The 70,407-nt window shown below is 42.3% G+C and overlaps 5 protein-coding genes and 3 non-coding genes across 10 annotated transcripts; 4 read left to right on the top strand and 4 right to left on the bottom strand.

Annotated features, from left to right (window-relative positions):
* Positions 1-6,226: 6,226 nt before the first annotated feature.
* On the bottom strand, positions 6,227-9,683 carry LOC117145184. The gene is made up of 5 exons (XM_033310740.1): positions 9,635-9,683; positions 9,504-9,593; positions 7,949-8,058; positions 7,164-7,578; positions 6,227-7,101 (listed from the first exon to the last, which is right to left on the bottom strand). The coding sequence occupies exons 2-5, from the start codon at positions 9,565-9,567 to the stop codon at positions 6,950-6,952; spliced, it is 741 nt and encodes a 246-aa protein (XP_033166631.1). The 5' UTR covers positions 9,568-9,593; positions 9,635-9,683; the 3' UTR covers positions 6,227-6,949.
* Positions 9,684-13,688: 4,005 nt separating this feature from the next.
* On the top strand, positions 13,689-18,026 carry LOC117145068 (protein takeout). Its single transcript, XM_033310583.1, has 7 exons — positions 13,689-13,765; positions 14,099-14,177; positions 15,049-15,167; positions 15,283-15,404; positions 17,387-17,520; positions 17,579-17,731; positions 17,802-18,026. Exons 2-7 carry the CDS (start codon positions 14,111-14,113, stop codon positions 17,954-17,956), a joined length of 750 nt encoding a protein of 249 aa, XP_033166474.1. The 5' UTR covers positions 13,689-13,765; positions 14,099-14,110; the 3' UTR covers positions 17,957-18,026.
* Positions 18,027-19,795: 1,769 nt separating this feature from the next.
* Positions 19,796-21,630, top strand: LOC117143281 (protein takeout). Its single transcript, XM_033307859.1, has 3 exons — positions 19,796-19,925; positions 20,692-20,786; positions 20,846-21,630. The coding sequence occupies exons 2-3, from the start codon at positions 20,717-20,719 to the stop codon at positions 21,514-21,516; spliced, it is 741 nt and encodes a 246-aa protein (XP_033163750.1). The 5' UTR covers positions 19,796-19,925; positions 20,692-20,716; the 3' UTR covers positions 21,517-21,630.
* A 986-nt stretch (positions 21,631-22,616) lies between these two features.
* Positions 22,617-25,897, top strand: LOC117144123 (ubiquitin-conjugating enzyme E2-17 kDa). The gene is made up of 3 exons (XM_033309146.1): positions 22,617-22,836; positions 24,612-24,897; positions 24,962-25,897. The coding sequence occupies exons 1-3, from the start codon at positions 22,793-22,795 to the stop codon at positions 25,085-25,087; spliced, it is 456 nt and encodes a 151-aa protein (XP_033165037.1). The 5' UTR covers positions 22,617-22,792; the 3' UTR covers positions 25,088-25,897.
* A 1,353-nt stretch (positions 25,898-27,250) lies between these two features.
* LOC117146147 lies at positions 27,251-27,415 on the top strand. The gene has a single exon (XR_004459766.1). It is a non-coding gene; the product is annotated as a U1 spliceosomal RNA (small nuclear RNA).
* Positions 27,416-35,961: 8,546 nt separating this feature from the next.
* Positions 35,962-36,126, bottom strand: LOC117146146. Its single transcript, XR_004459765.1, has one exon. It is a non-coding gene; the product is annotated as a U1 spliceosomal RNA (small nuclear RNA).
* A 6,269-nt stretch (positions 36,127-42,395) lies between these two features.
* LOC117146128 lies at positions 42,396-42,545 on the bottom strand. Its single transcript, XR_004459746.1, has one exon. It is a non-coding gene; the product is annotated as a U1 spliceosomal RNA (small nuclear RNA).
* An 886-nt stretch (positions 42,546-43,431) lies between these two features.
* LOC117145769 (FERM, ARHGEF and pleckstrin domain-containing protein 2) lies at positions 43,432-69,520 on the bottom strand. Of its 3 annotated transcripts, XM_033311544.1 has the most exons (12): positions 68,763-69,520; positions 64,004-64,236; positions 63,685-63,906; positions 63,377-63,620; positions 63,158-63,318; positions 63,022-63,096; positions 61,179-61,285; positions 60,822-60,937; positions 60,498-60,753; positions 44,912-46,177; positions 44,014-44,500; positions 43,432-43,659 (listed from the first exon to the last, which is right to left on the bottom strand). In XM_033311544.1, exons 1-12 carry the CDS (start codon positions 69,024-69,026, stop codon positions 43,581-43,583), a joined length of 3,510 nt encoding a protein of 1,169 aa, XP_033167435.1. In that variant the 5' UTR covers positions 69,027-69,520; the 3' UTR covers positions 43,432-43,580. The 3 variants fall into 3 exon arrangements, with proteins under 3 accessions (XP_033167435.1, XP_033167436.1, XP_033167437.1); XM_033311546.1 differs by lacking the exons at positions 43,432-43,659; positions 44,014-44,500; positions 44,912-46,177 and adding exons at positions 47,345-54,101; positions 54,230-60,033; XM_033311545.1 differs by lacking the exons at positions 43,432-43,659; positions 44,014-44,500; positions 61,179-61,285 and having other exon boundaries at positions 46,032-46,177.
* Between the last annotated feature and the right edge of the window lie 887 nt (positions 69,521-70,407).

Here is a 70,407-nt window from a genome sequence, read left to right as displayed (position 1 = left end):
ATAAAATTATTAAAAGGCGATGTATGAGCAGAGCAAACCATTCAGATCACATTTAAAAAGAAAAACGATGAATATGAAATTCCAATTCAATACAAGTTTGACAAATCATATATGTAAATGCATAAATAAAGATGCAGTACTAAAAGCCGAAACGTTGAAAAACCAAACACAGATAGTAGTAGGAGAATATTAGGAGAAATACAATAATATAGTTACCTTGGTAAATAGCTATAAAAATAGATTCAAAGTTTAAGGGTAATAAAATCCCTAAACACAAGATTAACTTATATCAGAAAAAGAAGACATGTTCTGATTAACGTGCCAGAAAGCAGACGAATCTATTCAATCAAGCGACGCCGAATCCGATAGTGACATTGAAACACTAGAAGGTAGCGATCAAATTGAATATAATCCAGAAACACTAAAAATTTCCGTAATGGCACAAACAATGACAGAATTTATCAAGCTGGCCACATCTCTGATACCAGAGTTTGAAGGTAGGCCCGAAAACGTACAAAGTTTTTTAGATGCTCTAGGTCTATTAGACACCTTAAAAGGCCACCTTATAAAAACTAAACTTAAAGGCCATGCAAGTAATCTTATAGGTAATGAGCAGACAATTGCTGGAATCGTTACCCAACTGTCAAGTGCAGTAAAAGGAGAATTGGTAGAGGTTATATCTAGCTTCTCAATCTAGCTGTAAAAGCCATGACACAAAATTGGTCCATTGATAAGGTAAATCTTATCATGCAAGCAGGCACATTCACAAATATGAATGATGCCATTTCAAAATTTGTAAACAGTTGCACGGACCTAACAGGTGAAAGTAACACAGTACTCTATTGTCGACGAGGTGCAAATAACAATAATAGAGGAGGCGAGGTTATAATCGTGGCAGAAGTAGCAACCACAACAATTACAACCGAGGCAGCAATTTTTTTTTTTTATCATAGATACTGGTGCATTGTATGACCACCAATTGTATTGGTTGTCAAAGTAAACAAAATCCAATATGAAAACCTAAAAGACTATGACATTCATAACACCATTCCAGAAAACAGAAGCGAACAAGTACTTTCAAAACTAAAGAAAAATTTTCCAGAGCAATTTAAATTTAAATTTAAATTAAATTCAATTAACTGAATTATGCACAAAGTATAGTGATGTGTTCGGACTGGAAACCGAACCAATATCAACAAACAATTTTTATAAACAAACATTAAGACTTAAAGATGATGAACCCATTTATATAAAAAACTGCAGAAGCCCGCATAGCCACATTGAAGAAATTCAAAAACAAGTAGGGCAATTAATTAACGACAAAATAGTAGAACCGTCTGTATATGAGTACAACAGCACACTCTTGTTAGTTCCGAAAAAATCATTACCGAATTCTGAACAAAAGAAATGGCGTTTAGTAATTGACTATCGTCAAATCAATAAAAAACTACTTTCTGATAAATTCTCACTCCAAAGAAGTGATGACATTTTGGATCAACTTGGTCGAGGTAAATACTTTTCATGTCTTGACTTGATGTCAGGCTTGCATCAAATCGAACTTGAAGAAAACTCAAGAAATATAACATCTTTTTCAACGAGCAATGGCTCATATCGCTTCACGCGATTACCATTTGGTCTTCAAATAGCACCATATTCATTTCAGAGAATGATGACTATATCATTCTCTGGCTTAGAACCTTCTCAGGTATTCCTTTATGTGGCCGACTTATTGGTGATATGATGTTCCGAAAAACACATGATTAAAAACCTAACTGATGTTTTTAATGTATGTAGGAAACCAAACATGATGTTGCATCCAGAAAAATGTTAATTTTTCATGCATGAAGTGACATTCCTAGGTCACAAATGCACCGACAAAGGAGTATTGCCAGATGACAAGAAATTTGATGTCATTAGAAATTATCCTGTCTCTCATGATGCGGACAGCGCAAGTCGATTTGTAGCATTCTGCAACTATTATCGTCGATTTATAAGAAACTTCGCCGATTATTCACTACACATAATTAGATTATGTAAAAAGAATGTACCTTTTGAATGGTCAAGCAAATCTTTGAATCCTTTTCAATAGATACTTTCAAAAATATGGGCAACAAGAAATTGAAATCATTAAGAGTAGCGATACTCCACCCGGTGACCAATATACAAACTGAAAAAGAGATACAATCAATACTGTCTACATTTCATGACGATCCAATTCAAGCAGGTCATACAGGCATTACAAGAAAATAAAAAGACATTATTATTGGAAAAATATGACTCGTCATATAAGGGAGTACATACGTAGATGTCATAAATGCCTAATGTCAAAAACAACGACACTTACAAAGTAGAACCACTATATAATGTAGAAGATTACTCCAAGAATATAAAATTTAGATTAGAAATAGCATATAACAGATGTTAGAAAAAGCTAAGTCCTAGGTTAAAAATATACAATCAATGAAACGTTTTATTTAAGAAAAGGTCTGATCAATTATCAAAAAAATATTCTTCTAATAAAGTTAAACATAAAAGAAAACATAACGTAATTTAATATAAAAAAAAAAATAAAAATAAAAAATGTTTGTCATTTCACAAAAAAAAATGTTTCAGCTGAGTTATACAGTACCAGGGACTTGGAAATATTAGTTCTTAATAAATGTGGTTGTCTGACATATTTGTTTACAATTAAAAAGAAATTTTTTAAACGCATTGTTAGTAAAAACCCTAACAGATATTAGTGTTTTCCAAGCAGCGGTTTCCCGCCTCGGCTTTGGTTTAGAAATTAAAATTAAGGCGAATGCGTTGTTTCGCACCGTTGCGAAGCTTGTTTCAAATGTCTTCAAGACGCTCTTTGTAGCGTTGTCGGGATGCCTCGTCCTTAGCCAGTTTGGTCATCTCCTTGACCAGTTATCAATTTATTTAGTTTATAGGCGAACTAAGATCAGTCGACTCTAATTATTAGCACAACACTTTAAAGTATTTTGTTGTTATTAAGAAGAAGGAGAGAATAGCTTTGCTCTGTTCGAGGTTCTTTATTTGAATAATCAAAGTGTGCTGAAGTTGGGTTCAGCTAACCCGCACGTATATGGCTTATATATATGTATTCTTACATTTATACATATATGTACATATGTATGCAGAAGGCATTGACCACTTGAGCTGAAAAGTGCATGCTCAGCATTCCCGCGCTCCGCGATCGGCTTATGTATTTATATATATATGTATGTATTATATGCATGTATAAGCGTTAGATCGTATTACTCGGGCGCTGGAATGCTTGTGTAGTTGTTGGCGGTTTCTTGGGTATTTGTATATATTTATTTATTATGACAAAGTGTCACAATGTATGGACGCTAAGTTATACCCAATCATTTATTGTATTGGTAGGGTAGATTGCTACAATATGCTACAATTCTTGTTAAAAATACTTTTTTAATTGCTACAATACTTTCAATCTATGTACATATTTGGCACACATAAGTTTATACCAAGACTTTGCGATTAGTCTGCAGGTTGCAGAGGCATACTAATACTCTATCGCCCAAAACAGACAGATATGAAATAGTATATCCCTATTTGAGGATTGTTATGCGAAAACCCTAGATTATTTCGATATAATACATGTGTCAACATTTCAAGATGCAATTATCTACATTCTACAAGGATCAATCAAATCTTTTATTTTAAGATCTTTGGGATGTCTTTCACACTGTCGACACCCGTAAAGAGCAAAGAGCATTCTAACGCCCCTTCCTGTGTTTAACAAGTTAGCTTGAAGTTCGTACTTCACAACTCTCTGCTGATCGGTACTAACTGAAAGAAATGGATGAAAGAATGGAAGAAATGGATATTGTTATGACCTTTGACACAGACACGCACTAGCTGCCCTGTCATCAGCCAGAGTTTCTGTTTTTTGTCGTTTAATCTCCCTTTTTATACTTGTAACTCTCTTACAGATACTCTCCAAGTATTCTCTACAAATATTCGCATTCAATTAAGTACTTAACTAGCAGCACTAAAGCGTAATCAGTCGACCAGATCGATCGATTAGTAATCCTGATGAAGAATAAATGTATACATGCTATATAATTGTAAAGGAATACACCCTCTTACTCTACATGTAGCTAAAGAAATGTCAGTCTTTCAATCGGCGACACTGTGACCTTATGATCTTAAATGGTAAAAACGAGCCGAGTTTCGTTCAAAATGTATGTTACATTCATTTCCATGATAATGTCAATTACTACGCTGGCATAATATATTATGCGCTTCACGCCATCTATGGGTACACACCAGTAAATACGAGTTTTTGACCAAAAGAGAATCCAAGCAGTCTTGCAACGCTCAACAACCATTGTTCCAGGTACTATTAACCAGACTCAATACAACGCCATCTATGGCAGACTGCGTTGAATCGCTCCAGACTTATGCAGCCATGATAAATGTATATCACGCCACCTATTACACGCCATCTTTTTCTCGCCATCTATATATAGTCAACCACTACATAACGTACGATAGTTTTAGAATGCTAGAAACAAAAAAAAAACATTATTTCTCTACAAAGTCTTAATCCCAGTATTTGAACTGCTTTCAATTCCAAATATCAAAGTGTTAAAAAAATACTAGAAACAAAAACCCTTTTCCTATCATAGTTTTAATCCCAGTATATGAACTGCTTTCAGTTCAAATATCAAAATGAAAAAAGGCTGAACACGAAAACCCTCTAGCTTAGTTTTAATTCCACTATTTGAACTGCTTTCAATTCAATATTTGAAATTTTCGAAAAAAAGAATTGCATACCCAAATTGTCCATAACAAATATTGTCATTTTAGAATTCGAATGGCAGTGGAAGTTCGAACCAATTGTTCAGTTTTGCTTAGCAAGAAAATTTATCTAAATATTCAGCAATTCCTAAATTTTATAATTAACACTGTACTAGAAAAACGTTACACCGATATGGGACAATAAATTAATTGATTACAAGGCTCGAGAACGAAAACATTTTTTTATGCAAGGAGATATAAGAGTTCAAAGTAAGAAAATAGCAATGTTTTTCTATTTTCGATCACCAGTGACTTTTAAATTTTTCAAAACTATTTGCAAGTATGTCCTTTTTTTTTTTAAATGGGTTCTCGGTAATTTGTATGATTTTTTAAACACGCTTTAACAAAAATATATATATAAACGAATATCCGAAAAGTATGCTCTCGAAATGAATGTCAATTATACATATTCAGAAAGCGATGTGTGTAATTATCACGTACATGTAATAAAATGTTTATTGCCTAAAAGGCGAAACGGCCACAGTTACTTGTTATTTGTATTTACTAGGAAGTCGCACGATTGATATTTCTATCAGACCATTTTCTTGATTTGAGTATTTTGTATTTAAAGTTGAAAAATTAAGGTACAAAACGTTAAAGTAACATTTTGCAGCATACCATTATTGAGTTAAAAATATGATTCTATTTAACTTTGAAGGCTTTTTTGTCTGAACTGCATTAAATTCATAGTTGTAACAATCGACCTTTTTATGTCCGTATATCATCATTCCAACTAGAAGCCCACTTATCCGTTTCCATCGACTCTGTACCACATCTACTTACTATCCAGTCCACAAATCCATTTGCGTATAATGCGTTTAACGCCATCTACAGCTCGTAATTGAAGTATTGTTCATGTTCATCATAATTTGTTTCAGTATATTTTTTATATACTTGCAACGCCACCTCAGTTTTTGACCAAAATATATTTCCGTATATATTTTCCAGCAATTTATTATATTTTAAGACAGGATTTCGCATAGCATTTCGAACCCGAGTCATCCATATTAATTGCAAGCTCATTACATTAAATACCTTTCCATTCAATCTCATTGCATCCAAATATATTCCTGTTGATAGTTATGTGTGTACATTTGCTTTGACAAATCTATTTATACAATTACTGTAAAATTTACGAATAAAAATCATATATATAACTGAAGCACGGAAAACACTTTATTTAAATTACAAAAAATGTATGGTAAATGTATCAACAAAAATATCATCAAATTGTTCCGATGCGCCTTTTGATTTATTTAAATAAATAATTCATAATAAAATTTAGTTTTATATGCAAAACTAATAAATTTGTATCTGCCTGAAGGGTGAATGATCCTTTAAACATTAAGTTTGAATTTGTATATATTTTTTATTTTTATTTGAATAGGAGCATATGCTTGGTATTAGCTAACAAATGGCATATTCGCAATATCAAAAAATAGAAAACTAAGACCTTTTTTCCGGTTTTTCTTTATATATATACTATTAACTCAAGCTAAAATATGGCTATTAACTAACTATACAGATTATACTGATACAATTAGTACATGGACAATCTAATCCGCATCTGAACAACATATTAACAAAATTGAACTTCTGTTCATTAAATAGCACATTATAACCAATTTTCTTAAGCAAATATTCAATTTTCCGGCAGAGTTAATAGTAGATTTTTGCATATGCAAAGATTTCTTATGTTACGGCGTTGTAAAGTTGATGAAAATGGAAGAGTATTCAGCAGGAGAAGTAAATTTGGTATCTGCATTTGATCTGCTCTAAAAGCATTCTCCATTGCAAATTTCCATATCTATTAAAGAATTTTTTATTGGTTCACAGGGACCACTCTATGACATACAAATAATAAGAATTCATACAAAGAAATATTCCATTAACATTGCTTTGGTCCTATTTACTTTTGTGTGTTGGGCATCCTTGCGACCTTGCATAATTACGAGTCTTATTATCATCGGAATCCAGGGTCTTATTCTCCCAGACAAATGCGCAGATTTTACACCATATACATGTACAATTTAATACTTGGCTCATAGCATTGGAGTGTAATTTACAGTTAAATACATATATCCTAAGACTAACGAACTACGATCTAAGGGGCTAAGGCCTAGTCCACGTAGAATTGCTCTACAGGAACGTTCTTCAGGAGCTGGTTGGCGAGTTTGCCGAACTCGCTAGCCAATTTTTTCTGTAATTGGGCCTGCATAGCCTCCAAAACGACTTGAGAGTTTTCCCGCAGAAACAGATTGGTGGCCTCCACTGTGGAATAAGAAGCGATGTTGTAATCTCAGATTTTGGCAGGGAATTAAGTGGACACCTACGCAGAATTCGGTTGTTGTTGAAGGCACCTGAGATGCTCATTTTCACATCCTTCACATCCAGAACCAAGCTGAGAGCATCGATGTGGAGGTAGTTGGCGCCCTTGGAAGCGTGAATGGACGTCTTTCCTGTGAGGTCGGCGCTCACACCCTCGAAGTTAGCATGGAAGTCTCCACCTCCGGAGGCTGGCAGGATCAGGAGGACCCCGGAGCTCGTGTATTTAGCCTCAATCTTTAGCTTGGGCATCACGATCTTCGCCTTGAAGGGCTCGCTTCCTTCGCTCAGTTTCAGGGATGTCACCTTGAAGTTGCTCGCCCCGAAGGCCTCCATGTTCTTCAGCGTGATCTTATACCCCTGGGGACCCTCTGTTAGCTGCAGGGCAAGGGTGTCCATCTTAAAGGGCTCCACAGAAGGCAGCTGTCAAGAGACGAGACAGTGGGATTAAGCGTATTGCAAACGTAAAATTTGGGGTTTGACTAGAGTGTGCAATTATCATAAATTCATCATCACATCATGTGATTCGTTGGGATTCACCCTTACAACAAAGTTTGTTCAGAATAAAATAAATGAACTTCGAGGCGCAATGTGCTGAATGACCTTCAAATGGGAAAATGTTGTGATCATTGCACCACTGTGCGGAAAGTGAACGTCGGATTTTCCCGCGAAAACACTCATTATGCAAGTGCGACGACAGTCACAGTGACTTTCATTCGAGCTGCTCTTACGCAACCCAAAACAAGTTTTCAAAGAAATCACCTCTGGCACTCATAGGAGAAAAGTCACTCACCTGAATATCAGGAATGCCATTGGCCAAATATGGCTTTAGGTGTTCAATGGCTCCGATAAAACAGTCCACCAATTTCGGGTCGTTCCTATGACATTGTTTGATATAGGGTGCTGAAAAAATAAGGAGAAAATGTTTAGTTTTTTATGATCATAGGGCATAAGTCGCCACCCCTTAGTGTTCTCATTTTATGAGTTTAAAAAACAAACAAATAGATTTGGTTTGCTAGTTCTCACGGCTATAGAGCAGTCTGGAAATTATCAAACAAGATGGTAGGAGGTGATAAAAACAAATAAAAATATCAAAAATTCATTGATTTGTTAATGTTTTTCAGCGCAGCCGGAAGAAAACACCCAGAAGTGCCAACAAAACGGAAGATCAACACCTCCAGCCGATTCAATTCCTGTAGAGTTCATCGACTCCGCAGACTGGCTCAGTGCAATCGCGATGCCACCACAGTGGCCTCCAAATCCGATCGAGATCAAAATCAAGATATCGAGTCGGCTCGGCTTAGTTTCGATGGCAAGGCTGCCACGGAGTGCACGTCTAGAACCTGTTGGGCCGCAATTCTGTGGCACATGACACACATTCGTGGCCAGAGCGACTATTATTTATGTATAGCTGGTTTATCATTAACGCTGACTTGGCGCCTGGGCAGTTCCATTAGCGCCATTCGACGGCAAGGCGAGCTGCAGCGGCAGCGATTAAGATTTCAAGTTGAAGGCTGACCAACGGCCACGGCGAGCCGTTAATTAAGTATGGATTTGGTTCACAGTCCGCATTTTGAGTGCTTACATTTGAGTGCTCAGCGTTGCGAGTGCGATGCGGAAGCGAAGTTCGGCTGAGGCTCATCGGCCGAAATGCCGGCCGTTTGTCCCCCTTTTGTTTTGCCAACTTGACTTTTGTTTTCTTTCTTGCATTTGCCTAACAAAACCATGTCGCCTCACGCAATTAGCACCCCGTAGAGTGTGGGGGGGGGGGGGGGGGAGGTAAGGCAGTAATCTTGACATTTGACATATTCCAGAAGATGTGATTGCATTTCGCAAACACTCCACACAGCGAGTGCGAAAAGCCAACGAAAGTGCTAATTCCACCTTATACGAATAGAATGCGCCTACAACTAAGACCTCTTGGCAATTTATACTTTATATATACTTAATATAAGCACACAAATCCAATCAGGTAATTTGTACAAAATCTGGGGTTTCCTTAATGATCAATGGGTCGTAAAGTTGAGGAAAATTATCCAATTATATAAAAAGCTGAGAACGAAGTGCGGGGAATAGCTACGTTTTTCAGGTCACCTAACAATGTGCATTTTTAAATATTCTCCCAAAACAACTTGTAATCATCTACCTCAGTAATTTGTTGTATTTACTGCACTTCGTTAGTTCAGACTGTTAGTCATTCATCTTCAAGCTAATAACAATAGATCAAAGTCTCCTTGCATTAACAGGCCAATCATGGCAACGCTAGTATCCAGCGGATACTAACTGGCAGTACTAATCTTTTCACCAATCATTTTCACCACCACCACCGCTCAAGAGAGACAACTTACGGGTCTCGGCCTGCACCATCCACAGCGCTTGGATCGCGATTACTAGGCACACCGCTTTATTCATTTCACTCAAGAACCACTTCCGGCTATCTCAATCTCAATCTGCAGCAGCACGCAACGAAGTCGGAAACTGAAGCTATCAACTTTCTGCGGGTGGAGTGCTCGAACGTCCGTCGACGCGAAGCTGAGAACTTAAACTGCGAGCTGCTTGCCGGTCGATAGTCGATTTTAAAGCCCCAAAGCTGCAGATCGCAGATCGCAGAAACGAGATGCAAACCAAGCCGATCTCCATCCCGCCGTCGACGTCGGCAGAGAACCTAGAGTCTGCCGATCTGGGCAGATACATATATATATAAATACATATATATAGAGTTGGAATCTGCATGGGTGACTGACTGACTGACTGACTGACCGAATGTAAAGCTGTCTTCTTGGCTTCTGTGCAAGATTTCGGTTTGTTTGCCCACTTGTCGAGTGGCATAAAAGCAATTAGGCAACTCTATTTTCGCAATCACCTGCCTGCAGAGGTGCAGATAAACTGCACACTTGGTCAACCTTCGGACGAGCGAACCCTGATCGCGGCTTGCGAAAGAAATGGATAGCTTCTAATTGCTTCTAATTCAGAATGAAATAGTCGCGGAACAAACCTATTTATCTTTTAAGAGACAGCACTTTGAGTGCCATAAAACGCAGCAAGCGAGTCGCTTCCTTTTATTCCAAAAAACCTTGGGATACATCGAATTCGAGTCTTCTTAAAACCGTAACGAGGCGAGCCGCGTTTACCTGTTTTCGTGAAAATGTCTCCGTCACTAATTAAAAATGTGTGTGGCGCTTTAATTGTCCATTAGAGTGAGATAATAGTTGTGTGCTTATACGGCGAGAACAGAAGTCAGATAGCCCTGACTTTTGGAGTACCCTGTTCAGCGAAATACCCCTCAATTTGAAATCTATATCAGGGATATCTAATATCTAATACTTCATACTACTCGGACTTCTTTCAGCCGGAGCTCTTAATTATAGAATTCTTAGCCATTCTTTCATGTTCGCCGACTAATACTATTCAGTGTGTTAATTGAACTCACAGCCCAGGTGATTGGTTGTTTACCTCCCATCCAACTGCCAACTACCACTGACTCACCTGGGTTTGTAGCATGTTTGCTTATAAGCAGTGCATTTAAATGCAATGTTCAGATGGAGAACTAAAAATACTATTACCTGTTGTTCATCGAATCACTTTCCTCGCGCTTAGTGTGAATTATTCATGAGCTACTCAACTGAACGGGTTCCAGCATAGATCCACTGGGTTCTTGATATACCAGTCTGGATGGGTTTCCATAACTGCTAATCGAAAGTTCAACAGGAAGAGCCACCAACTGGGATTCATTAACAAGCCAGGCAGTTGGCAACCAGCTTACTCATCCATATTTTCTCTCTGTGTGCCAGGTACTTAGGTTTGCGGAGAACTATGGCATCACACTTTGCCCTGCGATCGGAACATACTGAACTCTTAAACTGTTTACAATGGCCCTGAACACAAACAAATAGAGTAATGGGGAAGTATCGGGGAACTCGATGGGAAGTCTTATTTGTCATACAAAGGCCTCTGGGCCGATTCTATAGCCCGTTGTCACGTCTATGTGGCTCTGAATGCGGGTAGAGGTGGTTATTATACACACATCTCAGTGTGTAAATGTGTCTTCACAAAAGACGGCTGCGAATAATGACAGCGCTTAGTGAAATGCGAAGAGGAGGAAGCAGAATACATTCAAAGTCTCATTGTTTTATTTCCGAATTGTTGTTCTCAGCGATTCCCAACCTCACTAATTATCTCACTTGGCCATCCGAATGCCTTAATTATCCAAGTGACTAAGCATATGTGGAGAGGTGTTGGGGTGAGCTCGGAAGATGTCACCCAAACCTATGGCAAATTCCACTCATTCCGCTCATTCTCATCGATAGAAAACCCACTTCGCGGGAACTTAGATCAACGCAATCCACCAGCAAACCAGTTATCCCAGACACTTCCAGACTCCACTCGGAACCACTTTCAATTCGCACTTGATTAAGATTCAGCTTCCTTGTGACCCAGAAATGTGTCATTCAACCGACCAAACGGAGCAAAGGGACTGGACGACTCTTGCGACTGCATTCACAGTCGAGTGGTTTTCCTAAACGTGGATGTTGACCCAGTCACCAATCCACCTTGACCTTGGGTGCGAATCTCCACACGCAGCCCAGTGGAGCTGGCAAACTGGTGGGGTCTGCTGTTCTGCATCTACCCTGCTTTCTGGATCGCAAATTTTTTGGGCATATTTATAAACCAATTCGCTGCTATATTGTTAGTATTCTTAGTATCAGAATTGCGCAATAGTTGGCCTGACAATTTTAATAACAACTAAACTCGCAGGCCACATTCTATCACAAAAAATTTAAATTATTAGCTATTTCATCTGTAAAATATGGAAGGAATACCAAAAATATTATATTATTATATAAAATAATATAATATTATTATACCTCACCACGGTGAGGTGGTTATAGTAAAAAGTAATCTAGAATATTATTTTTGTTCGTATTTTAAACTGGCATATAGTTAATAATCTTGAAATCACAATAAATTCATATATAAAGAAAACTCTAGAAATTTAAGCACGTGAAAATGTCTCTTCCAAGACCTTAATGAAATTCTCTTCTTTGCTAAATTCTAGTGGACTATATCTTAAGACACAAACTAACTAGTGTAAAATGTGTAATTGCACGACAAATTCAAATTCTTTCAAGAAACTCATTTCCCACTGCATACTTTTAGGCACACACTCACAGTGAAGGGCGCACCAAGTTGGCATACTGCCACCACTGTACACAGTCATGGCCATTCTTGGCGTTCCATTTTCTTTGATGAGAAATAAATATAAGTTACAGTGTGACAACATAAGAATTTAAAAAAAACTCTGATACACATATAATGTTTATTATAAGTGGATAATTTTAAATAATAAAATAAAGAATAATAAAAATAAATTATTATTATTTACTTTCCCGATGTTAAGCAATACATTTTTTACACCTGCTTTTCACCAATATGCTCAATTGGGCGTAGAAGGTAATACTTCGTGCCATATACTCTTAAAGTAAGTAATTATCTACATGTTAGTTAAACGATAGTTAAACGCATGAGAAATGATTTCCTCGTAAGCGTTCAGTACATAATTAAACTATAATCTTATATGACTATATATGACTAAAAACGTATAAATCAATCCAAGTAAGTTATAAGTTGTATTTGGAGCACTCCCTCACGAATCACGAGGCCCTTCCACCTCCAGCTTACAATTTAAATGCAAAACAGACAATGGTCAATAACCGGAATCGTTCCCAACAGTCCATAAAGATCCCCGAAAGGTTTTGAAAGACAATTGCATTTCGTTTGGGGGCAAGTCTCCATACCATCTCCATACCATCAATACCTCGACGCGCTGAGCAAATACACGTTTCTGAATTATTAGGGTTAACACACTCTGCGACTGGCTCAGTGCGTGCTTTGTTATGGATGGATGAATGGATGGATGGATGGATGATGAGTGCCCATAGCCGATTTGCCACCCGCCTCTTGGAAAGCTCGTGGTTCTAATCGCACGGCTTGACCTTTTGGCCACAAGTGGAAGTGCGGCCCACAAAGGGCTGAAAGGCAGCAGAACAAAGAGATACATCGCTATACTGGGCTAATCCCGGCTTGTAGAACCGCTAATGATGGCAAGTCGGTCGGATGATTCATGACAGCCTCATTACCAGGCTGCAATCGCGGCTGTGGGAGGTTGGGCTCCGAGTCAGGGACCCTTTACACTTAACCTTCGGGCAAAATTACTACCCGCAAATGTACACAGAGAAAAATCGAGGTGAGTTGATGTAGTTTAAGGTAGTTTAAGGGTATACTATCAGCGGGTACTAAGAGCAGGGATATGCCATTTCATATACATCCATCTAAATCCAGACTCTAAATGCTTGTATATACGTTATATGGAACTCAAAGCTAATGTTCCCAGCATATTGCAGCGAACGGCGATGAAAACGCCGACGGACTGTCTGCCCCGCCGATTTCTGGGGTGTGGCAAGAAGGCCTGTTGCCTTCTCTCGGTTTCCCTTCGCCAGCTCTTTCGCTGCATTTTCGCCGGCGCTTTCGAGCTTCTGGCTGGTTAAAATGGCTTGGACCAACGCAGGCCGAGCTCATTCCTCAGCCGAGTCGCGTGAAAGTTGGATGCAAAGTAAGCGCAGAGGCGAAGAAAGCAGAAGACAGCAGACAGTCGGATTCTTTACTCAAGAACAAACAGTGAACTGGTTGGGACTGGCTGCGTGACCCACTTCCAGCCCGCGACCGATGAAGAATTTCGGCCCAAAGTGAAACCCAATCGCAGCTCGTACTTGGGCGCTTTAAATTCTATCCCCTTTTTCACTTTCGCTCGTAAAGAGCGCGGGCTGCGTCATCTGAGCGAAATTAGCATATCTATATCCAAAAGCTGCTAATAAATTACGAAACTAGAAAAGTGAAACACAGCGCCTATCTAAGCCAACTTCCGTTTACTTGTACTTTCATGCAGACGGACCGAAAAATGAGCGGAAAGATTGCCATCATCGTGCTCGTCGCCTTGTTGGGCGCCACTTTGGCCCAGGAGCAGCGTAAGTAGTGATCAAATACTCGAAGTGTGATAAGTGATACCTATTTGGCCGCGCTTTCTATGTTACGCCACTTGCGGCGCCGACTTTGACTTTCCAGCCGGTCCTTGGACACGTCCACCGACCAACTTGGCCCAAGTGGCCCATGCATTTGGCAACGGCTAATTGCCCACCCCCAAAAGACGTGCTCCGGCAACAAAGAAAGTCGACGTGCTACGGATCTGGTCGAGTAGGTTCCAGAATGGCAATTGATGGCCACGATAGCCCCGGTTTATAGTTCTGGCTTTGCAGTCACTTACCCGGTTCCATAAAGATCCCACTTGATGGGCTTGACCTTGATTCAGTACTTTGCCGGCTAGCCTCTAAAAACTCTACGTTCAAGTGCTCCGATTGTGCCACAATTTCTAAGAAATGCCCTGTACCAATCACAAGAGGTTTCTAACTCACATTCAGGGCACAATCACATCAAAGTTTGGGAACCTTCCCTGAAACCCGTCATTATTATTAGTTTTCACACATCCCTCCCCACCACAACTGCGATAATTAACCCGGCCATAAACCTGTCGCCGGTTTTGTCCCACCCCATCGCATCCCAGCAATTCATAGTTCAGCCCGAACATGTTCGCAACGATCGTTGTGAGATCGGCAAGGTAATTGTGAACTTGAACCCACGTCAACTGACGCATTCACCTGGGACCTGGGAATCGCAATTACGGGAGGAAAGCGAATCTTCATTTTCATTGTGAGCCCTGTTGATTAATTTCCTCTCGGTGGGGAGACAATGACATTCATGACCAGGCAAAACATCACACATACAGACCACTTTATTCGAAATGCACCCATTGAATCACCCCCCTCGAATTGACCTTTCCAGCCTACTACCTGCAACAGTGCCCGCGGGACGAGGCCCAGATAAACGAATGCCTTCGCGAAAGTGGCAACAAGCTGGTGCACTACCTGCAGAAGGGAGTGCCGGAGTTGGACATCTACGAGGTGAGCTGAAAATAAGCTTAGATTCCAGACAACAAGCCACTGAACTTTGAAAATTTGCAAATAAAGATAGTTTTATTCTTACCCTAATGGATACATAACTTATTTCCCCCGACAGATCGAACCCGTGATGATTGATGAAATCGGCATAGTTTTGGGTAGTGGTCCGGATGGCTACCGCGCACTTTTCCGGAACATTCAGGCCTACGGTGTGAGCAACATCACAGTGACCAACATCCGGTGAGTGGAGCACATCCTTACAGCTAAGATGCTATGAAAGGTTTCAAAGATTGCGAAATTAATCGAAGGTCGGGGCTTGAAATGCTAAGGAGCTTGCTATATATATTATTTTCTTTAATTTAATTAGTCCACTAAAATATGTAAGTCAATCGTGACTAAGCCAATCGATTTACGAATTCGGTTGGATGCACATTTGGTGTCTTGAGTACCTGGGCCCGTCTCGCCAGTTCACGATACAGAACTTCGATTCCCTGTAATTATAATTTAATTTGCTGCTCATTTGCCTAACTGCCCAGTCCATCGGTCAGTGAGTCAATCAGTCAGTTGGCCACTCAATCCGCCTCCCCAGCACGCGATCTCCACTTAGCATTTTGTCAACATTGTGGGGGCTCATTTGAATGAGCGCAGTTTGCAATGATTTGACGCGGGGTTTGCCAAAGCCTCGCGAATACCTCGTAGCTCATGGTCTTGATTTATGGACAAAACGTTTGGCACACGATGCGATGGGAAATCAATTGAGCAATAACCGATTTGCATTTCAGTGGTTCCTTAACTAGCTTGAGCGTTTTATGTTTGCCAAGGCCAATTTGCATTTGCCCGGGGTTTTTATTAAAGTATATTTTCGACGCGTAATTATCCGCAACAAGGTGTTTGCCCACCTTAGCTGGTTGCATTTATTCGCAAATGGGCTTAAATGAGAAATCAGGGAACGAGGGTCGTGGATTATCTGGAAAAGTGGTTCGCTGGAAGTTCGCTTTCATTGGTAATAGCCTACTTATGCAGTTTATTGGGAGTTTTGTGGAGTCGGGAAATTGATCAAGTAACGACCTTGGGCAGTTATGGGATGACTATCTTATGGGATGATTATCTTAGGTAATAACTAGATATGGTTAATCCGAATCAATAACAACGAATTAAAGGTTTTGGGTCAAAAAATTGAATTCGTGCTGACCAATAAAAGTGCATTTGTGGTATTCTTAGCTTACTCTTATTACTTATGCACCTTTAGCTTCTCGGTTTCATAAGAACCACAATTAAATTAATGCCAACAGCAATTAAAAATAAAAATGCTTTTAAATGATATCTTGAAAACTGGTTAGCTCTCCATTTGCGCCTTTCGAGCGTTTTCCCACATATAAGAGAGGCTACTCTCTAACAAGTTGACCCACTCTCCTCGGTGGCCTCTGATGTTTTAAGTGCCCCGCATTATGCAACACCAAAGCCAAGAACACTTTTAGCCATGCTTTCCGGTATTTGGGACGCCAACTCCGCCGACAATAGCAACTGCAGAGGCAGTTAAGCCGGCGACCATCAATCTGGCTACAGACACTTGGCTCTCAATTGGCGAAAATAAAAGAATCCGAGTGGCAGAGACATAAAGCACGGGCAGAGACGACTGGCCCACAGATCGTTGACCAAGAAACGAGCCAGAAAAGTGTGCCAGCGCTAGATTCTCTAAGTGGAGAGCATTGTTTGGGCCGGTTCCAGTATCGGTTTCGATTTCTGTGGCCACTGACTGGCTACCCTGACTTTGGGTACTCCAATAGGTTCGTGCAGTCTGCTTGAGACTCCATTAGTACTAGTCCTAGAATATTTTACACTTATGTGGTTCGTACCTAGATACATAACATTAATGTGTTTTTTGGATATCTAAGTAGGGTTGAGATGAGTTGGAAGGGTATTGGAAGGGTCGGAATTCTCGTATGGGTTCTCATATTGATTTCGATCATCGAGAAGTACCACCTAGCTCCACTGGTATAGCCGTTTTGGCTTGGATCTCTTTGGTATCGAATGTAAGACCAAAGAGAACTTCAAGGCTGAAAAGTACGACAAAATAGTCCGCTCATCTTCGCGTGAAACCAATGAAAAGGCAGTTTTTCGCTAAGCTCATTACTTCGCAGATTGTCACTGTCATTGCCATTAGAGGCGCCCATTAATATCCACAATATCCATATCTCATATCTCAACTTGTCTTTTTGCAGCTCCGACTTGGACTCGCTGCAGTTCCAGCTGACGTGCGAGATACCCCGCATTCGCGTCAAGGCGCAGTACCGGTCCACAGGTGTTCTGATCTTGGTGAAGGCCTCCGGAGCCGGCGACTACTGGGGGGAGTACGGTGGGTACCGGGTTTCTGGGCTGGGATGACGCACTGCTAATGACTCTCGATCACGCAGAGGGAGTGAAGGCCAAGATCTACTTCAAGGCGGTGGCCAACGAGGGTCCCGACGGTCGCACCTACCTGACGACGGACTCCGTCAAGATGGACTTCAACGTGAAGGAGATCCAAATGGGAGTGGACAACATCGCCAACGGCAACTCGGTGATACGTACGTAGTAGCAGTAGTCCGAAATACTATGTTTTGTAGTGTTATCATCATATAATACTGTCCTCCACAGAGGCTGCTCTCAACCTGTTCATCAACTCCAACTCCCAGGAGCTGCTCAAGGAAATGAAGCCGGCGCTCAGGACCAAACTCACTCTGGTCATCCGCAACTTCATGGATCGCATTTTCGCCAAGATTCCGCTGGACGAGTGGATCAACCTGAATTAGAATGTAGTTTCCCTAGTCTAAGACCTAATTTATTGCACACAATTCCGCGAAATATACCAAGTAAATCGACGATTGATGGCTCTTACTTTGAATGGCTCATTTGGCCCATCAGTGCGGAATGGCATGGGTATATGAGTTATTATAATGTGCACCTTAACTGCCTTCGCATGCTGGGGTTTGCAACGCTAGTTCAAGGCCTTTGAATGATCGAATGAGGAATCTTGGTAAGAGATTAGAATGAAACAGGAGGTGGCCTGGTTGGTTTTTAATGCCTGTTACTTGAGGAGTAACTATGTTGTATAAGCATAATTGGGATATGGTTTAGCTTACTAGTATTAATCTGCATGGCGAATCTCATCATTCTTTGAAAAGTAGAAAAGAAGCATGCCTCCATCTCTTGATAGTCGAGGTACACTTATGTAGGTGGTTACAACTAAACAGTAGTGGACATATTGTCATAATTACAACTGCCTTTTAAATATTTTATGTTCCCGTCTTTAAGCAATGATGAGATCCTTGCCTAGCCAGAGGCTATTGTATTCTCAATATTCCTCCTCCTGGATAGAAGGGTTATGCAAAAGGGCTTAACTTACACTCCCCCTCGATTATCCATCAAAACGCCTACACGTGCTCGCTGAATACCCAAATGCCCGGCGGAACAAATCTCCATGTCCAACGCGAAGCTTACCACATCCGATTGAATAATAAACTATGAATGGGCAACAAACATCTCAGCACTCCTCACTTATCTAACGCAGCTACGAGTATCACTGGGATGGGGCTGGGAGGTGATCTTTGTCTGGCTGCCGAGTTGCGTGCTCCTCGCCAATTTTGCACTGCAATCAGCATCCTCATCGAACCGTGTCATAGGCAACCAGCCAACGCTTTCCTCGCTGATCTGAAGACAGGGAAAGCTTTTCGCCAGGGGATCGCCATTATGCAATCCGCCAGCACAATTTTCAGAGTTAACAGGTTGTCAACACACGACTCCCCATCTAAGATGTTCGCGTGGCGTAATTACGCCGGGCACGGTAGCGACTAGAACGATCTTCCTGGCCCCTGCCTGCCCCTGGTTTTGGTGGGGAGCGTAACAACCACACGTTCTGACCCTCGCTAACTGCCGACCCCACACTCGGAAGAAAACCCCTTTGCAAAAGGTCGAGAGTTTTATTTAGTTCGGCCTCATATGCTGCACATTCAACACATGTGTATGCTCCGCTCTGCCAGGTCAGCTGAAGTTGCATGTAGGAGTAGTAAGAGGTATGAAGGATTCATTTGGAGCATTGGCTATCATGACAATGCCAGTACCCATTTCGAATGGAAACACGCTGGAGGAGCCTAAAGAAGTTGAATGCATTCCCAGAAGCATCAGTTAGCATGTCGTCATAGTGCGAAGTAGCGACTTGCACCCACACAACCTTTTTTCCCAGTGCAGATTCTGGGAGATCCACTTCGGGCCTCCATTTCCGGCTTGACCTGCGGTCTGCATTTTCCCGGCCAACTGGCAATTTTCCCGCTCGACTGACTCCGCAAGCGTTTGTGCTTGGGCTGGTCGCCGAAATACATTAATGGAACCCACAACCTTTATTATAATTATTAAACAGTAGCTGCTTAGCGTCTTGCTCGCCCCCAGTCGCTCTCTCTCTCGCTCTCAGCTGGCCATCTCTTTCTCGAGCTTACCTGGCGATTTCTGGGGGAGGGGCGTGGCAGGGGCGTGCGAGTTCTACGTCGTGTGTTTTCGAGTCCACAGCTTGCCCAAGCTCTCATGTAAATCGTAGCGTCATTTTTGCTATAAAACACGCCGGTCTCAACAATTTAGCATTCAGTACGATCTGTTGACGGTTACTAAAACAACACCTGACTTCGACAGCTCGAGAACGTGGAGAAGCCTTCGACTAATTTGAAAAAGATAACAAATCGGTGCCAAAACAAATAATTGCGAATACAGTTGAAATCTCTTCTGAATTGTGTAAGTTTAACGACGGCTGGTTAACTATGGTGAATCCTCTAGATCTCGGAAACGCGAAATCATCCCTAACCCCTAATTGGGTAAACCATTTAGAAAATCCTCCCTAAGGATTGAGCGAAAAGCTAAAGAGATCGATCAAATATAAACAGTCTAAAATGAATCTAAATAATTTGAATACATTTTTTTTTTAGTTTTTTATTAAGCAGTTGTTTTTTAAATTCCAATTATTTCAAGGACGAAATGTTCTACGGCAAAAATGATCTTCCTTCAGTTACCAACTCGTTGTTTCTATCCTAATTTTCAATAATTCTTCATAGGTATCTACTTCAGTTTGAATTTATTCAAGGAACCCAGAGCGAGCAATTAAAAATGTTTTCATTAGAGCAAATTGACCCAGTTTATTGTATTAATGGCTTTACCAAATGTATTTCAGTTCCAATACCTATAATACTCCCTTGCATTATTTATAACCAGCCCTACGCTCATTCGCAAAGACTATTAAGCCGCAATCAAAATCAATTACAGTCTTGACAACAAAACAGGTAGCAAATGACAGTAATTGAGCAGTCTGGAGATCCTCCCGTTTATTAGACTGAGTCGCAGCTGCGTAATGCCTACAATCAACCACTTCGGATGATAATAGATACTCGTATGGGTGGTGGATCATTTTAGGGGTGGGCCTGCTGGTTAATGAACCCCTGCTGACGAACTTTGACGTCAATAAAATGTATATTCCTGCCTAATAGTAAATAAACCTTTTTTACAGCAACGAATTGAAACTTAAACGCAAAATGCAGTTCCAACTCATCGTAGCCTCGCTGTTGATCTGTTTTGTAGCATGCATCTCAGCTGGCAATATGCGTAAGTAACGAAGACATTTCACCCGTGTAGCCGAGTTACTTATCCACCTTGTTCTTCAGCTGACTACATCCAGGTGTGCCATCGCAACGATCCCGAACTGTCGAAGTGCCTGAAGAGCAGTGTTCACAACTTGCGACCCTATCTGGCCAAGGGCATTAAGGAACTGAACGTACCGCCGCTAGAGCCCCTCTACATTGGAGATCTGAGCATTCTGGATGGATCCGCCGGGCTGACGGTGAAAGCCAAGAAGCTGAACATCCTGGGCGCCTCCAACTTTGAGATCACCAAGCTGCGGGCTTCAACCCAAAACCGACGCTTTGACTTCGAGTTGATTCTGCCCCATCTCCATGGCGATGGGCTCTACGAGATCAATGGCAACATTCTGGCACTGCCGATCAAGGGCAATGGACCGTTCACTGGAAACTTCACCAACTTCGTGGCTTATGTGCGCGTCCAGTACGACATAAAGAGTGTTAATGATCTGGAATACCTGCATGTCAAGGAGTTCGTCCTGAAGATCCGCACTGGCAAGGGAAACCTGAAGCTGGAGAACCTCTTCAACGGAGACAAGGTTCTGGGCGATGTCATCAATGACACGATCAACCAAAACTTCGAGGTCTTCACCAACGACTTGATCGCACCGATTGCCCGCGCCCTGGAGGCCAAGTTTCTGGTTATCACGACCAAAATCCTTGAGAACTTCACCTACAGCGAGCTTTTCCCCGTCTAATACTGTTGCTAACTGTAGTTAGGCTAAATCTAAGCTTGTGATACACTCGATTTGTTATAATTAGTCCTTAAATATTCAATAAATTTTAGAAATTTACTCAGATTTAAAATTGAATGAATCAAAGGAAACCATCTCTTGACAACGATACATTGGAATGTTTCCCGACTACCAGATACCCGTTTCTCAGTATCAACGAGAGCAGCTGAGCGCTTGGCCACAAACCGCCAATAACTATCACGATTTTGAAAAACGTTTTGATTATTTATTTATTATAATCAGATATCAGATATATCTTTTCTAGATTCTTAGATATCATAATTTGGTACAAAACTGTCTATTTGATTTTCATTCACAGAGATTTTTAGTAGTTTCAGTTTATAAATATTATTGGAACTACCATACATTTTTTTTGCGTTTACTAATAATTAATATTTTAAATATTTTAAGACGTAACTAGTTCTTTAAGGAAGGGTAAAAGAAAGAGAGACATTCTTTAGAATTCTTAATATTCTTGTAGAGAATTAAAAAAAATAGTAAATAATAAAAACAAATGGTTTTTTATTATTAATGAATTGCCTGATAAAAGGGATTACCGTGACAGGGTAAATCATGCAGTTTTTCTGCATTCATTGACTGATTTATATGTTATTAATGAAGTAGGTTTTATATTTAATAGAATTAAATTATTTCTAAAAGTATCAAAAACTCTTGTGCGTCATACACCAAAATATATTTATATAAAAATATAAGCTTATTAAGCTATGATACTGGGTATATACCCCATTTATAAAGGTTATAATCCTTTTTTTTTTTATTTTTAATAATTCATCAAAACTTTTATTTATTACAATTATAATTATTGGAACAATATTTACTAGTTTTTTGCCAAGCCGCTCAATTTAGAAATTTACCTGCGCTCGGATCTCGGAGGCCTAAAGCCGTGTTAAACTTACACTTCGAAAACTTCTAATCTTAAAAAACATCAATAGGAAATGTATTTGTAATGGTCTGGCAACCTCTGACAACTCATATTTACGCTCAATGCTGGCTGGGTGGCAGCTCTGGGCGACGACATCGACTTGTGCTCCAGCTCTACGCGATAGTATCGGGGAAACATCGGTTTTCGTTCCAGCTCTATACCACTGCTGCCCGAGTTTGCCCTCAATTAAAAATAAATTACAAAATTTCATCGTTACCGTTCGCTAAACGCAACGCATTGCCCAGGCGTCCGAGTTCCAAATCCAACACAACACGAGTGGTAATATCGCTGTGAAACATGTCAACACCCGCACGCAGACGTCTTATGAGAGATTTTAAAAGGTGAGAAGAAACTAAGGAATCGAATGCGAATAGAAAAGAATACAAACAAAACGAAAGCAAAGGAAAACAGGAAAACAAGGAGCGAATTGCAAAGTACACACAATCGTTGGATTTTACGGATTCGTGTTTCGCAGTGCGAAAAAATGTTGGGGAAAAGAAACCTGGGGGCTGCCCAATACATATAAGCAAACACACGGGCACACGTATATATGACTGTGCTCCACGTCTGTATGTAGTGGAAAAGTTTGCGCAGCCAAAATATGTACGTGTGCATGTGCCCGTGCTCGTGTGCGTGTGTGAGTGGTTGATTATTTTCGCTGCTTTGCTCTTGCGAAAAACAACAATTCGCTTGTCTTTGACACTTGACTTTGATCTCAATGTGTGTGTGTGTGTGCGCGCGGTGAGGGGGAAAACCAAGAAAACAAAGGGGAAAATTGGGAAAACCAAACACTATTCTTCTTCCGCCGTTTGCCCAAAATTGCGTCGCAGCAAAACATTAACACAACAATTGCCGTTTCTATCCGCCTGACTCGGCAGCTGCATCCTGCCCGCTCGCCCCTCTCGCTCGCACTTAGCCTGGTTGACTCACGCGAAAGAGAGGAAGCGCTCTTATTGGAATTTCATTCGGCTTCGAAACTTTCATCATCCCGAAAGTTGGCGCTGCAGTGCAGATTGCAGTTGGGGAATACGAAACCAAATGTCAAGGCTGTTTGCGTGGGCGCGGGCTCCTGCCCCACGGCAAAGTTACAATGTACCACCCCAAGAGGCAGAAGCAACTGCACAGAAGCATATCTGACAGCATACACAGGGAGAAACTGGAGAGCACACTCTAGTCCATTTGCTCGACTATCAGATACCCGTTACTCGGCTAGAGCGAGTCCGAAGTGGACATTGCGAAATCAAATTAAAAAATAACATTGGAAATTGTATACTTTGTGGTGTCTTAATCTAGCCTAAATCTGATTAGTTTGAGAAACACAAATTCTGTTTTGCGAAAATGTTTCATCAGGAATGCAATATTCAAATCTTAATGCGAATCGAAACTGACTCCATTTTAGAAGTCTAGTTTTTGATAAGAATTCAATAGAAAAAACTTGTTACACATCATTGGATGCCTATTATTGTCTTCAACAAGTTATTTTAATAGAACGTACCCTATTAAGGCCCAACATTAACCTTCCAAGTTCATAAATTTCTAAATTTTCTTCAGACTTGGATATTGCATATCTTATTTCCCCGTGCACTGTCGCGCTTCTTAGCTTGTTTAATCGATGATTTCACTTGGCCCGCGTATCGATTTAAGCCGATTGAAGGGCGCGGTTAAACGGGTTGCGCCGCCCGCTTTCTGACCCAAATCGCAGCCAATCCCGGCCAGCTAACTTTTAGATTGTTTTTTCATCACTCTATGTCTGGCCGTTGTTTTTGGTTTCTTCTGTGTTGCGGAATATATAAACAAATAGGCAGAATATAGTTTCCACGGGACCTTAAACTTTTAATTAAATGTAAACTCTTGCGACGATTAAAGATTTACGTTTCAAGCACATTGTTCCTAAGATAATTTACTAAAGACAATTACAAGAAGAGAAAAAATAATTATATGTTGTACAGTGCAACCTAGTCGGCAAATGCTGTTATGACTATCCTTTTCATCTTTTACGTAGAGTTTTTTATTTTCGCCTCAATTGGAATTTAAATTTGTAAAATCAAATTTCTATTTGCTTATATCTGCATTAGCTTATTTATTTACAAAACTTAAATTTATTACTTACCTGCAGACTTCAAGAGGATCCACCTACGGGTGTCTCGGGTGCGCCAACAGATAATAATATTATGATATGGAATGCTGTGATTTTTGGTCCACACGACACACCCTTCGAAGACGGAACCTTTAAGTTAACCATAGAATTTACGGAAGAGTATCCAAACAAACCGCCAACGGTTCGATTCGTATCGAAAGTATTTCATCCCAATGTGTACGCAGATGGTGGAATATGCTTGGACATATTGCAGAATCGCTGGAGTCCCACGTACGATGTGTCAGCCATATTAACATCTATACAGGTGAGTTGCTTTACTTCTGGAGCCAGTAGGTATAGTCTAATCTCGGTATGCTTGTGATTTCCAGTCACTGCTGAGCGATCCCAATCCCAACTCACCGGCTAACTCCACCGCCGCCCAGCTGTATAAAGAAAATCGGCGCGAGTACGAGAAGCGTGTGAAAGCCTGCGTCGAGCAGAGTTTCATCGATTAGCCATGCGCCCACTTTAGGAACAGCAGCAGCATCAGAAGCAGGAGCCACAAAACGAGCGGCAGCTGTTTTGAGGGCGGCCGCAGCTTAAAGCATCAGCAAACTACAGTAACAGAAATATGCAATACCATAAAGAAGTTTAAATTAAATAATAACAGAAATATTTATGATAATTGTAATGCTATGAAATTGTAACACCGCCAACGGCACGGCACAGCAGCATATATACACCCTGCGCACACAATTCGCCACCCGTAAATACTGGGCAGTTTTAAGTTATATTTGTTTGGCCAATAGTTATACCTTGTCCCTATCCCGATCACCCGATCCCGAAGGCAGACGCAATTCACTTAAAAAATTAGGAAGTCCTCTATGACTGCCGACGCTAGTTGCGCCGGCAGCCAGAAATAGGACTCTTATAAGCTAAAAACTCAAATGTTCTAATTTAAAAAAGCAGCGGCAATAATGTTTAATAATAAAACAAAAATTATAACAACCATTTAAAGTTTCATTTTAGATGCGCGCAAACCCAGTCCTGTAAAACTAAACTCAACCAAAGCCTAAACAGAAATTAATATTTGTAGTAGTTCGTGTCTCAGCAAACACGTACACAAGAAACATACATTTTGAATCCGCTTGAAAACCTAGTAAACAATTGTCCAGTGTCGTCATCTATGTCAACTATATGTATCTACCAAGCCCCAACATAAACATACACATGCTACCTAGATCGAATCATAAGTTTATTGGCTACAAATTGTGAAATTACTAGAAATTGAGAATTAAATGTTAGTTTTTAGGAATGTAAACCAATCCACACGGTGACATGGTACAAGTCTCCAAGTTGGGAACGATCAGGCAATATAAATGCATGTATGACTCTGCAGCTTCCAGTGACCAATGTATGTATGTATTTTGTCCGATAATTTCGCTTTACTTTTACCAAAGACACTAGTTATTCTAGTGTCTTTGCTTTTACCCTATCTCTAAGATCTTATCCTTGGCCTCATTCAAGTTTACACCCTAATTTGGTCAGTTATGATGGCCCAAGAAGGGATATGAGCGGGGTCTTTTTTCAGTGTAAAGTTGGATGAAAACACCTCATAACTGCCATTTGCCACGCTATGTACTCTCTAGGTTCCACTGTGTCTTGGCTGCGGCAATTGATTTAGTTAGTTCTTAAGCGTTTACAATCGACTCTTAATCTTGTTTTCTGTTGAATGCGAAATGCTGTTCCTTTTGCTATAAACCCTCCACTTTTTGGCACTTTGTGTTGGATGGATTGCGGAGATGATGATGCTCTGAGCATCATGTTAACCTTATATATGAAAAAATTACCATATAGCAGCATATTGTTTTATTAACTATGAACCAACTAAAGCAGAGGAGACAGTAATCCCAATTCAATTCACAGTAATAGTAAATCAAAGGATGAGGATTAGCAACCCATTCAAACAATGTGGAAATTCAAATTACCTTACTGTAATTAACATTATTATTATTAATAAAGTTTAAGATTTCAAATATCAATAAATGAAAGTAACACGAGAACACCTTGTTTAAATTAAATTTTAAGGGTATTATTTCATACTCTCTTGTAAAGTTGGATCTAGCAAGTAATTAGGAGGAAAGCGACAGTGCTGCCAAGAAAATGTCAACTATAGTGAGCTCCTGATAAGTAAAAACCAATTAAAAAGAAGCAATACCGCTTCCTCGACTATAAGATACCCGTCACACAGGTAGTGCGAGTGCAAGGGGAGATCTTAAACTTCTTCCGAAAAATAAGAATGCAAAATCAAATCAAAACGTTATTTAAATTGTGTGCGGCTTAAATTCCACTGAATTGGCTGTTCGGAGCGATTCTCCAAGTCCATTATGATAATACAAAGCGAAGAATACTGTGTAAAAATAAATCAATATAATTAGAACAGACTCAAAATCAAATTTTATATAAGATTTGGTGAACAAGAACGGTTTCAACGTCAGAGTACAGGACCAAGGTATTCATTTCAGCGAATTGATTTTAGTCGTTTTTTTAGAATTCCTCTGACTCCAGTGTAATTCAGTTCAGTGGTTAAGTGAGTTTTTGTTCATATCCACCACAATAATTCCCAACTAGTTCTAGTTGCACCCTCATGGAAACCCCTATGCTGAGCTGAGCAAAGCATACTTACCTGGCGTAGAGGTTAACCGTGATCACGAAGGCGGTTCCTCCGGAGTGAGGCTTGGCCATTGCACCTCGGCTGAGTTGACCTCTGCGATTATTCCTAATGTGAATAACTCGTGCGTGTAATTTTTGTTAGCCGGGAATGGCGTTCGCGCCGTCCCGACATTCGTAAATAAATATGTGGAAAAGAAACCTCTTTTCCTTCTCAAATGAAGCGTCTAGGTAGTGAAAATAGGCCGTTCGATTATTTTTGATTTTAGCAATTATTTTATTTTATACGCGTTTCCAACTACATCAAGATCAAGAGCAGAGTCGATCTAGCCATGTCCGTTTGTCCGTATGAACGTCGAGATCTCAGGAACTATAAAAGCTAAGATGTTGAGATTCAGCATACAGATTTTAAAGACCCATGTTGCCACGCCTAACGCCCACAAAATTGCCACGCCCACAGTTTTGAAAAACGTGTTGATATTTTTTCACATCTGTATTAGTCGTGTAAATTTCAATGGATTTGCCAAAAAACTTTTTGCAACGCCCACTCTAACGCCCGAAAGCCGCCGAACCGGTCACGCCCACACTTTGGGACAATTTTAAAATTGGTTCTCTTATTATTCCCCAATACCTATCGATATATAAGAAAAATGATGAAATTTCTGTTCGCATTCACACTAGCTGAGTAACGGGCACTTGATAGTCGGGACGCTCGACTATAAGATATGTTTTAAGATCTTTTTATTCTGTTTTTACAAAAATAAACATCAACAAACACTGTGTGCAGGAGAGCGGCCTAGCAAAAGCGACGGTGGCTGGAATGCGAGAGGAGTCAGGTAGAGCGGGTAATAGTGGACCTTGGACCCCGGCAAGCGGAGAGACCTTGAGCTAACGGTACCGCGTTGGACCTGGGACTCGAGCCGGCCAAGGGCACGGAGGTCGAACGGTAACGGTGCTTGCTGTGGACGAGCACATAGAGGGCGCACCGTGCACTAACTGGCCCTTGTTCCCGAGTGGGCCGTGTGCAAAAGGGGAAATAACGGGATCCCCGCTGCCTATAAATGAACGGCGCAAGCGCAGCTCGAGGCAGTCAGTCCAGGAGAGTACGGGCGCGAGTCGCGCAGTCAGGACGCGGTCGTGCAGTCAAACACTCGGAACAGAGTTCGAAGGTGAGGCAAACTTTATCAGTTCTGTTTTCGATGGTGTTTTGTAAAAGAACCTGAGTATCTTCTCTTCTTTGATAACTTTTTGAGGAGCTTCCTGAATACACTATGCCTTTAGTGGAGTTGAACCTGTTGTGCTCGGATACGCTTACTGCGAAATAATAAATTGACTTCAAGTTCATTAACCTAGTTGCTTGGTAAAGTCCTTTGGTTTTAATTAATAATGTTCCAGCTGGACTTTTTTTTGGAAAAGCGTGTCCACGTGTGAATTCGAGGGTTTTTCGGGGTTTTAAATCTACATTCGTGAGTTTTTCAGAACTTATCTGATCTGCTTATAACAATCAATTTCAGCTCGTAAATTGTCCGGATAACGGCGGCCTTCGGTGGTCTACTTTTGTAACTGCTTCTGAATGAATGTATTTTTTTCTTCTTAAGATTTGTTTTGATTCTGATTTGTTTTATTAAATAAGTTTGGTTTTTGCGATCATTTGGTTTGCGATGCGAAACGACCACTAAATATACATATATATATTAAATATATATGTATAGGCAGTGTGTCACTTAAAACTTCTTACAGTTAACTTACCCCGCAAACTTTGGTTTGCTTTATGTTACATTTCTTTGAATTGCTTAATAATTACAAGAAGTTCCGTTGGAAGAAAGAAAGAATAATTTATCACTAAAATTATGGCTAGAAGCCGATTAAATATTCAACGTGTAAAAGGAGGTTTTAAACATTAAAAATAAGTGGCCGTCCGTCGAAAGTATACGATAAGGACAACCGAACTCTGAAACACTATAGTTACCGAGATCTTGATGTGCAGACGGACGGACACAAGAACATGCCCTTTATTGAATTATAACCTTAATTGCAAAATATCACTTTGTTACACAGAAAGATTACATTGATGGAGACCAACAAATCTATTAATTACTAAATAAATTTCCTCAATCAATGAAAATATGTTCGAACAGAACATGTTCCGTTCGAACATGTTCTGTTCGAACATATTCTGTTCGATCATGTTCTGTTCGAACTTGTTCTGTTCCAACATGTTCTGTTCGAACATGTTCTGTTTGAATATGTTCTGTTGGAACATATTCTGTTCGAATATGTTCTTTTTGAACTTGTTCTGTTCAAACATGTTCCGTTCGAACTTGTTCTGTTCGAAATTGTTCTGTTCAAACATGTTTTGTTCGAACTTGTTCTGTTCAAACATGTTTTGTTCGAACTTGTTCTGTTCAAACATGTTCTGTTCGAACATGTTCCGTTCGAACATGTTCTATTCGAACAAGTTCTGTTCGAACATATTCTGTTCGATCATGTTCTGTTCGAACTTGTTCTGTTCCAACATGTTCTGTTCGAACATGTTCCGTTCGAACATGTTCTGTTCGAACATGTTTCGTTCGAACATGTTCTGTTCGAACACGTTCTGTTCGAACACGTTCTGTTCGAACATGTTCTGTTCGAACTTGTTGTTTTCATTGATTGAGGAAATTTATTTAGTTTTTTTTTTTTTATTAATTTAATTATTAAGGCATACGGGGAAGTCATGAAGCCCCTTTGTGTCCTTCTTATCTATTAATTCAGCCCATTTTGGGCTCGCCGGCTAACTATAGTTAGCTTTTTCAAATTTACAGTAATTTAACTAGAATTACATAACAATCACATATAACAAATAGGATTTAAGATAAGCGTCAGCTTCTGCGGACCCTTGTCAAAGGAGATCGGGTAATGAGATCCCTCGGTTGCCTTCTATAGAGCCTCCTTGTTGGGCGAGATCTATTTAGAGCGCTGGCCAGCCGATTTCTGTGGCGCTCCAGCCTGTCATGGTATCTGCTCGAGTGCTGGTTTATTTCGTCAAATACCGTTGCTAGTTTAAGGTCTCTGTGCAGAGTGGTGTTTCGAACAAACCACTCGCAGCCGGTGATAAGTTTTGCTACCTTATTTTGAATAGCCTGGATTCTTTTGATTTGGCTGTCGCATGCCAAGCCCCAGATTTGGCACCCATACTTCCAGTTTGGTGCTAAGATCTGTTTGTAAATTGTCAGCTTGTTGGATAGCGACAATTTACTGCGCGAACAAAGTAGCCAGTAGTGCTTCGCCACCTTAGCACGTAGGCGCGTTCTGATGTCGGTCACATGCTTGGAAAATGTGAGTCTGCGATCCAGAAGCACTCCAAGGTACTTTGCTGCGTTCGGCTGTGGTACGGGGGCTTCCTCGATGTAGACGGGCGGTGGCGTTCTCCGCTTTAAAGTAAAGCAGACGTTGTTGGATTTACTGCTATTGATGCCAATGTTCCAACGTCTTGCCCATTCCGAGAACCGGTATGCAAAGTCCTGGATACCATCGGCTGCGTCGTGCTCGCATCGGGACCTGTAGGTGACGCACACGTCATCGGCAAATGTGGCCAACATAGATTTCCCGTAAAGGCTTACATCCGGCTGCGGCATGTCGTGGCTATACAGGCTCTCGGCACTCGATCAAACGCTACTCGAATGTCCAAGAAGAGGCTTTTACAATATTCCTTACTGTCGTAGGCCGTCAGAATTTGCTCGACGACTCGATGGAGCTGCTCGACAGTACAGTGGCCAGCACGGAAACCGAACTGGTGCTCAGGGGTAATCCCCTGGGCTTCCATAATCCTTACAATCCGGACAGCAATCAGTCTCTCAAACACCTTCGAAATTGAAGGGAGGAGACTGATCGGCCGGTAGGAGGCGGGCTCCCTTTCCGGCTTGCCAGGTTTGTGGATCATGGAGATCATCCCGAGCTTCCACTGATAAGGGAAGTATTGCAACCTCACAATAGCGTTGAAAACCAACGTTATGTAGAGGATCGCGTGTCTGGGCAGGGCCTTCAATGTGGCGTTGCAGATGACGTCATGTCCAGGTGCTTTGTTGTTACTCTGGCGCACAATGACTTCGGCTACCTCGCAGGGTTCAAACGACGTGATTGGCATATCCATTTGAAGCGCTTGGTTCAGCTGGTCCTGAGTTTCTTCAACCTGTTGCAGGCTGGCAAGCTTGAATGGTTGAAATCGCTCGGCGAGGTGCGCAGCGAATACCTCCGCTTGTCCCAAGTCGGTCCGACACCATGTCCCGTTGCTATCGATTAGTGGCGCCTTCCTCGTGCAACGCCTTTTGATTGCGCGCGTGGCCTTCCACAGCGAATGCGTCGCTTCGCTTTCTACTCCAGTATTGGCAAGCCTTTCGTCGCATGGTTGGCTTTATGCATCACCAACGCGCATCGGAGCCTACTCAGCGCTCGATTCCATTCCGTCTTGTCCAACGGGTGACGAGACCTCATCCACCTAGTGCGTAAGCGCCTCTTCTTAGTTATAAGCAGCAGGATCTCCCTGGTTATTGGGATTCGATCTGCCGCGGGCTGCCGAGATATGCTGCGAGCTGCCAATCGATCTGCTGACTTGATATTATTGGTGAGCAATTCAATAGCATCATCAACGTCCTGTCCAGAGTTTAAGGCAGTGTTGAGGGGCAGTGTGGACTCCAGTTACGATTGGAATACCTCCAGGTTAGTGCGCCTAGTGATAAGCCAGAGGCAGGTGGTCGGAGCTAAGCTTAACAACCCAGCACACCCTTTGTCAGTGCAAAATCAATGTACCCTGGTGAGCCTCTACTGCCGTACGGGTATCTTGTTGGTCCTCCTGTTGCTAGCGAGTCCATCTCCGAATTTAGGACGAGATTCGCTAATGCAATGCCTCTTTGGTTGCTCCTTCCCGCACCCCAGAGCCAGTGGGACGCGTTCCAATCGCCTGCAACAACGAATTTCGTCTCGTCCGTAGTCCATGCAAATCTCGGTGGGCAGTAGACCGCTCCAAAGCTTATAGGACCCAGTGCCGTTTCAATAACCGCCGGCGCAAGTTGCACCTTGGCAGTGGCTATTGGTGTTAGCGGAAAGTGGGCAAGGCTAGATTTGATTAAGATAGCTGCTCCACCTTTGGCGTTGCCACCACTCGGATCATTGGCAGTGTAGGCTACAAATCCGAATAGCTTAGGCGTCTCTGCCCCCTTGCAGTGTGTCTCGCTGAGCAGTAATACATCGATTTCGTGACGTCGCACGAAGCACTCTACTTCAGGCAACTTCGTGGATACGCCGTCGGCGTTCCACACTAGGATGCGCAGCGGCATCATTATGGCGCTTGACGCGCTTGGAGAGCAGTGAGCAGATTGATAATCTGCCCCTGCTGCTGTGACTGTTGTTGCTCTTGCTTCATCATCATCATCATTAATTCCATCTGCTTCTCTTGAATCGAGCGCAAAGAATTAATGTTTTCATTAAGCGTCTGCAGGATGGCTTCAATGCTGCTGCTAGCATCCGTCGAGCGCTGAAGTGTACCCCTAGACGTCCTTGTCCGGCTGCGGCTCCTTTGACGACTGGGACTTCCATCATTGGGCTGTTGCTGTTGCTTCTGTTGTTGGAGCGTCAGGCTCAGTGGTTGCTTGTGGTGAATGGACCCTCTAGCCACATCTGCATAAGATATTCCGCCTCGAGAAGAGGGGATCTCCTTACCTCCAGCTAAGCCCCGTGAAGTTGGTCGCTCGTTTACTTCTGTTCTTCCAGCCACTCCACTTCTGGGTCTGGATCGCTGCAGGAACGCTTGTAGCTTGCTGCAACCTTTATAGTTTGCAGGATGCTGACCGCCACAGTTGTAGCAAGTGCACAGCTCGATGCGTGGCCTGGTACAGTCCTTGGCTGGGTGTTCGTCGGCACGTTTCACACAAATGTGGGCCTTACGGCAGTATTTAGCTGTGTGGCCAAACTGCTGACAACGATGGCACTGGACAATAGCGTTACGCTTGCGGAGAGGCTCAATAACTACTCTCATATGTCATAGTGCCTTTACCGCCAGGATCTCCTTATTGTTTGTCGCAGCAGCAATATTTAGGAAGAACATGTTGACTGGCGACGCTTTTGAGGTACCCGGTTCTTTTCGCCTAAGCGGTGTATGAATATCGAGAACCTTGTGCCCGATCTTTTCCAGCTCATCCTTGATTATGTGATGTAGCGTACTGTGGTGCAGGCCTTTCACGCATACCCTGTAAGGCCTGTCCTCTTTAAGCTGGTAGCAGTGGAACTCATATTCTTCGATCTCGAGCCAGTTCACTATGGCGCGAAATGTATTAGCGCCAGCCGCGTAAAGCCTTAGGACAGCGCTCATTGACGCCCTAGCCTCAACCTTTTCTAGGTCCACTATACTTTCAATGCTCTGCATCATCAGGCATACGTCGTCCACTCCCTCCATTACTATAGGAGGTGGTTTGGACTGCGCCTTTTTGACTGAACTAGTGGTACCAGCGGAGGCTGCATCCTGCTTAGCGGCAGCAATAGCAGCTTGATGACTGGTACTGGGCTGGTCATACAGATCGTAAATTTCATTGCCTACTTGTTTGTCGGCTGTGAGATGCGCAAGTAAACCAAATCGGTTTGAAAATGTTTTCGTTTCACTATTATTTCACTGTTAGTGACTTGGGGGGTCACTATTTGCTATATGTGCCAGTATTCTGGACTTGTCCATAAGTTTATTACCGCGAAAACTAATTTCACTTTATCCACTTTGTCAGGTGCGTATTGTTAGACACGAACCTTTTCACCGAATAATTTATTTAGTAATTAATAGATTTGTTGGTCTCCATCAATGTAATCTTTCTGTGTAACAAAGTGATATTTTGCAATTAAGGTTATAATTCAATAAAGGGCATGTTCTTGTGTCCGTCCGTCTGCACATCAAGATCTCGGTAACTATAGTGTTTCAGAGTTCGGTTGTCCTTATCGTATACTTTCGACGGACGGCCACTTATTTTTAATGTTTAAAACCTCCTTTTACACGTTGAATATTTAATCGGCTTCTAGCCATAATTTTAGTGATAAATTATTCTTTCTTTCTTCCAACGGAACTTCTTGTAATTATTAAGCAATTCAAAGAAATGTAACATAAAGCAAACCAAAGTTTGCGGGGTAAGTTAACTGTAAGAAGTTTTAAGTGACACACTGCCTATACATATATATTTAATATATATATGTATATTTAGTGGTCGTTTCGCATCGCAAACCAAATGATCGCAAAAACCAAACTTATTTAATAAAACAAATCAGAATCAAAACAAATCTTAAGAAGAAAAAAATACATTCATTCAGAAGCAGTTACAAAAGTAGACCACCGAAGGCCGCCGTTATCCGGACAATTTACGAGCTGAAATTGATTGTTATAAGCAGATCAGATAAGTTCTGAAAAACTCACGAATGTAGATTTAAAACCCCGAAAAACCCTCGAATTCACACGTGGACACGCTTTTCCAAAAAAAAGTCCAGCTGGAACATTATTAATTAAAACCAAAGGACTTTACCAAGCAACTAGGTTAATGAACTTGAAGTCAATTTATTATTTCGCAGTAAGCGTATCCGAGCACAACAGGTTCAACTCCACTAAAGGCATAGTGTATTCAGGAAGCTCCTCAAAAAGTTATCAAAGAAGAGAAGATACTCAGGTTCTTTTACAAAACACCATCGAAAACAGAACTGATAAAGTTTGCCTCACCTTCGAACTCTGTTCCGAGTGTTTGACTGCACGACCGCGTCCTGACTGCGCGACTCGCGCCCGTACTCTCCTGGACTGACTGCCTCGAGCTGCGCTTGCGCCGTTCATTTATAGGCAGCGGGGATCCCGTTATTTCCCCTTTTGCACACGGCCCACTCGGGAACAAGGGCCAGTTAGTGCACGGTGCGCCCTCTATGTGCTCGTCCACAGCAAGCACCGTTACCGTTCGACCTCCGTGCCCTTGGCCGGCTCGAGTCCCAGGTCCAACGCGGTACCGTTAGCTCAAGGTCTCTCCGCTTGCCGGGGTCCAAGGTCCACTATTACCCGCTCTACCTGACTCCTCTCGCATTCCAGCCACCGTCGCTTTTGCTAGGCCGCTCTCCTGCACACAGTGTTTGTTGATGTTTATTTTTGTAAAAACAGAATAAAAAGATCTTAAAACATATCTTATAGTCGAGCGTCCCGACTATCAAGTGCCCGTTACTCAGCTAGTGTGAATGCGAACAGAAATTTCATCAGTTTTCTTATATATCGATAGGTATTGGGGAATAATAAGAGAACCAATTTTAAAATTGTCCCAAAGTGTGGGCGTGACCGGTTCGGCGGCTTTCGGGCGTTAGAGTGGGCGTTGCAAAAAGTTTTTTGGCAAATCGATTGAAATTTACACGACTAATACAGATGTGAAAAAATATCAACACGTTTTTCAAAACTGTGGGCGTGGCAATTTTGTGGGCGTTAGGCGTGGCAACATGGGTCTTTAGAATCTGTATGCTGAATCTCAACCTCTTAGCTTTTATAGTTCCTGAGATCTCGACGTTCATACGGACAAACGGACATGGCTAGATCGACTCTGCTCTTGATCTTGATGTAGTTGGAAACGCGTATAAAATAAAATAATTGCTAAAATCAAAAATAATCGAACGGCCTATTTTCACTACCTAGACGCTTCATTTGAGAAGGAAAAGAGGTTTCTTTTCCACATATTTATTTACGAATGTCGGGACGGCGCGAACGCCATTCCCGGCTAACAAAAATTACACGCACGAGTTATTCACATTAGGAATAATCGCAGAGGTCAACTCAGCCGAGGTGCAATGGCCAAGCCTCACTCCGGAGGAACCGCCTTCGTGATCACGGTTAACCTCTACGCCAGGTAAGTATGCTTTGCTCAGCTCAGCATAGGGGTTTCCATGAGGGTGCAACTAGAACTAGTTGGGAATTATTGTGGTGGTATGAACAAAAACTCACTGAATCACTGAACTGAATTACACTGGAGTCAGAGGAATTCTAAAAAAACGACTAAAATCAATTCGCTGAAATGAATACCTTGGTCCTGTACTCTGACGTTGAAACCGTTCTTGTTCACCAAATCTTATATAAAATTTGATTTTGAGTCTGTTCTAATTATATTGATTTATTTTTACACAGTATTCTTGTAAAGAAATCGCTGTTATCAGGAAGTATTTTCTTAGACATTCGATCCGAACAGCCAATTAAACTTCAATGGAATTTAAGGAGCACACAATTCAAATCATAATAAAATTGATTTTATTTTGTTTTCTTATTTTTCGGACGAATTTTAAAATCTTGTACTAGTATACACTAAAGTAGACATTTTCTTCACTACACTGTCACTTTCCTTATAATTGACTCCACATTTTGTAAAGAGTATAAAATAATTACCTTAAAATTTAACTTAAACAAGGTGTTCTCGTGTTACTTTCATTTATTGATATTTGAAATTTATATATTAATTATTGATATTATTGAAATTTAAAATTAATTATTAATAATAATAATGTTAATTACAGTAAGGTAATTTATTTTATTTATTTATATATATATATATATATATATATATATTTATATATATATATTTATATATATATATATATTTATATTTATATATATATATATTACACTTAATTTATAAAAAATTTGCAATATTACACAAGTGTGAGTGATTATGATACATGAGCATTAAGAGTACAGGCCTGTTTCAACCTTTTCTACTTAGAAATATGTTTTATGCAGAAGATAAATTGGGATTAATCATTGATTATAATGAGGGGAAAATTTTAGTACAAGAAACCCCCATAAAGAAACATTAATATATAAACTTAAAACTAATAATTTCAAACTATCTTAATAACTAGACTTATATCTTACAATAATATTAAACATTTTGAAGGTGTAAATAATTAGAATTAATGTTTCTATTTACAAAGTTGGTGTGTAATTTGGCCAATCTCTCTGAGGCCAGTTCAATCCCAGCTAAGTTGTGCAACTACACAGTAGAGTAATGCCACGGAAGATTAAATATCATTTTTAATATTTTGTTTTGTGCTACCTGGATTTTATAAATATGAACATTAGCAACATCGGCCCAAACCGGTGCCCCGTAAAAAATTGTTGACTAAAAAATAGATCTTAATAAGTACATTTTATTTTCTATGCTTAGTCGAAAATTTCTATTTATAAAAGGGTATAAAATGCGAACTAATATATTTGTTTTCTTTATAATATGTTGAATGTGATCTGAAAAATTAAGCTTTTTATCTAAGATGACTCCTAAATATCGGACATTGTTTTCCCAATTTATGTCCACTTGGTTGAGAAATATACTGTTCGTTGGGATATAAATATTTTTCCGTTTTCTTGTAAAAAATATAGCTTGAGTTTTGTCTGAATTTACAAGAATTTTCCATTTATTGAAATATGCCACAAGGGTATTAAAAGCTACTTGAAGAGAATTTGTAATATTACTTGCAAGGGTTCCAGTGCAAAGAATTGCAGTATCATCTGCAAAAATTGATGCAGTACATCCATTTAAGGCAGGGAAATCAGAGGTGAATATATTGTACAAAAGTGACAAGAAGACAAGATCCTTGCGGACAGCCTGCACTTAAGTTATATATTCGAGATTGATAATCACATATATATACAGCAAAGGAGCGGTTACTGAGGAAACTTCTTATTATTTTAATAATTTTAGGCGGAAAATGTAAACGATTCAATTTGTAAACAAGACCTTCATGCCAAACAGAATCGAAGGCCGCTTTAATATCTAGTAAGACCATTCCTGTGGATTTGGATCTACTAAAGTTCGACTTAAAAATTTTTTTAATTCTATAAAGAGGGTGTGCAGTATTGTGTTCAGGACGAAAACCAAACTGCTGGGAAGGAAGTATATCATTGTTTTCAGTAAAGTCGAAAATCCTTTTTTTGATAACTTTCTCAAGAACAAGAAGAGCAGACTTATGGGTCTATAAGATGTGGGACACTCTGGGGGCTTGTTCGTTTTTAAAATGGGGATAACCTTGGAGTGTTTCCATTTCTGTGGAAAATTACCTAAGCGAAGGCAACCATTAATAATCAAGGTTAAATACTTTACCCCTTTTTTAGGGAGAGCTTTCAAACACATGTTATCAATGTTGTCAAGACCAGGAGATTTTTTTAATTTAAGGTTATTAAGGACCGAAGAAATTTCTTGATAGTCCGACAAGTACAACTCCTCATTTACTGACGACGAGTCAAATTATGTCATAAAGTTAGTGACCTCAGATATTGTTATAGGATCACTTAGATTGTTTGAATGGCAATGATTCAAGGCGAATATTGATGCCAATAGTTCGGCTTTTTGTTCAGCTGTTGGAAAATTTTGTTGGTTTTGTCTTAAAATTGGAATGCTGGTATTTTTCTTCTTTATAACTTTTGATAGTTTCCAAAAGGAGGAAGAATTTTTTTCGAGCGAGGATAAAACGTCATTCCAATGCTCATTTCTAAGTTTGGATAACTTGCAATTGATAAGTTGGCTGAGCCATCTAACTATAACCAGATCAGCTCTGTTTCTGTACCTTAGCCAATTTCGACGGTGTCGATTTCTCCGCATAATTATTGATAATATGTTGAGGGGAATAGCTTTTTGGGCAAATCGAATTTCTTTTTTCGGAATGGAGCGTTCTTTTGCTGTAAGGATGACTGAGTTGAAATGTGTTAGTAACCTGTCTATGTAAGCTTGTGTTTGAATGGAAATGGATTCGCATTCTGGAATTAATTGGTTGATAACTCTACCAAAAACAATCCAATTTGCGTTTGTAAAATCAAACAAATATTTTTTGATTCTGGTGAAGTTTGATTGAAGAGAAACTTGGACTGGGAGGTGATCTGAGCCCAGATCATTGACTGCTATAGTATAGTTTATTGATTGGAAGCTATTTGTTATAAAAGTGTAGAGGATTGACTTCTACTACTCGCTGGCAAATAGGAGTGTTGGTCAGGAAAATGAACTGATAAGCCACGTGACATTAAAAACTCATTTAGTATTGAACCCCAAGCGTTGGCTCGGTTACAACCCCAAAGTCTATGCCTGCAATTAAAGTCGCCTCCTAACACAAAGTTTCCCGTTTTAGTGTTGGGAAGGGGTAGCAAGGTATGGCGGATAGATTTTTTAATGATTACAGCTACCCCTCCCCCTCTTCTACAAGATCTGTCATACCTGTAGCAATAGTAATTATTGTGTTTTATTGAAATTGAACTATTTAGCCAAGTTTCGGTTAATAAACAAATATCTGTGTTCTTTCTTTTAAGAAAATCAAAAAGCTCATCTTTTTTGTTCCTAACGCCTCGAGCGTTCCAAGTTAATATTGAAAGATTGTTTAACATTATGTTAGAAATTTGCAAGCCAGTGAGGTTATCACTTCAAATTGATCTGCCTTGGATTTGCAGTTTCTTAAACTTCTAATGAGATCAAATGTTAAGGACTTAATTTCCTCTAAAGAGAAAAGCTCTTCACCCGTATTTGACATTACATTTGGTTTAACCCAGGTGGCGTTTGGATTTAAAATAAATTGATTAAGAGTGTTTGGAAAATTTTTAGTATAGCCCAGCTGCGGAGGCTTAGAAATAAAGTTAGCTTTTGGTCTTACTCGATTTGACTGGAATTGAGATCTTACATTAACATAACCTGCTAGGGCAGCCGGGGTCGTTAGATTTTTGCGGGCCATTACAATTGGCACATTTGACAGCAGCTCCTTCCGGGCATTCAGTAGTTTTGTGGTTTCCTGCACAGATTGAACAGTATGATTTGACTGCGCATTGGCTTGATCCATGTCCAAACATCTGACAATTGTAGCATTGGGTGATTTGGTTGCTATTTCTCCTTTGATATTCCCATTTTACTATAACATAATTTATGACGGAGTATGATTTTCTGAGCTCATTAAGCGAAACTGATTTTTTTGTGAAATAGATCACATAAAAGATTACAACTGAGTTATCGGGTCTCGTTCGCTTTACGCGCTTAACATCGAGGCATTGTAGGCCTAAACCAATGATATCAGATTTTAGAGAACTAGGGTCCATATCATCAAGTCCAAAAAGTAGCACCTTGTAGGGTTTAACATTTTTATCAGCGTAAGAGAAGAATTAAAATTTTCCCTTTAATGAAGGATTTATGTCTTTTATGTCCATACAGAAAAAATTTAATTCCAATAGAAATTTTTTTAATAGAGTATTTGGAGCAATTAATTGATTTGCAAAAGTTATGCAGTTGCTCCACTGAGCATTTAAGCACAGTTATTGGAGAAATGTAAACTTTGTTTTTGGTGATGATTTGTTCACAGTCAATATCGTTCTTATCAGTGTTTTCATCTTCTTTGCTCAACTGAGTTTGAAGCGGAGAATAATAGTTTGCATTGACATAGGACTGCTGCCCAGTGTCTTGTTTTTTCAACTCCTTTCTGACTGCTTTAGGTGACATAACGGTGTCAACAGATAACGATCTCTTTATTCTTGTAATTTTGATTTTTTTGTTTTGTTTTGCTTTGTCTTTATTTTTCGTTCCTTAGAATTTGATACGTACGTGGGTGCTTTCAGGCTGAGAGCTTACACAAGACTGAGTAAGGTAATTTGAATTTCCACATTGTCTGAATGGGTTGCTAATCCTCATCCTTTGATTTACTATTACTGTGAATTGAATTGGGATTACTGTCTCCTCTGCTTTAGTTGGTTCATAGTTAATAAAACAATATGCTGCTATATGGTAATTTTTTCATATATAAGGTTAACATGATGCTCAGAGCATCATCATCTCCGCAATCCATCCAACACAAAGTGCCAAAAAGTGCAAAAGGTAGCAAAAAGGAACAGCATTTCGCATTCAACAGAAAACAAGATTAAGAGTCGATTGTAAATGCTTAAGAACTAACTAAATCAATTGCCGCAGCCAAGACACAGTGGAAGAGGGGTTGCTGCTTGGCGCGAAAGATTTAATGAATGAATGAACTTGAAGTCAATTGAAGTCAACATTTTCACAGTAAGCGTGTCCGGGCACAACAGGTTCAACTCCACTAAAGGCATAGTGTATTCAGGAAGCTCCTCAAAAAGTTATCAAAGAAGAGAAGATACTCAGGTTCTTTTACAAAACACCATCGAAAACAGAACTGATACAGTTTGCCTCACCTTCGAACTCTGTTCCGACTGTTTGACTGCGCGACCGCGTCCTGACTGCGCGACTCGCGCCCGTACTCTCCTGGACTGACTGCCTCGAGCTGCGCTTGCGCCGTTCATTTATAGGCAGCGGGGATCCCGTTATTTCCCCTTTTGCACACGGCCCACTCGGGAACAAGGGCCAGTTAGTGCACGGTGCGCCCTCTATGTGCTCGTCCACAGCAAGCACCGTTACCGTTCGACCTCCGTGCCCTTGGCTGGTTCGAGTCCCAGGTCCGTTAGCTCAAGGTCTCTCCGCTTGCCGGGGTCCAAGGTCCACTATTTCCCGCTCTACCTGACTCCTCTCGCATTCCAGCCAGCGTCGCTTTTGCTAGGCCGCTCTCCTGCACACGGTGTTTGTTGATGTTTATTTTTGTAAAAACAGAATAAAAAGATCTTAAAACATATCTTATAGTCGAGCGTCCCGAGTGTGAATGCGAACAGAAATTTCATAATTTTTCTTATATATCGATAGGTATTGGGGAATAATAAGAGAACCAATTTTAAAATTGTGCCAAAGTGTGGGCGTGACCGGTTCGGCGGCTTTCGGGCGTTAGAGTGGGCGTTGCAAAAAGTTTTTTGGCAAATCGATTGAAATTTACACGACTAATACAGATGTGAAAAAATATCAACACGTTTTTCAAAACTGTGGGCGTGGCAATTTTGTGGGCGTTAGGCGTGGCAACATGGGTCTTTAGAATCTGTATGCTGAATCTCAACCTCTTAGCTTTTATAGTTCCTGAGATCTCGACGTTCATACGGACAAACGGACATGGGGACATGGCTAGATCGACTCTGCTCTTGATCTTGATGTAGTTGGAAACGCGTATAAAATAAAATAATTGCTAAAATCAAAAATAATCGAACGGCCTATTTTCACTACCTAGACGCTTCATTTGAGAAGGAAAAGAGTTTTCTTTTCCACATATTTATTTACGAATGTCGGGACGGCGCGAACGCCATTCCCGGCTAACAAAAATTACACGCACGAGTTATTCACATTAGGAATAATCGCAGAGGTCAACTCAGCCGAGGTGCAATGGCCAAGAAAATGGCCGATTTTGCTTATGTTCTGTGCTTCTTGGAAAAGTTGGTTGTCTGCCCATTATTCAGGATAATGAAGCCGTGGTATATCTCCCAAGAGTTTTTCCCCCACTTTTGAAAATCATTTTGATTTATTTTTATTATATTATTTGTCTAGCTGAGTAATGGGTATCTGATAGTCAAGATACTCGACAATAGCGTTTTATATGGTTTAAAATGTTTAAAGCAGGAAGAAGGAAGCATTTCAGCATGGAATTGATGGTCATTCATAGAGCATATTACATAGAATTCTTAGACAGTTTGAAGGACGAAATCGCCCGAGTTACAAGTGGGTGAAAACGATGACAAAAATCCATGAAATGGGCTTCGAATTTCTTTGGATTTTTTCAGAATTTTTACTATGGTAGGCCGGCGACTTTTCAATTGACCTTTTTTGTTGTTTCATTAAATTAATTCATTTGTAATGCTCACACACAACCCCATTCCGAATAAAAAACACATTATTATGTATATTGTTGATTGTAATGCACATAAGGTTTGTTGTTTCGGGTGTATTAATTTTTGATATTTATTAAATGTAATGACTTAAGCTTATGATTATACATTTTATAATTTATGTTAGAAAATACAATTTCAATTACACATGCCTTTTATAATATTTTTATTTGATTTTGGAATCAAGTTTTTTTTATACATTTCTTCCACAATAAAACTCAATTAAAAAATGAATACGACTGCTTTGGAAATCTAAAACACTTAAAGCCAGCTATAAACACAAATTGGTACACTTGCAGGAAAATATAAAATTTTCCCCAAAAAAAACAAAGACGAGCACACCGACAAAGTCATTATATACACATTCACTATAAACCGGACATAATAGGACATAGAACACATCGATAAAGTAATGTTGGAGATAAAGTAGACATACATAAAATGGAAATATTGGTTGTGTTGTATACGGTGTATAAAAATAGAATACTAAAAGGCGTGTCTATGCGTCTGATTTTTTGAGTGCCTCCATTATGGAATTGCACAAATATGTGGGACCAACGCGTCTAGCCTGGAAACACGGAGTTCTGTTAGTTGCCCAACACAGCATGGCTGTGTACGTTCTTGAAGTCCTGGGTTTGGGTTGTGCTGCGCAGTACCTCCAGCCATCTATGAAAACAAAATTGAAAGTTATTAAAAGGTAAGCCAAGGGTTGCTCAGCTAGTGGGAACACTTTTTAGAACATATATTAAAATGAAAGGAATCAACGTCCCTAGCATGTGCAAACATACAATATGCGTACTATATCTTATTGTTCTTAAGGGTGGAGAAGACACATATGTACATATCTGGCCGGACACAGGTCCAGATCGACTCGGCAAGTAATCCTAATCAAGAATGTACATATGTATGTTCTTTAAAGGGTCGAAAACGCCTTTCTTTCTTTTGTTTAGTATAGTATAGTAGTTTTTAGGCAGTTTAGCAGATTTTAATATCTGCACTATCCTAGAATCCCAGCCTTACCTGTTGTAGGTGTGGGCACTTTCCGCGCGGAAGAAGTACACGTGGTTCTTAAAGGACAGCTTGAAGACGAACTCCTTCTGAACGGCGTCTTGGTGACCAGGAGGACCCACCGTGTAACCCAATAGCGGCAGACTAGCCAGGGCGAACTCGTCCTGGTAGCTCTTGTAAAAGTACAGACAAAAGGACGTGAACACCACCCAGAGCTTCTGCCAGCCGGAGCTATTCTTGAACTTTCGCAGCAGATAACCGGACAACTGGTGCTCGGCGGCTATCAGGTGATCGCGCAGTCCTACGGTGGCGCCACGATGCCAACAGACGTGCAGAGCCGTGTTGCTTCGGGATGGCTGCGTCCTGTTTTGCTGCTGTTGCTGCAGCTGCAACTTCTGTTGCTGCGGAGTCAGCGGACCGCCGCCGTTCACACTGCTGTTCAGGCTGCTGTTGTTCCCGTTGCTCAGACCGAATAGGTCCAGACCCTCCTCCGAGGAGCCTGAAAATAAAGTGGAAATAAGATTACTGGGTGCTTTGTCGGCGAAGGATTTTGGGTTTTGGGTGCATCATCTTGCTTACGCGGCCATGCAGCGTGCTTTTCTTGGCAGCACAAAAAAAAAAAACAAAATGGAGAAAAAAGGGAAAAGTTTAACAAAAGGTAATGTTAAAGTTAAACGTTTTTTACTTGTTGAGTCTAATAGTTTAGCCGCTCGACTAAAGCTTTTGGTTTATAAGTACTAATTGAATATTAACTATTCGCGGTGGTTTGGTTCTTAAAGCTATGCAATACTTATATGGGACATTGTTTAGAAAGCAACATTTACATAAATATGGTATACGTTAGAGCAAAATAAACCTTTATTAGAAACAAAACCTAGCGAATTGCATTTATACATATACGTATACTCACTGCAGTTCTTGAGCGTCGTTAGTTGCAGTTGCATGTTGGGCGGTCGGTTTTTGATATCCGCGGCCGCCTTGGAGAGCTCGGCCAGCCAAAGGGTCTTTTCAGCAGTGGTGCCCGCACTCACTGTGATGGCACACTGTCCGCCGAAGATGGAGAAGGTGTTGTGCTCGGCGTTCTCGGTTAGTAAGGAACGCACAGGAACGTGTCCTAAAATGCGGAAGCTCTGGTCCAGCGGGGACTTCGAACCGTAGAGCAGCAGGTCGGAGAACAAGAAGAACATCCTCTGCTGCAGACCGCGCTTTGAGTGCTTCAGAAGGCATCCCTGGCGGATGAGGCGGCGATGGGGCTGAACCAACTGCTCGAAGTTGATGTCGCGTTGCAGTTCACACAGCTCCACAAAGTTTGCCGAGTCGGGAAGCTGGGACCTAATCCCCTTGGTGCTGCGAACGAGCAAGTGGTGCACCGCCATAGCATCGGCATAGTCGATGTGCTCTTCCCCATAGTAGTCGCAGAGCCGCTCTAAGATCAGTTGGTAGTGCAGCAGGCGGTTGAGGGGCTTCAGTAGAAGCTCACCGATGGGTAGATAGCAAACCTTCTGCTGCTCAAACTCCTTGTACACCTGACGGAAGCGTTCATCGCCTTCGTACATGTCGTTCATACAGTGCAGGATGTCCAGGTGTGTCTGCACGTACTCATCGTAGATGGGCAGAGCCGCCATGTGCTTCATCATGACGTCTCCGATGCGGTGGGCTTCGTGGCCTCCACGTCCCTCCCACTGCACCATGCGGTGTTCGATGTCGCGCAGGAAGAGATTGTGGTGCTGAGCCAGGGAGTCGAGCAGCTCGAACAGAGGCTGCAGCTGCTCCACATCCCCGAGACTCAGAACCTGTCGGAAGGTTGTATTCAGCACATCCAGATCCTTCTTGTACGTACGTTCCGTCATCAACAGCTCCTTGGCCAAAAAGTAGCTGGGCTCGGTGGGCCATTTCCGCTTTTTCACTTCTGCCTCAATATCGTGTTGTGTGCTCAGGGTATGCCCATTTCCGTTTCCGTTCCCATTCTGGTGCGAGGCGGTGGCAACGCCGGTGGCTAGCTCCTGTCTTTTAGCGTGCTGGATTTCTGCCTGGATTACGTCATATGTTCCAGCCTCAGATCGGGATAGTGACGAAGACTTATCCGATCCTAAGGTGAGGTCGTACCGCGTTGGTGGAGTGGTGATTTCACCACGCCTGTCCAGCGACATGTTTCCATTTATTCCATAGTACCCATCTATTAATAAAACAAAAACAGGAAATAAAAATAAAGTCAATCATAAAAAAGTCAATGATTTTAGTCATCGGCTAAAAACAGAAAGAGCAAAATGCACGCATTTTTTGTAAATATCAAGTGCAAAAACTAAGTATTTAAAAAAATTACATTAAAGTAGACTAACAGTAAAAACTTAAGCAAATGACTAACAAACTATTTCAGTTATTCAAAAACAAACTTATTAGAAAATTTAAATCAATATGTATTTATTTAGATAAACATAATCAAAGTCTTTGATCACTTTTATTGATTAATGAAGTTTTATTTATTACGTTTGTTTCTATATAATTTTAATTTAATGTTTGTTAAATCGATTGCTCGTGTACATTTCATTGGCTTTCGTTACTATACTTTCAACAGTTTTTCTGTTCGTTTTTGTGATCTTGTTTTATGTGAGAAAAAGATTTAAATTTAACTTAAACCTCAATTTGATTTCATTTTGTGTTGAGTTTTCTTCTAACTTCTTAAAAATGTAGCTAAGATTTTCTGTAAGTTTCTTTTCCCAGACAAATAAATTTAGCAACAAAGTTTTGATTCAAAAATAGAAAAAAAGATAGCTTCGACATGCCGAAGCCTATATACCCTTGCAGTACATCTACATTAACACAGGAATGTGTGTAAGTATACAGAGTAATAACCACTTTACGATCAAAAACAACGAAGGTAAATTTTTGTTCGCATTTTTTCAATTGATGAAATTGTTTCGACTTATATACTACCTGCAAAGATGAATATTTCATGCAGATAGGTTTAAACTGGGAGGTTTAGTTTTCGTAGAAAGGGACGGACGGACATGGCTATATCTACTCGGCATTTGGTATTGATCAAGTATATATACTTGACTTATATACTTATACATACTATATATGTTTAGTTTACTGCGTTGCAAGCCCCTGGATGAAATTAACATACCCTCTGCAAAGGCATACAGATAATAATAAATAATAGGAAGTTGGATAAAATTAAATTTTTTCCTAACTAAAGATTACTTGATTGCATGTTAGTGGATATAAGAATTATTCAACTGACGTAGATGGTATCTTTTTCGCAATAACCAATTTTAGAGCACATTTAATTGTACGTTCATTCTAAACACAAATAGATGTTTTGATTTAAATACTTTTGATCTGGGTTAAATTAGTAAAATTATTGTACGACCCTTACATTTTCTAGTACCAATCATGGTGCAATAATTTTAACAACTATAAATATCTTTTTCCACCTTTTGTAAACATAAAGAGAAAACATATATAGTCTCCTATACCTATAGGTATATGAGTTTTCAAATGGTTATAAAACTTAACAGGGTGTCAACGCATTCTGCGTTCTGCTCCCAGTAAAATTACATCTGTATAATACTTTCGGTATTTGGATTTCCACTTTCGGATTTCCGGTTTGGCACATTTATGTACTAGGCAGAACTAATTGCTAAAACAACGTTATTTCACTTATGACAGTTTTAGGTAATTGTCTAACCGGTAACTTGCGTCTAAAACCGTTTGCGGTCAAATTAAAATCGTATATAGCACAATAACTATATAAAATATATATGTGACTAAAAAACCGCATATAAGCGCGAAGTAAATGCTCTTATTATACCGTGTGTTCTGGCAGAAAAAATGTTGGGTCTGGAGTGAAAGGACCTCTATTGAGAAACATTCAAATCCTTTACCAATATCTTCCTAGGATAAGTTATTCCAAGCAGTTTGATTTGTCACTTCTCGTGTGAGATTACTAAAATTAGATTATAGATTACGTAACTAGTTTAGAGGTTTGATTCCGGATATTCCGATTTAGGTATGCCTGGTTTTGACACTTGGATTGGAACTCAGTTGGGTAGGACAACCTGCGCTACGATTATTGACGTAATACCGAACGCAGCTGCACAGAGTTTGTGGCAACTTGAATTAATCGTATAATTTAATATGCATTAATAACTTTAATCTTATGTATGTGTCTTGGTTTGTGTTGGGTTAGCTAAATAACAATTCAAACATTTGTATTCTTGTATTCCATTATTCGATGATTAAACAGTGCATTAAAATTTCTTCAACTGGTTTAACGTTTTCGCTCAATATACCACACATCTATTTTAATGTTAAATTGATCTATAACATTATTATATTTAGATACCGCCCAAAGGCAACTCAATCTACACCGACCTACGGGCTTTTGCCATCATCTCGATTATTTCAAGTATTTTATTTGATTGGTAATGTTTGATTAAAATGGTTTTTACTTGAATTTGATTTGTATTTCTAACGCTTCAAGGAGAGTTATAATTGTTTTAAGTCGTTAAGCAGCTTGGGTTTCTTGGGTTTTTATATTTTGTTTTGTTTGTTGTTAGTCGTAAATCAGTCTCAGTTACAAATAAGTTGGTTATAAGTACTTGGATCGTGTGTAAAAGTCAAAGAGTCGTTCTAAAATTTCCAAGGCAACGTAACAAATGAAAAGGCTGCATTCGTTAAGCACACGCAATGGGGATTCTTGGATATTTTGCTTCTCGTTCTCCGCTTCCTTCGGAGAACTTTATTCACTGGTCACTTAGCTCATCGGAATCATGAAATTTGGGTGGGGGATCCACACGTATGTCCAGTCCGCAGGCATATCGTTCGTATTCAATGGGTTCGGATTCGTAGTCAGACAAAAAATCGGGATACGGCACATGTCGAGCCTGGGCTCCAGTTCCTTGCTGCTGATCCTGTCCCACTCCTTTGGTCGTGCCCCTCCTTATAGTACCCGATCCTGATGCTCCCGCGTCACCCCCGAATCCACTACAGCTATCCTCGCTAGAGTTAGCCAACTCATCGGACAATCCGCCACCTCTGGTCTCGTACTCGCTCTCCTCTGGGTTGCAGTAACTGCGTCCATGATAGGGTCGAACCTGAGGTCCCGCTGTCGAATGTCCGGATGTTCCCGCCGCAGTGGAATCCTCCCGCTTGAATTGCCGTTTCTTGGTCCGAGCTGGTTTCACCGGCTGTCCCGTGGCCGGTGGCATTGGATGATTAGCGGGGGCTGGAAGCTGCACCGGATTAGGACGCTCCATTACAAGGGTCTGTTGATACATGGGCTTGGTGATGTGACCCAGGCGGTCGTAACGGGGAAAACCCATCTCGTCAACATTGTCGCTCATATCCAGACTTTCAAATTTGCCACTATATTGAGGATAGTCCTCATAGTCGTCAGTTTGCTCCTGATCCCTCTCCAGTTCCTCGTCGAACTCAAGGTATTGGTCATCCCGCTGGCAAGACGAATATTCAGAGCTACCTGAATCAACTTCCGGTACGTAACCCTCGGAGCACTCTGAACTCTCCGCTTGCTCTAACAGAGCTGCAGCTGTTAAATTGGCCCTCATTCTTTTGGCGGGTAACTGACGTTTCTTTCGGTAGCCTCTGCTTCTCATCTTTGCCTCCTGACCTCGCACGTCTAGCGAGCTGTCCGTATCGTTGCCACTGGGGGGACTTTTCAAGGAAGCCGCTACGGCACCAGCGCTCAGCTGGGTGGCCGTTTTCCTAGGGGGCTTCTGTAGCAACTGATTCGGCGGTGATTCCGAGCTTAAGCTGCTGGAATAGTACGGAGAACAGCGGACCAACTTGTCCGCCCGCTGAGGCATTTGTGGAGAATTCGGTTCTGTACTCTCGCTGTTCAGAGTGTTGGTGGTGGTGGTTGTATTGGTCGCTGAAGACGTGGAGTGCGGATCCCTCTCTTCGTCGATTCTCATGGGCAGCTCCTGGGACGACTGCTGCGATTTGCTGAGCATGTGCTCATGGAAGGAGCTTGACTGACGCAACTGCTTGCTAGTGGTCTTGAACTCGCGGATCTGGGTCTTGGACAGGGTCCTGTCATCATAGCTGTGATGCTTCGCCAGCGGCTTGGGTGGGGGAGCCACTGCGTCGCCAGGTAAATCGCTGGGCGTCACAATGGGCGGCACAGTGGGTACTGGCGGTGGTGGAGGCTTCGCCGCCACAGCAGAAGCAGCAATCATTGCTTTTTTTTCCTCTGCCTCAGCAGCTTCGGCTGCTTGCTCCGCCAGTCCAGGTTGCTTCATCTTGTTGAGCAAAGCCTGCATGATTGGGCGAGTGACTGCAGGTTTTGGTTTCGTTGGTGGTTGAGGCGCCCTTGGCTTTTGGCGGACCTGCTGGGGTTGTTGGGTTTGAATCTGACTAGTGGTTGATGAAGCGAGGTGGGATGCTGGAGGTCCGCCATGGAGCGGCACAAATTCCTGGCTTTGATAGCGCTCGGTTAACTTCTCGCTGTGCGCATACAAGCGCTCGACAAACGGCGACTCTGACTCAGAGCATATTTCCTGGCTCTGATACAATTTAGACATCATCTCCAGCGACCGACGTTTCCGAGCAGCCGCACTTGTCTCCGGACCAGTTTGAGTGTCAGCGTGCTCCTGGGTAGCTCTCGCCTGATTGCCATTGCTACCACTCCTTCGATGAACTTGTGGGAGCGCGCAACGCTTTTCCTCACTGGGAGAGCTTAAACTAGTTTTGTTACCCGACAGTGCCTGTTTGAGAGGAAGATACTCTCCAGGTGCCACGCCTACAAGTGTGCGGCTACTGGATGTTGACCACTCACTGATGGTGTGAGCCATTTCGGTGAGAGTCAATGTAGTGTCATCACTCCGAGTGGCTGAGGTGGGCTCACTTAGCTTATCGGTCTCGGAATTGGAGAGCATATCATAACGCAGGCCATCGGATGAACCATTATCCCCGCTAAACTTGTGCGAGAAGCTACTTCCACCACTCTGCTCATTTAGGCTTTCAGCTGATTTATTAATCGAACTTATACTTGATTTGGTCTGATTAGATTTCTCGCTCTTAGCACACGAGTGTGTGGACACGGCGGAAAGGCTGTCCGATCCGGATAGATTGGCATACTGGCGAACTGTGTTGGTTCCCGTGGACCATTCCGAGATGCTTAGTCCAATTGAGGTGTCTTCCGAGTGAGAGCTATGGGTGCACTTCTTCTGCTGCAATCCACCCATTCGGACCGTTCCATCAAGATCTGTGCCAAGGGAACTTGTTTCCTCCTCGGAGTGGCTGGAATGACTGCATTTCTTGCAGCTTGCTCCTCCTCCACCGCTGCTCAAACGAGCCTCGTAGTTCTTCCGCACTGTGGTCTGATCCTCCAGATAGGTGGTACTGCCAGAGAGAATGTCGTCAATGGAAGTGTCCGAGTTGTTGGACCCTTTGGAAAGCTTTCTTAATTGGGCATCTGGAGAAAGCTGAACCTTAATAGTTCCTGGCATGAAGACGTCATCACTGGAAAAGAGCTCATCCTCTGAGAGAGGGCTTCGAGGAGCTGGTGATCTTGTCGGCTGAGCGACAATCACCTCGGGGCTGGAGTTTTTCCGCTGAGCTCTAGCTGTAGCTTGGGTAGAGGAGGTAGTACAGCTCACATTTAACGAGGACGATAGGCAAGAGGCTGCACTTAGCGTAGAGCTAAGACAGCTTACCGTATCTGGTTGTAATTGCTCATTGCCAAAGTCATTATCATCAAAGGCTGCCGACATAAGATAGGCGGTGTCTTCGTATGGTAGTACTTTTGCTACATCGGGAGGACCTACTGCCATTTCCTCGTCCAAAATCACCTTATCAGCACTTTGGGCTTCGCTTGCATAGTATGTTTCGATGTTTTCCACAATTATGGGAGCCCCGATGGCACTAGATGGCGGCGACGGCCAGTCAAGAGAATCCTGAGACTGCTGGAACGACAAGCTTGCCTTCCAGCAGAAAGACTTGGGCACTGGTTTGTCCAAGTCCGGCATGGCGTACAGCGAGTCAGCTGGCTTTACCGGCACATGATCGAAGGGAATCTCCGGCAGAGGCCAGTCCTCCGAGTCCTGACTGCCCGCATTGGAAAGGCACATAAGTGTGTGCCGCTCTACATCATCGCCCTGCAGTTCATCTACATGGGTCACAGAAAAACGTCCCGTTACCAGGGTTGGCGACTTGGGTTCATTAAGACTACCAAAACTGGAGAGACGATCCCCAGTAGCAGAATCGCATGGAATTTCCGGCATCTCCGCCGATGTCCGTCGGTCAGCATCCGAAATATAAGCAAGATTTGTATTGCTTCTCGAATCCGAGCTTAGACTCGGCTGATGATCCGTTGACCCTACTGATTCATCCCGCATGCTAACGGAATGCGTCGAGGCTTTGCTAACATCATCCTCCATACTTGACTTTTCCGAAGCAGTGCTACGTTCCGAGATTCTGGAGAGAGTTCTCCCCAAGGTGAACCCAGTACTGTATCCAATGATATCAGTGGGGTTGACACCGATTCCACCTAAACTACTGGTCATGGCTGGATAGCCGAACGTAGCCGGAAAGTCGTTTAGCTCGTCTTGATAGCTAGCATCGCTCGCGTCCTTCTGATCATCTGGCGATGCCTCCTTTACGTCGCTGTCAGAGGAGTCGCGCAATGGATTTTGTGCATCATACCGTTCATAGCCACCGTCCGTTTCCACATGATGCCAAGGATCATCTGTACTAGAGCTGTTTGAGCTCTCGATAGGAAATGGGCGCCAGGTGCTTTGCTGCTCTTTCAGGGCCAGTTCCCCACGCCTTTGTGCGGCCCCCAGAGATCCAGAACTGCTTTCCGTTTCAAAGGAGCCACGCGACTCTACGCTTAGAGAACCTTTGGAGTCAAAGCTTGACTTTGACTCCTGGGAACTGCGATCGCTACCCGATTTTCCGGCATCCGCACGAGTGACTGATAATTTCTTTCCCGCGTTAGCCCTCGCCGGCTTCTCAATCCGCGGCGGTTTTCGGGATCCACCAGAACTGGATTCACTGTCCTCAGTGCGCGCACCTCCTCGATCCAATATTTTGGCTATGCGCTCCTCAATGGGTTCCAGATACGACTCTGTGCTAGTACCCAAGTCGATCGGGCTCTGCTTTTCTAAGGTTGGCGTGCTCGGTTTCTTGCTTACCAAGGCTTTGGGCTCGTTGGTTGGCGTCTGTTCGTTGGATTGTGTAGGTGTGATCTCTTCCTTACCAACTTCCAGCTGGAGCATACGCTGCTTAAGTTCCTGGCACTTGCGCGCTTCTTCCTTTCCAAAATCCTGTGATATTCCAAGAGGGCGGGCAATGGAGCAGCTAACACTGGACTCCTCTTCAACTGAACTCTTCTCCTTGCCCACTGACAGACTCCAGTCTTGTTGTCTCTGTGGACTTGTGTCCTTTTCTCCGCTTGTCCAGGAGTCTGAGCTCTTAGAACGGTCGCTTTGCTTATCCAGGGTAATTTTTTTCCTGCCGGTGTCCGAAGAACCAGTGTACTTCTCAAAGGTCTCCAGTACAGACTTCTCAATTTGGGGACTTGCGTTGGGTGGCGTTAAAAGAATATTTAAATCCGATGTAGGAGTAGCGCAGTTGGAGTATTCAAGCGGATTGGCATCTTCTAAAGTTGCTTGCGTTTCAAGAACATTACGATCTGGTTCCAAGGTACGTGGTTCATTATCAGAAGTATCCGATCCTATGAACTCGTCACATTCAACTGTCATCCAGGAGCCCGTTTCATCGCTCCGACTGCGATCCAGACTAAGCCTATTTGTATCCTGCCTACCAACTTTTAAATGTCGTCTTTCGGAAGAATTTTCGTCCTCTTCGATGGATGGTTCTTCGCATTCTATGGTGGGCACTCGGTGTGGGTAACCCTCTGTTCCGCCTCCTGTCCCTGGAACTGGTGACTTGCTTGCGGGTGAGTGGCTCTCATCAACGGAGACAAATGAGTCAAGGCTTTCAGCTGTAGATGGCTTACGACTGAAGGCTCCCTCACTGTCGCGCGCATCTTCCGAAGGTAGAGATCGTTTGAGGATCTCCAGGGACCTACGCTCTGATATCACCGCTTGCATGTCGATATCTTCCTGATGGGGCTGAAACAATAATATTTTTTTATAATACCCATTCTTAATGATATTTAATGATTAAACGTTGCCTTAACCATAACCATTAGTCAAAGCAACGCTAATCAAAAACCAAATAATATGATATTGTTGCTTACCTCTTGAACTTGATATTGGTGGGCAAACATTCGACGATCCCCAATGGCACTCCTAACCACTGGCGCCGGCTTCTCCTCATTCTTTTTCGCTGCCTCGGTCGCCTGTCTTTTGTCATCGAGACTACGAGCCTTGACATCGGGACCGAGGTAATGATGTTCAGCAGGTCTCTCCAAGCTACTCGACTTTCCATCTATCTTTTTGTGTACAACACTGCCCTCGATCTTCTGCTTCAGCTCCTGGGCTTTGGCAATTTTCTTTGGCGATTTGATGAGCATGTCTTCCGGAGCGTCTGACTTCTCGGAGTCTTCAAAGGACTTATTGCGATCCTCAAAGCTGCGATTTGCTTTGTCCAACTTGTCGGGGCTGCGCCCTTCGTCAAAGCTGCGGCTAAATTTCACAAGCGAATTATCAAGTTTTCTGGGACTCTTGGCAATCAGAACGTGATCCTCCGCTTTAGATTTAAACTCTGTTTCAATGATTATCTTGTCCCCATCTGTCTTTACGAGAATTTTATCTCCGGGAGCGGGGAAAGCCGGCAACGTGTCCTTCACTGGACTCAGCATAGTGATGGTTTGTTTCATGGCTGATTCATATAGCTTCTGCTGGCGCTCCTTGCGCTTGGCGATATCTGCTTCAGTTTCTTCTTGGGATTTGCTCTTGTCCTTGCTCAGGCGACGCATCTCGATGGATCGAGGGCGCTCTTTCGGACTGGATTTCTTACTACCCCGTCCGTCTCGTGCTTTTATATCATCGGCACTGGTCCGCCGAGATTCCGGTCGGCTTCTCGACACTGGCTTACCCTTATATGGCTCCGATGTTTTCAGCTTACCTTTACCAGTACTTTCAATACTGCTGGCTCTGGAGACACCAGGTGAGGTCTTTCGGGAGCTATTAGCTGAGCTGTAGGGTGACCAGTCAGTGAATCGGTATTTTGGTATATTTAAAATGAGATGATCGCCGCTCCTAAGCTTCATCTTTGACTTCTTCTTATCCTTGATTTTGACTCCCTGTAAGGCAATCTTTTCTATGTACCGCAGTTGGTTAAGCAGTTCGGCCTCCTCGTTGTCGATTGATACTGCACTTAGCAAGGAGTCTCTACTATTTGTTTGATAACTGCTTTGGGTTGGTATGGAACCTGCGCAAGAGTGAACGCTGTCAGCGGTATCTTCGTCCTGCGCGGTAGCTTGATTCTCTCGCTCCAACGACTTCTCCTCGAGAATCTCCGCCTCCTCCTCGAAGCCCACGGTGTCGTCTTTTGAAGAAAACGCGTTCATGGGAGGGAGACGATGAAGCGAAATAACTGGAGTGTCTAGACTCTTGGTTCGTCTTTCGGTTGTGGGAGATTGCTGCTGTGTGGCCTTCTGCCGCTGCAGAGAGACTGATCCCTCAGAGAGATTCAGACGTGCATGAGCGAACAAAATGGGAGCATGACCTTTGGAGCGCATTACAATCGAAGAGTCGATTATCTCTTCGATTAACTTTACTTTGGACTTGGAACCGCTGGCTGTCTGCTTTTTTAGAGTATAATCAATGTCGGAGCCAGTAATGCGCTCTTCGTGGCAAGTTTCATATATATCGTCGTTACTACGGAAAAACTCCGCATGCTCCAATATAGGTGAAGGAATGTTTTCGTTCCTCTGATAGTCATTCGTGCACTCGTCAATACGTCCTCGCATCGGCATATGGGGTTCGTCCTCTGACGAAGGTATTGAAATAGAGCGCTCTGAGATTCGTCGTAATTCAGTAGCATTGGCATACTGAGGGTCCAGTTTTTGGGTTTGGTACCGACTCTCCAGATCAGCAAGGCGCCTACACTGAGGAGGAGATCCCTCAATCTCTGTGGAGCTCATTGTTTGTCCACGACCCCACGCCGCCGATATAAGCCTGCTTTGCTCGATGCGTAGAATGGACTCGATCTCCTTGCGGGACTGCGGCGGCGAGAACTCCAAGCGGTCGGGAATGGCCTCCGCTGAACCAAATACATCATCTGAGTCCAAGCTTTCGTCATCGGAGGAGAACGAGGTGATACGAGTCTTGCCTTTCTTTGATTTCCCAGCCGACTTGGTCTTCAGAATAACCCTTGGCTTATTAGCTTTTCGAGCGTTGGCCTGGAGTTCCTTGCGAAGACTTTGAATGAGCTCCATCTGTTTTTGCTCCAGCTTCTGCTGCTGCATGCTCTCGGTTCGCGAACTGGTTGCCGAATCGCTTTCAATCTGGCTGAGCTTTTTATTCAGTTTCTCCAGCGTTGAGGCATCCATCTGCTTTGTGATGTCCCGTTTCGGCGAGGACAAATGAATTGTTGGTATGGTCTTGTCGATCTCCAAAGTGATGGGGTCCACCTTCGAAAGGTCAATGTTTTGGGTGAAAAGAAATTCTTTGGTGTCTGGCGGCAAGAGACTGTCAAGAATATCGGGCAGGAAATCTGTAGAGCCAGGTCCCGGACCACCGGAACTAGCCTTTGGCGATTTAGGGGATTTCGGAGATTTAGGTGACTTGGGGGATTTTGGCGATTTGGGAGACTTGGGCTTAGTGTGTTTCTTTTCGCTTGGCGAAGGAGCTGTTCCGTTCATGATGTGGCGCTTGTGCAGCACATAGGGAATATCCTCCTTTAACACTTTTGTGAAACGCCTTTCGTAATCTCTGAAAAAGCTCTTCGGAAGCTCAAAGCCTGTCTTTGGCAGTTCCTGAGCGATTTGCGATGCACCACTTCCATCGTAGCACTTGGGAATTTCAAAATTGCCGTGTGCTTTGCAAAGAGGTGGAGCACTCGGTATCTGTTTGTATATGTAATCCTCATCGCTGGAGTTCGAGTCCGCTGGAGTTAGGTCAATAGACTTCTGATGCATAAGCACATGCCGGCGAGAGTTACTTCCTAAACGAGCCCGGTTGGCCAGCGAGTTTGGATCGCTTTTGGTGCGCTCCACCGGAGCATGAGAAGAGTAATTAAGTGGCACCATAATGGGGTTATATTCCTCAAAGTGCGTTTTGGCAATTAGCTCCTCCTTACGTGTAATCTTTTGGTGGGCCATTAGGCGCGCCTGCTGCTTCTCAAACTCCGACACAAGTTCGGGAGTGAGTGGATACTCCGGACTCTGCTTGCTCTTTTCGTCCTTGGGCTGCTGACCCTCCCACTGTTTGGTGTACTTTTGGATGCACTCAATGCGATCCTGGTCGAAGCTGAAGATATTCTCACTATCAGATCGCCGACGGAAAGCAGATATCTTACATGACTGTGAGTTTCCCCTTTTAATAGGAGCCATCTGATCAAGTGAGTCTCCTGTTTGTATATCTTTTTCTCGACATCGTTTACCCGAGGCCGGAGTCGATACGGATTCCGGTGACTTGCTGCCAAAGGACTTTGCGTTGCGTTCGATCTCCACATTTTGCAGGCTTATGGAGTGCACCTTAGAGGTCTTGTGTGTTTTATTGCTGGGAAATGTAGAGTAAGTGTCACGACTGTCATAGAACGAACTGTTTGCAGTGGAGCTGTGCGTGTCAGATAGCAAGCAATCGTGACTTTTAACTTTTGGCCTTGAGTATAACCCCTCGGGTGTTTGTTCTAAGCCGGTTTCTACGGCATCGTAGTAATCACTTTTTGATTCCTGGCTGGACTGAGCAAATTTCTCGTAGAGCTCTTTCTTGGTAAACTGCTTTACTTTCTTGCCGGTGGTGGTTGGCATCTCGTAGTTCCGACCAAAGCAGTCTCCCACCAAGGATTCCTTGGAGTCCTGACTAGAAGCTACCGACGTCTTGCTCTTTGTTGTCTCCCGCGACTTTTTGCTGTCCGTATGGTAGAGACTATCTCTCGATTTTTTGCTGGAATCTGAACTGCGTGAGATCTTCGTTTCGAACATTTCACTCTGGCTCTCCAGGCTTGATGTGCGGACCAGAGCCTCCTGAATCTTCTTGTAAAAGTTCCCATCTGACTTGACAGAAAGTTTCTCGCGGGGCAGATAGCGTGGATCCTCAGCATCCCAAATTTCATTCATAATATCCGCTGCTGACTTTGATTTGACGTCCATTTCCGAGCGGTACTTGTGCTGCTGATGGCCCTCGGATACCGACTCATCGTCGCTCGGAATGTAGTTGCCCGAATCAAGCGAACAGGAGCGCATGTGGTCCTCGGAGCGGCCACGTCCTCCAAAGAAGTCAATATCGTACTTCTCCAGAAGTTCGTAACTGTCCTGCGAGATGTCGTCTTGCGAACCTGAATAGTCCATATGGTGACCATGCTGGCGCTTGTGCTCCTGGGTATTGTAAGTACTGCCCGGATAACTGGAGGAGTACACCTTGCTCTGTGGCAATGGTGAGAAGTCTTGGTGCGCATCGATCGAGTGGTTCTTGGTCACGTACAATGAGTGACGGGAATCGTCGTATCTCGTCACTGGCGAGTCAATACGATTGGAGGAAAGAAACTCTTTGTCAAATGCAGTCATTGGCTTAGAAAGCTCTCGATCGTAGTAGGTGCTACTGTAGCGCTCGAAGAGATCTTTGCAAGAGCTACTCTTCAGCCACGAATCGCGCTCCACCTGGTCGTAAATATTCTCGCCCTCATCTTCCTCTTCTTCCTCTTCATCTTCCATGTAGTGGGCAGAAGCATCTTCGGGCTTGACAAATTGAGTCGTTGAATAGAGATTGCCAGAGGGCAACTGGAAATCAAGTTTCTCTGAAGAAGAAGATTGACGACCGGGGGGAAGAATCCCTACTGAATGATGGGTGATGTAGTGGCTGTCGTACGAATCTACTGAATCAACTCCAGACAGCTCCGAGTTCCGGGGAAGTGAGTGAGTGTGCCGGGAACTTTGCGAGTCCAGAGAAGGCGTCAGGTAATTTTCAGATTGGGCAAGCTTGGTTCGCTCGCTCTGACCATACCGCTTAGTGCCGAATCCAGTCCCAAAGTAGGAGGAGGATGAGGACTCTGAGGGGTGATTCAGATCGTTATGATACTGGTAACTTCCGCTGTTGTAACTTCTTTCTTGAAGGGCAGCCGCATAGGCAGAGGTGCTTGGTTGTTGCAGGAGAACAGGAACTTGACTTAGTCCCATTTGCTTGGCCCTCGTGTATTGGAGTATAGACTGATCGATGAACTCATCGCTGAAATGCTTCTCTCGAATCTTTGACTTGGCTTTGCGATTTACAGTGGCATATATGTCGTTGCGTTCGTTAAGATTGAGGTGCTCGCTATTCGAGATCTTGTGCTCCTGGTGTGCAGAGCTGTGAAAGTCCGGATACTTGTAGTGGCCCATGTCGTTGATATCGGTGTAGATTATGTTGTCCGTTTCAGTTTCGGTCGAGTTGGCATTGGCGTTGTTGAGCATGCACTGCTTAGACATCGAATAATTGGTACTGCTATAATGGACTGGCGTGGCAGTTAGCGACTGGGACTCCTGTGACCGAAGCTGCGGACGATGGGCACTGGCCAAGCCCGAGCCCAAAGCCGAGGCCGATGCTGCCGCCGCTGAGGCTGCCCCCATAGTCTCCCGATTGATGGTAGATGCGGTCAAGTCCGAATCCGCTTCCTCCTCGACTAATTCCTCCTCCTCCTCCTCCCCCACAGGCTCCCCCTCCTCCTCCTCCGTGTCCGCAGTTCCCGGATCCTCCGCCTCCTCCTCCAACTCCATAGAGCTGTTGAGATCCACCGAACGAACCACTGTGCTCGTGCTGTGCATAGTGTTGTGGTTGGTGCTGCTGCTGTGCGTGTTGATGCTGATGAGCTGCGGCGACGCAGGGACAAACGCTTGGGATCCCACTGAGACTCGACGAGGGGTGCTGCTGCTGTACAAGTGGGACAAGTGGCTCAGACCTTAACGCGCCGGATGAAACAACAATTCCGATAATTAGGAAATCAACGCGAATCAGGCACATGGGTTATGGAAACAAAACTATACCGAAATAAAATCGAGCTCAACTGATCAAACTGCAAAACAAATTCTAAACACTGAAAAAGAAATCATTAGGTTACAAAACCCCACTTAAAGTGGGTAAAAACAATAGACTATTACTAAATGGTAAGATTAACTTAAATAGTTAGAAGGGTGTAATCATATGCACCGCACATTTGATTCTAAATTAAGTAATCATTTAAAATATAATTCGCTTAAATTAATACAATGTATAAATAATTATATATTATATAAAATTTAAATTAACAGGAAGACTACTTTCAATTACACATTTATATAAACGATAACTTGAGCTTAAATAATATGTTAAAAACTAACGCAATTTTCATAGGCTCCAAAAACTGGACGCGCACTCCGCACTCACCTGTATTGTGATCGCCTGGATGCACACGAGCCGGATCGGGACCGCGCTGTTGGTGGTGGCTGCTGTGACTGGGCGAAGTCCACGACTGCGGTCCCTGGGGCGAAAGTGAGCGGTTCGAATTCAGTTGGTCCATAGCCACTGCCGAGTGGTGTTGCCGTTCCGCCCCCGCCGCCGAGCATTCCGCTTCCTCCTGGGAGGTTGGCGAGTCCGCTGCATAGTTCTTCGTCTGATAGATCTCCACCTGGGCTGCTGTGACCTGTAGCGGCAGTTTGGGCGGTTACTGGCTGAGATACAGAATGTGCCGGGGAACGCAAAAGGACTTACTTGAGAACGCATGTGGTCGATAGGATTGTCGCGTCGGCGATCCAAGGTATCCGCTGCCTTCTTCGTCAGAGAAGGGGTCATCGAGTCGCTGCATTGATTGCGATAGTCCCATGCCGCTGCAGCGTGCAATAGAGAGGCAATGATGAATTAAAACCAAAAACGTTACAAATCATAGAGCATTCACTGTCAAAACACAATAACTCGACTCGACTCGACTATACATTATGCATTATACATTATTCATTCATCATCAGCTAGCAACTTAAGCCCGAACTCAAAAGTGAAATCAAGGCGAACAAAATGATATCGAATCGAATAGATATATTCATCAGAACGAGTAACGAAATAAATACAAACCAGTGTCAATTGGGAGAAGGGGATTGGCTGAAATGCTGGAATTCACATACGTATGCGATTGACTTCGGCTACTAGCATTCAGTGGCCCTTGCCGGAATGACTGAGACCTGCAGCAAAAGAAAAGACAAGAGGATACCACGTTTTATATTTTCACATGCTCAGGTATTGTTTGTTCGGTTTCGTATTTAGTTATTCTTTTTTTTAAGGTTTAGCGATTTCTCCCAGGATTTAGTTTAGCGTTTTTAGCATTTCTCAAGGGAATATTTTAGTTGGAAAATTTTGTTTTGTTGTTTAGCACAAGTTGATTAGAAGTTTTTAGTTTCGTTTTAGAATTAGGGGTTGCTTAACTAAACCAAGTCATTTCAGTTAAAATTATAAAGAACGAAAATGGTAACTGAGGAGTTAAGACAGCTAGTTAGTATGCAACTATAGAGTAGAGAATACATATTCAATATTCTGGGGTTCTACTGGGGCTCGGATCTATCGATTCTACGAACAAAAGGCATCTCAGGTAACTAAAATGAACAGCGAACATAGTTTTAAAAACTTATTTTCTGAATATGTACAAATTAGGGCATTACGTGTCAAACGCGAAAGTGTTTATTTAATTCATTGGTCTGGGCTTGGGGATATTTGTAGTAGAAGCAACCGACTAACTTACTACACACTTAGGGGGAGCAGTGGGAAAGGGGTATTAACGTGTTAGCTGGCTTACCATCAACGTTATGCTTGTGGTACAGTATAAACAACACACAAAAACGTACGACAATAGGAGCTTTTCGGGAGTTCGCACTAATGATTACTTAAAATTATAATTTTTAGTAGGAAGCCATACTGGTTATGAGGTTTCCCCACAATCGGTGATTTGCGGTGGATTACTTATTAATGAGGCTTAGAACGGGGAGGAAGCTGGGGTTGTATGGATGAAAAAGAAATCAGAATGCTTGGAGTATCATATAATGAGTTGCCAATTCGGTTGCAAGTTTGGTTCACTAAATCAAACTGTATCTACATCTACGTTTGTTGTAAAACTAAACTGAATTACGGTCAACACACACACTGACATATGGTTAAGCACCCCCACATTGGAGTGTGAAGTAAATCAAGAATGAACATTTAAATGTTTATACGGAAAATAAATGTCAAATCAATAGCAATAGTAATTGAAATGCTTGTCGTTCTCTGTTGTACATTTGACTAGATTTGGGGTTTTGTTTTGGGGTTTCTTTAATTTTCAATTGAACTATTTTAAGTTTAGGTGCTATTTTTATTTGTTGCAGTTACTGTTTTTGTACCAATTGGTTTTTAAATCCTCTTCTCTTTTCTAAGGCGCAATTGTGACCTTGTTAGTTATTTTTTCATGTTGTGTTCTTTGGAATTTTCGTATAAGTTGGATGGGAAGGAAGAAATTTGCTTGAAAATAATAAACAAAAACCACATATAGCGAGTGTAATAAAAAGTGTAAGAAAAAACGAACAAACGAGTCGAGTTAAATGAGAACGAAGTCAAGATGATTAGGCTATGTAGGCTGATGAATATATTATTTGTATTTGTATTTGTAATATAATGGTATATGAATAAAGAGATTATTTATATTTAATGCTCGTACAAAACTGGTTGAGAATTTTTAGGCGAAATTGGTTTTGCTTTGGAAAATATAAGCTGCATGGCCAAAGCTTGATATATGTATTTATTTCTCAACAATAAATGTAAAGAAAATAAATATATTCAGGAACTCAAGCAATTTGTCAGCATTATTTTAAGTTGGTTACACCACAAACAGAAATTATGATGTTCAAATCTGGGATTAAAAAGTAATGCTCAGCATGAATTTGTTGTATACCTTTGGAAATTTTGGCGCTTCACATAATTTTCGCGAACAAACTCGATGATCTGCTTCTGGGTTTTTCCGCTATAGCTGTAATGTGAATAAGATAGTTACATTTGATACCCTTTTTTCAATGATATGAAGGCCATACCGGAATGAACTACCACGGGAGAGAACGCGAGTTTTGCGCCTGGGCGTATTTTGTACGGCAGTGCATCGGAAGAATCCGTGATTCTCGACGCATTTTTTCCAGAAGTTTTTGCACTCGTTGCGACCCTCGAAGAAGAACTCCACGGTGTCCTTGTAATATCCCTAAAGCAGAATAACAATTATTCTTTTGAACGAGAAACGCAGTAAGGCAACTGCTTACATATCCCTCGGGATGCAGTTTGACCAGGAATCGCTTGCGCTTGAAGGAAATCTTGCGTATCTTAGCCCACGAGAAGGTGTTGATCCGTGTGATGTTCTGGAAGACTGTGATGCCCATGTGGGCCACAGCTAGATTCAGCGGCACCCCTTCCACATCCTTCGCCGGATGCATTTTCATGCCATACAGCTCACACCTCCGAGCCGTCTCCAAGAGGTTGAGGTCCGCCTCCGCCGGGGATTGACCACTGCTTAGGAAAACCGGACAATTAGAGAACTTTAAACTATTTGACATGATAATAATTAACGTACACATGCTTTTTGTGGTTCTCCATAATCTTTCGCTGCATGGTGGCGTCCTGGTGGGGCACAAAGCGGTACGAGGACAGATAGGTATGGTCGGGATAGTCCTCGGGAACGAAGTCGCCGCATGACGCCTGTACAATGTAGCTGGCCATCAAGGCCGCCGTGTTATCGTTGCACTGCAGGCTGCCTGTGGCCAGGTCCCGTTTGATTTGCAAGCAGAACAAATACCTGAAGAGTTCAAAAACACCATTAGATATTTACTTTTGAAAATGAAATAGTCTCTTGATTTGCCGTGAGACCACCACCATTTTGGATTGGTTCTCACCTGGTGTACTCCTCTTCCAATTGCGCTGGATCGGGTGTATAGAACTTGATGCAGAAGCGCAGCACTGGATCGATAAGTGAGAGGCCCACCTGGCGGTTCATTGGCTTCTCCAGATCCAGCCAGTATTTGGTATGTGTGGACACTTCCTGGTACTCCAAGCCAAAGTAGTCGGCCTCCAGTAAGTTCAGCTGACGGCATACTTGTTCAAATAGCACGCGGCCCAGTGCTTTAGCCTATAAAAATGAGGTAGAGAAGTGGCATTGCGTTTAATCAAGCTAAGATTTTACCAAAGAACCCCAGGCAATTTGGACAACTGTAGGATACCTTCGGTCGTGGACAAGATGTCCGAACTCGTTCAGCTCGCGAATATCTAATTTAGCATGCAGTTTGCGGCTCATCGCAGATGAGGCCACACGCCAAATACTTTGTGGGCGTTGCGCCTGATTGCATTTGAATAAATTTCAATTGGGTCGACGGCAGCAATTAAGTTGAATAAAGCATCAGTGACGACGGCGATGTGAGCAGACATCGTTGTGGTTACTTGGAGCGAAAATAGGCCTAGCACTTTATACGCATACGAGTATACGAGTGCTTCCAACTAAAATCGTATTTGGCAATCAAGAAGCAATCAATCCACCTCTCTAATGAAATCATTAGCACTCAAAGGCACTCCCAATTCGGACTTAAATGTTTTAATGTCATAAGAGCATTCAACAATTAACAAATTAGGTTCACAAATATTAACGGGCTACATTCGAAACAGCAATATTCTCGGCATAGCACCTCACAGGAACCCCATTTCAATTTGCAGCTGCGACATGAGGAATACCATTAGTTCGGGATCGAGAAACAATCCTTGGCAGATGTTGCGGCTTTCGGCAAAGTAGGGGATTCGCCTAGCCCCTAGAAACCCAATCAGGCAGAGTGCTGTGTCCATTCGATTTCGTTGCCCCACAAAAGCGGGCAACAATCTGTCAGAGTGTGAAATGTTTGGAAAGGAGTGCCCATATGGTATTAAGCCTGCCTCTGCCCATTTTGTGTGTTATTTAAATATTTGATGCCCCAAAATGTACATATGAAAGTCCTGGTATAGGGCGCATACAATTCGTTGGCTGACATCCAAATTGGTTTTGCGGCTTTTTAGCGCATAGGTCAAAGTTGGTAGTGGCTGGTCAGATTCCTAATTCTCGATTCTGAACACTAATCATTCGCATAAAAATATTTTGTTTAAACTGCAGGTCTAGCGGGATTATTATCGTTCACAAATGATTAAAAGTGCTGGCCGCTGTGGTGAAATTAGAGATGTCGTAAGTGGTTTCAGAAACTCGCCTAACTGTCAACTGAAATTTTATTGGCACAGTTTAAGAACCACTCCCATCCCACATCCCCGTTCGGGGATGTTTAAATTAATTTGGCACACAAGAGTGGGGTGAATGTGTGCCAAAGTTCCTACAAAAGTCGCCCCACACTCCTGCTCCCTCGCCACCGCACTCATTGTTTTCTGGTTTCCAGCCAGAAGCCACAATGGGGCTAGAGCCACGCCCAAGCTCCGACATTTTCCTGGCCCAGGCATACGGGCTCAACGCATATATCTGCTGCTGGCCATTCATTGGGAGCGGCTTGGTGCCCCAGAGCCATTTATCTTTTTAGGCCGTTTTCAGGATCTTCTCCAACTAGGCAACAAACCAATTAACTTTGGCGACTTCTGCAGGCACTGCGAACGGAAATGGCAAAACGGCAGGAAGCTTTTCATTGCAACCAACCTTTCCACCGACTTCCACCCATGCAGATGCGATAAGTTGGCCCTCTATTCTCGATTGCTCAATTTGTAGCCATTGAAAGACAGAAGCGGGACAAGGAGCATGCAGTCAGGTGCAGCATATACACTGAAAAAAACCGCCCATTGCACCCAATTTTATTCTGTGGCCAGACTAGAGGGGCTCGTTTTCGTTTTGTTAAGATACTAAAGATACTAATTTGTACTACTGTGTTTTTGTGTTTTATTATATGTTTATTTATTATATATGTATTTTATCAGTGCATGCGAGTCTATTCTATGGCAATCGAAGAAGAGAGGCGGGGTAGAGCGTCACCTCTCATCTCGTTCCACTTGTATTGTCCTTGCCTATCGAATGTCCTCCGCTAACCTCATTGAGCTGGGCTCGTCGACTAGCTAATGGATTCGCCCAGAAAAGTTTCCAATTCCGGTAAGGAGAATTTAATATCTAAAGTTTTAAAGACACATATTCGAGAAGAAGCTTCATAGGAGGCAAATACACCTAAATAAGAATATAACGTATTCGTGAACTACACTCGCGAAAAATGGATAATGGATTTGAGGGTCTTATTTCCTTTTTGGAAAATATATTTTCCACTTGCTTAACATTCGGAAGCAATAGTTTGCGTCATAGCTTTACTCATTTTTTAATGAGCTTATATTATTCTGCGCTACCAGAAAAAATGCTCATTGAGATAAGCTGTTTAAAATTGTTTGTGGTCTAAAAATTGGCAGCAGGAAACGCTTTCGGTAGGAAAAAAATTAAAAGTCGGAAAAGTAAAACTATAAGTAAAATAAACAGATCATAAGCGGCTATCACTTTCACAGTTTTACGGTGATCTCGTTCCTTTGGAGGTAATTGTGACATTTTGACTTCAAAATGCATTCGGTAGGTCAAGAGGTAGCCACAAGTTTGACCACATCCTCATCGCCTTTGGGCTATTTTCCTACCTCATTCGTATTCAAAACCATACTACCATTTACAAGCCACAAAATCCATTAGAAGCCTTCATTAATAATGCAACCGACCGACCATGCAACAATATGCATTTCTAGTAAGGGGACGACACACAAGCAAAAACTGGCAAAAAGCAGTCCTGCAGTTGGTAAAACACATCTAGAAGGTTGGGTTTACAAAAAATGCAACCATGTCAATACATCTAGTATGTTAAGTGTACTGGGTGCTTTACAAGGAATTGTGAGCACTGCAAAAATTGCAACATGATTGAATTTTTATTGCGTCAAGAAAAAGGATTTCAGCCGATGTGGATATTTAATTTACCACGGAACAAAGTCACAAGGATTTGTGAACTGAATTTGGTAGTATTTTAGTTCGCCTTCTCATAATTTATGCTAAATATAAAATAAAACATATGAAAAATATAAAGTGAGGAATGTTATACGTTTACTCGTAAAATAAGAGGGATTACTAGATTAGTTTCTCATGTTTTGATCTTTCTTTTTTAATACTTTGCTTGCTAATTTTCATCGAGGGACTCGTCTATACCGAAATGACATAAAAAGAAAAACGAAAGATCTTTAATCCTTGACCTTAAACGGCGAGAACAGCTGTCGACTGTCTGCAATGTCCTCTTTCGTATAAAATGTTCAGTTTGCCACAGGCAAATAGAAAAATGTCAGCAGAAGAATGCAGATAGCGGGTGCCTGAAACTCGCGTAGAAATAGTTTTGTGCGGGGCCCTTTACGACGTTTACAGAGCTGGGGCATCGCCTCAAGTGCCACTGTTTCGAGAAAAGTTTAGGCCAGAAGCCCAACGAGGACGACGAGGTGGCCAACCCCCCGTCCAAAACCACAGCACCAACGAAAACCACCCAAGCAATGGCAACCATTTGGATGTTGACCTGGAACATTTCGTTCCAGGAATATTTCGATAATTTTCCGAGTGTACACAGTTGGGCGTGGCCACTTGAACTGCGAAACAAAAAGTTCTAAGCCTTTCACTAGGCGGGCTAATGGAGCCAGGAAGTGGTGCAAGAAACACCGGCGGAATGAGCAAACAGCGCCAACTACGGCCGAACCCATTAACCAGCCTAAAGTGCCTGACAACAGGCCAAAGACGAATGCGAGTAAGAGCCTGGCCAAGGAGATGGGCGAAAATAGGCACGCCGAGTGTATTTCTGGGCAGATGCAGTTGCATAAATGCGATTTGTGGTCGGCACTCAGACAAGTGCAGCACCAGCTGCCATTAGTTCCCAGACCCCGAATGGATCAATGCCCTAAAAATAGAAATTCAATTCAAGAGCCTCGACTTTAAGGTACCCGGTATGCAATTCCATAGGACATTGCTTACATTGACAACCTTACGTCTTTGGAAATGTTCCTAGTTTGTGGCAAGAAAAGTTGCATATAGATTTACTATATTTTAGTAAACTGTATAGATAGAGCAACTATCCTGTTCGTACAGATTTAGAATTTTTAAAACAACAATCTGCAAAACATCTATGCCGAACTGCTGAAATGGCCACATTAGGTGGAGGAATCGAGGAACGGATGTTCTGCATCTGCAGTAGCCCCACCCAATTTTCCTGTTGATTTCAGCTTGTTTGCCACTGGAAAACAGCGAAAGGAATTCCCCATTTTCTGGCCCTGTGCCAAACGAACGAACTGGGTGCCACGCCCACCAAATCCTAAGGGCCTTTGTCGCAAAAATACCAGCCTCTCCTTACCTCCTACGTTTTCGAGTTCACATTTAATTAAAAGTAGCTTCTCATATATTTCACCCATTTCCACGTCCACCCGTTTGCTTCGAGGCAGTGCTCCACATTCACGAAAAGTTGTGCACGAATGGAATGCATTTATAAAATTTTCATTTGACGGATTACTTCCGTTCCGACAGGTGCATCCTGAGAGATTTTTTTTATAAAGTGAAGCCCTTTGCTCGATTTTAATAGAACCTTCTCTGTTGTTGGTTAACTACGAGTTATTTGGTCACTAAGTGAAGACAGTGAACCCAGAACTTACCTGTACTTGGAACATGGTGATCGAGTCGTCCAGCATCTGGATGCGAACAGTCAGCTTTTTGCCGCCGCGATGTCGCGGAGTGGAGGGCGTGCCATCCACTCCGGAAGGAGTGCTGAGAGAGTGCGTCATGCGGCCTCCGGGCAGACCGCCGCCCACCGGATGACCCCCGCCTCCAGCTCCGCCCGTGGCTAGATCGTAGTGTCGACCGCCTCCTCCCCCGCCACCGGCGGATCGAGAGGCTGTGCCCATGTCGGCCAGGGACATTTTGTAGACGAGAATCTTGCTTACCGCTGGCGTGGGACCTGCTGAGGATGTGGCATAGAACGAGCAGGATTAGTTGCAGTTCCCGTCTTGTGGCTCCTTTGTCTTCGTGGAGGCTGGGGCTAAATGCTTTAACTTGGAATGGTACTGGGTTCGTTTCGTTTCGTTTGTCTTCTTAATTGTATTGCTCAGCTGGTTGGGATTGTTCCTCGTATTGTCTCCGCGAGTGGTTAATTCAATTTCAGTTCGTGGCCAGAAGAGAACAATAACCAAAAATTAAACGCCACATACTCCAGCTCGCACATGTGTTTCACATTTGCCTCAATTTCTTGGGTCAAATAGTTCCTCTTGAGTTCCTGGGTCCGATCGAAAACGCTTCTGGCATATTCTATCTATGGTAAGCAAAACTGGGTCGATCTTCTCAAGTTTTCTAGGCGCATTAACATTTACAACACGCATGTGTGGCACTGGACTTCCTCGGGACTTGGCATCGGGTTCCTACAAAGTTTCGAAAAAGAACATCGAGTTAGACATTATCTTAAGTGATTGCAAGAGTATTGGGAGCAAAGGGGTATTTTATTTACAAGCAAACAAATTTCAAAACAAATATTGCTGATATCATGCATGTTATGGGCCATCTTGGTAATCGTCTACATAATGCACATTACAGCATGAGAAAATCGTAGGCGATAGATACTCATCGGATGGTATCCTCTCATTGAAAATTTAAAAGCATAAAAGCCGAGCATAAACCTGACATGACTGGCTGGTAATAATTAAAAACTTATAGAGCTTAATCACAATCTACAACCGAAAGAGACCTACATTGGGAAATTAGTGGGCCACCTAAGAAAATAAATAAGCTTATCAAAAGCGACCCACGGGGCATAAACAAGAGAAATGGTTTTGGGTGGAAAGGCGGCAAATCAAATGGAACTTCGTTTTCTCCATTTGGTTTGCCGTGCACCGCCTGTCCAGACCGATCGGGTTTGACAGGCCCCGAAAAGCCAACCCACGTGGACAGCCCACGTTCCGAAAAGAAAAAGCACCAGAGGAGTGCAACTCAAAACTCGAAGTCATCGCCAGCCTACATACGAATTTGTCGATGGAGCAGAAAATAAGTTTGGCGCCTACTGTGCTGTGGGCAGTCCATAGAGGATAGGCTGCAAAATAATAATAATATGAGGTGGAAAAATTATGAAGAAACCGCCGTTCGCCAAGAAGCATTTATTTCTGCCTTGGCTCGTATATCGTATAAATTTGAATGCGAACGTGGCCGGCTGGCTGTCAATTTGCTAGATACAGGATGTCAGGCAGCCCCATCCACGAGGTTGAATGGGGCGTGAAATGTGTGAATTTACGATGCGATTCGATGGTGTCCCTT

This window comes from Drosophila mauritiana, chromosome 3R, assembly GCF_004382145.1.
Source record: "Drosophila mauritiana strain mau12 chromosome 3R, ASM438214v1, whole genome shotgun sequence".
In the NCBI taxonomy this organism is placed as follows: domain Eukaryota; kingdom Metazoa; phylum Arthropoda; class Insecta; order Diptera; family Drosophilidae; genus Drosophila; species Drosophila mauritiana.
This window is presented reverse-complemented; position numbering and strand designations above follow the sequence as displayed.

Coding starts and splice junctions, on each gene's coding strand:
- LOC117143281 (XM_033307859.1), top strand. CDS start 20,717: ATGCAGTTCCAACTCATCGTAGCCTCGCTGTTGATCTGTTTTGTAGCA. Junction 20,787..20,845: donor CATCTCAGCTGGCAATATGC/GTAAGTAACGAA, acceptor CTTGTTCTTCAG/CTGACTACATCCAGGTGTGC.
- LOC117144123 (XM_033309146.1), top strand. CDS start 22,793: ATGTCAACACCCGCACGCAGACGTCTTATGAGAGATTTTAAAAG. Junction 22,837..24,611: donor CTTATGAGAGATTTTAAAAG/GTGAGAAGAAAC, acceptor ACTTACCTGCAG/ACTTCAAGAGGATCCACCTA. Junction 24,898..24,961: donor CCATATTAACATCTATACAG/GTGAGTTGCTTT, acceptor TGTGATTTCCAG/TCACTGCTGAGCGATCCCAA.
- LOC117145184 (XM_033310740.1), bottom strand. CDS start 9,567: ATGAATAAAGCGGTGTGCCTAGTAATCGCGATCCAAGCGCTGTGGATG. Junction 8,059..9,503: donor GATGGTGCAGGCCGAGACCC/GTAAGTTGTCTC, acceptor TTATTTTTTCAG/CACCCTATATCAAACAATGT. Junction 7,102..7,163: donor CAACAACAACCGAATTCTGC/GTAGGTGTCCAC, acceptor CTTATTCCACAG/TGGAGGCCACCAATCTGTTT.
- LOC117145769 (XM_033311546.1), bottom strand. CDS start 69,026: ATGTCCCTGGCCGACATGGGCACAGCCTCTCGATCCGCCGGTGGCGGG. Junction 63,621..63,684: donor GAGAACCACAAAAAGCATGT/GTACGTTAATTA, acceptor TTTCCTAAGCAG/TGGTCAATCCCCGGCGGAGG. Junction 60,754..60,821: donor TCGACCACATGCGTTCTCAA/GTAAGTCCTTTT, acceptor CTGCCGCTACAG/GTCACAGCAGCCCAGGTGGA.
- LOC117145068 (XM_033310583.1), top strand. CDS start 14,111: ATGAGCGGAAAGATTGCCATCATCGTGCTCGTCGCCTTGTTGGGCGCC. Junction 14,178..15,048: donor CACTTTGGCCCAGGAGCAGC/GTAAGTAGTGAT, acceptor TGACCTTTCCAG/CCTACTACCTGCAACAGTGC. Junction 15,168..15,282: donor CGGAGTTGGACATCTACGAG/GTGAGCTGAAAA, acceptor TTCCCCCGACAG/ATCGAACCCGTGATGATTGA.